General features: G+C 38.1%; 1 protein-coding gene across 3 annotated transcripts; it reads right to left on the bottom strand.

Moving 5' to 3' along the window:
- Positions 1-23,078: 23,078 nt before the first annotated feature.
- tet3 (tet methylcytosine dioxygenase 3) lies at positions 23,079-68,583 on the bottom strand. Of its 3 annotated transcripts, XM_028456681.1 has the most exons (11): positions 68,524-68,583; positions 62,218-62,277; positions 44,020-46,906; positions 41,133-41,223; positions 37,443-37,536; positions 35,455-35,663; positions 33,960-34,110; positions 33,792-33,881; positions 30,974-31,111; positions 30,500-30,854; positions 23,079-29,476 (listed from the first exon to the last, which is right to left on the bottom strand). In XM_028456681.1, the coding sequence occupies exons 3-11, from the start codon at positions 46,856-46,858 to the stop codon at positions 27,732-27,734; spliced, it is 5,712 nt and encodes a 1,903-aa protein (XP_028312482.1). In that variant the 5' UTR covers positions 46,859-46,906; positions 62,218-62,277; positions 68,524-68,583; the 3' UTR covers positions 23,079-27,731. The 3 variants fall into 3 exon arrangements, with proteins under 3 accessions (XP_028312482.1, XP_028312480.1, XP_028312481.1); XM_028456679.1 differs by lacking the exons at positions 62,218-62,277; positions 68,524-68,583 and adding an exon at positions 55,094-55,355; XM_028456680.1 differs by lacking the exons at positions 62,218-62,277; positions 68,524-68,583 and adding an exon at positions 51,584-51,966.
- Between the last annotated feature and the right edge of the window lie 3,506 nt (positions 68,584-72,089).

The raw sequence follows: 72,089 nt of genomic DNA, 5'->3' as shown, positions 1-72,089 counted from the left end.
TTCAGATTTTTTTTTTCTGAGGTAAGGCTATCACAACACCCTAAAAACTAGTAAAATAATGATGTGCATACTCATACTGGGATGAAATTGCAGTAAGGCATTAAAAATGAGAAAAAAATGACAAATACCTCAAATAAGAAGTAAAGCTATAGTAAGGCATAAAAATGCAAAAAATTCAGATTTTTTTTTTCTGAGATAAGGCTACCACAACACCCTAAAAACTAGTATAAATATGATGTGCATAGTTATACTGGGATGAAAATGCTGTAAGGCATGAAAAATGAAAAAAAAAAACATCCCATTGCAAGAATCGAACCTAAGACCTCATACACAAATAGCATGCAGCTCTGGCACTAAGCCACACCTGTCTCACCTTCACTTCAGGTGTATCAACATTAAAAAAAATTGTTAAGGCTGTAGTAAGTCATGAAAATGGAAAAAATTCTGATTTTTTTTTTTCTGAGATGAGGCTATCACAACACCCTAAAAACTAGTATAAATATGATGTGCATACTTATACTGGGATGAAAATGCAGTAAGGCATGAATAATGAGAAAAAATGACAAATACCTCAAATCAGAGATAAGGCTATAGTAAGGCATAAAAATGGAAAAAAATTTAGATTTTTTTTTCTGAAATAAGGCTATCACAACACCCTAAAAACTAGTATAAATATGATGTGCATAGTTATACTGGGATGAAAATGCTGTAAGGCATGAAAAATGAAAAAAAAAAACATCGCATTGAAAGAATCGAACCTAAGACCTCATACACAAATAGCATGCAGCTCTGGCACTAAGCCACACCTGTCTCACCTTCACTTCAGGTGTATCAACATTAAAAAAAATTGGTAAGGCTGTAGTAAGTCATGAAAATGGAAAAAATGTTGTTTTTTTTGTTTTTTCGGAGATGAGGCTATCACAACACCCTAAAAACTAGTATAAATATGATGTGCATACTTATACTGGGATGAAAATGCAGTAGGGCATGAAAAATGAAAAAAATGACAAATACCTCAAATCAGAGATAAGGCTATAGTAAGGCATGAAAATGGAAAAAATTTAGATTTTTTTTTTTTCTGAGATAAGGCTATCACAACACCCTAAAAACTAGTATAAATATGATGTGCATACTTATACTTGGATGAAATTGCAGTAAGGCATGAAAAATGAGAAAAAATGACAAATACCTCAAATAAGAAGTAAGGCTATAGTAAGGCAAAAAAATGGAAAAAATTCAGATTTTTTTTTTCTGTGATAAGGCTACCACAACACCCTAAAAGCTAGTGAAATAATGATGTGAATACTTATACTGGGATGAAATTGCAGTAAGGCATTAAAAAAGAGAAAAATTGACAAATACCTCAAATAAGAAGTAAGGTTATAGTAAGGCATCAAAATGGAAAAAATTCTGATTTTTTTTTTTCTGAGACAAGGCTCTCACAACACCCTAAAAACTAGTATAAATATGATGTGCATACTTATACTGGGATGAAAATGCAGTAAGGCATGAATAATGAGAAAAAATTACAAATACCTCAAATCAGAGATAAGGCTATAGTAAGGCATAAAAATGGAAAAAAATTTAGATTTTTTTTTCTGAAATAAGGCTATCACAACACCCTAAAAACTAGTATAAATTTGATGTGCATACTTATACTGGGATGAAATTGTAGTAAGGCATGAAAAATGAGAAAAAGTGACAAATACCTTCAATCAGAGGTAAGGCTATAATAAGGCATAAAAATGGAAAAATTCTAATTATTTTTGTCTGAGACAAGGCTATCACAACCCCCTAAAAACTAGTATAAATATGATGTGCATACTTATACTGGGATGAAAATGCAGTAAGGCATGAAAAATGAGAAAAAGTGACAAATACCTCAAATCAGAGATAAGGCTATAGTAAGGCATAAAAATGGAAAAAAAAAATAGATTTTTTTTTTCTGAGATAAGGCTATCACAACACCCTAAAAACTAGTAAAATAATGATGTGCATACTCATACTGGGATGAAATTGCAGTAAGGCATTAAAAATGAGAAAAAAATGACAAATACCTCAAATAAGAAGTAAAGCTATAGTAAGGAATAAAAATGCAAAAAATTCAGATTTTTTTTTTCTGAGATAAGGCTATCACAACACCCTAAAAACTAGTAAAATAATGATGTGCATACTCATACTGGGATGAAATTGCAGTAAGGCATTAAAAATGAGAAAAAAATGACAAATACCTCAAATAAGAAGTAAAGCTATAGTAAGGCATAAAAATGCAAAACATTCAGATTTTTTTTTTCTGAGATAAGGCTACAACAACACCCTAAAAACTAGTATAAATATGATGTGCATAGTTATACTGGGATGAAAATGCTGTAAGGCATGAAAAATGAAAAAAAAACATCCCATTGCAAGAATCGAACCTAAGACCTCATACACAAATAGCATGCAGCTCTAGCACTGAACCACACCTGCCTCATCTTCACTTCAGGTGTATCAACATTAAAACAAATTGGTAAGGCTGTAGTATGTCACGAAAATGGAAATTTTTTTGTTTTTTTTTGTTTTTTCTGAGATGAGGCTATCACAACACCCTAAAAACTAGTATAAATATGATGTGCATACTTATACTGGGATGAAATTGTAGTAAGGCATGAAAAATGAGAAAAAGTGACAAACACCTTCAATCAGAGGTAAGGCTATAATAAGGCATAAAAATGGAAAAAATTCTGATTTTTTTTTGTCTGAGACAAGGCTATCACAACACCCTAACAACTAGTATAAATATGATGAGCATACTTATACTGGGATGAAAATGCAGTGGGGCATGAAAAATGAGAAAAAAGTGACAAACACCTCAAATCAGAGATAAGGCTACAGTAAGGCATGAAAATGGAAAAAATTTAGATTTTTTTTTTTCTGAGATAAGGCAATCACAACACCCTAAAAACTAGTATAAATATGATGTGCATATTTATACTTGGACGAAATTGAAGTAAGGCATGAAAAATGAGAAAAAATTACAAATACCTCAAATAAGAAGTAAGGCTATAGTAAGGCATAAAAATGGAAAAAATTCAGATTTTTTTTTTCTGAAATAAGGCTACCACAACACCCTAAAAACTAGTGAAATAATGATGTGCATACTTATACTGGGATGAATTTACAGTAAGGTATGAAAAATGAGAAAAAATTACAAATACCTCAAATAAGAAGTAAGGCTATAGTAAGGCATAAAAATGGAAAAAATTCAGATTTTTTTTTTCTGAGACAAGGCTATCACAACACCCTAATAACTAGTGAAATAATGATGTGCATACTCATACTGGGATTAAATTGCAGTAAGGCATTAAAAATGAGAAAAAAATGACAAATACCTCAAATAAGAAGTAAAGCTATAGTAAGGCATAAAAATGCAAAAAATTCAGATTTTTTTTTCTGAGATAAGGCTACCACAACACCCTAAAAACTAGTATAAATATGATGTGCATAGTTATACTGGGATGAAAATGCTGTAAGGCATGAAAAATGAAAAAAAAAACATCCCATTGCAAGAATCAAACCTAAGAACTCATACACAAATAGCATGCAGCTCTAGCACTGAGCCACACCTGCCTCATCTTCACTTCAGGTGTATCAACATTAAAAAAAATTGGTAAGACTGTAGTAAGTCACGAAAATGGAAAAAATTTTGTTTTTTTTTGTTTTTTCTGAGATGAGGCTATCACAACACCCTAAAAACTAGTATAAATATGATGTGCATACTGATACTGGGATGAAAATGCAGTAAGGCACTAAAAATGAGAAAAAAATGACAAATACCTCAAATAAGAAGTAAAGCTATAGTAAGGCATAAAAATGCAAAAAATTCAGATTTTTTTTTTCTGAGATAAGGCTATCACAACACCCTAAAAACTAGTAAAATAATGATGTGCATACTCATACTGGGATGAAATTGCAGTAAGGCATTAAAAATGAGAAAAAAATGACAAATACCTCAAATAAGAAGTAAAGCTATAGTAAGGCATAAAAATGCAAAAAATTCAGATTTTTTTTTGTCTGAGACAAGGCTATCACAACACCCTAACAACTAGTATAAATATGATGAGCATACTTATACTGGGATGAAAATGCAGTGGGGCATGAAAAATGAGAAAAAAGTGACAAACACCTCAAATCAGAGATAAGGCTATAGTAAGGCATGAAAATGGAAAAAATTTAGATTTTTTTTTTTCTGAGATAAGGCTATCACAACACCCTAAAAACTAGTATAAATATGATGTGCATATTTATACTTGGACGAAATTGAAGTAAGGCATGAAAAATGAGAAAAAATTACAAATACCTCAAATAAGAAGTAAGGCTATAGTAAGGCATAAAAATGGAAAAAATTCAGATTTTTTTTTTCTGAAATAAGGCTACCACAACACCCTAAAAACTAGTGAAATAATGATGTGCATACTCATACTGGGATGAAATTGCAGTAAGGCATTAAAAATGAGAAAAAAATGACAAATACCTCAAATAAGAAGTAAAGCTATAGTAAGGCATAAAAATGCAAAAAATTCAGATTTTTTTTTGTCTGAGACAAGGCTATCACAACACCCTAACAACTAGTATAAATATGATGAGCATACTTATACTGGGATGAAAATGCAGTGGGGCATGAAAAATGAGAAAAAAGTGACAAACACCTCAAATCAGAGATAAGGCTATAGTAAGGCATGAAAATGGAAAAAATTTAGATTTTTTTTTTTCTGAGATAAGGCTATCACAACACCCTAAAAACTAGTATAAATATGATGTGCATATTTATACTTGGACGAAATTGAAGTAAGGCATGAAAAATGAGAAAAAATTACAAATACCTCAAATAAGAAGTAAGGCTATAGTAAGGCATAAAAATGGAAAAAATTCAGATTTTTTTTTTCTGAAATAAGGCTACCACAACACCCTAAAAACTAGTGAAATAATGATGTGCATACTTATACTGGGATGAATTTACAGTAAGGTATGAAAAATGAGAAAAAATTACAAATACCTCAAATAAGAAGTAAGGCTATAGTAAGGCATAAAAATGGAAAAAATTCAGATTTTTTTTTTTCTGAGACAAGGCTATCACAACACCCTAATAACTAGTGAAATAATGATGTGCATACTCATACTGGGATTAAATTGCAGTAAGGCATTAAAAATGAGAAAAAAATGACAAATACCTCAAATAAGAAGTAAAGCTATAGTAAGGCATAAAAATGCAAAAAATTCAGATTCTTTTTTCTGAGATAAGGCTACCACAACACCCTAAAAACTAGTATAAATATGATGTGCATAGTTATACTGGGATGAAAATGCTGTAAGGCATGAAAAATGAAAAAAAAAACATCCCATTGCAAGAATCAAACCTAAGAACTCATACACAAATAGCATGCAGCTCTAGCACTGAGCCACACCTGCCTCATCTTCACTTCAGGTGTATCAACATTAAAAAAATTGGTAAGACTGTAGTAAGTCACGAAAATGGAAAACATTTTGGTTTTTTTGTTTTTTCTGAGATGAGGCTATCACAACACCCTAAAAACTAGTATAAATATGATGTGCATACTTATACTGGGATGAAAATGCAGTAGGGCATGAAAAATGAAAAAAATGACAAACACCTCAAATCAGAAGTAAGGCTATAGTAAGGCATAAAAATGGAAAAAATTCAGATTTTTTTTTTCTGAGATAAGGCTACCACAACACCCTAAAAACTAGTGAAATAATGATGTGCATACTTATACTGGGATGAAATTACAGTAAGGCATGAAAAATGAGAAAAAGTGACAACCACCTTCAATCAGAGGTAAGGCTATAGTAAGGCATCAAAATGGAAAAAATTCTGATTTTTTTTTTTCTGAGACAAGGCTCTCACAACACCCTAAAAACTAGTATAAATATGATGTGCATAGTTATACTGGGATGAAAATGCTGTAAGGCATGAAAAATGAAAAAAAAAAAAACATCCCATTGCAAGAATCAAACCTAAGACCTCATACACAAATAGCATGCAGCTCTGGCACTAAGCCACACCTGTCTCACCTTCGCTTCAGGTGTATCAACATTAAAAAAAATTGGTAAGGCTGTAGTAAGTCATGAAAATGGAAAAAATGTTGTTTTTTTTTGTTTTTTCTGAGATGAGGCTATCAAAACACCCTAAAAACTAGTATAAATATGATGTGCATACTTATACTGGGATGAAAATGCAGTAGGGCATGAAAAATGAAAAAAATGACAAATACCTCAAATCAGAGATAAGGCTATAGCAAGGCATGAAAATGGAAAAAATTTAGATTTTTTTTTTCTGAGATAAGGCTATCACAACACCCTAAAAACTAGTATAAATATGATGTGCATACTTATACGTGGTTGAAATTGCAGTAAGGCATGAAAAATGAGAAAAAATGACAAATACCTCAAATAAGAAGTAAGGCTATAGTAAGGCAAAAAAATGGAAAAAATTCTGATTTTTTTTTTCTGTGATAAGGCTACCACAACACCCTAAAAGCTAGTGAAATAATGATGTGAATACTTATACTGGGATGAAATTGCAGTAAGGCATTAAAAAAGAGAAAAAATGACAAATACCTCAAATAAGAAGTAAGGCTATAATAAGGCATAAAAATGGAAAAAATGTAGATTTTTTTTTCTGAGATAAGGCTATCACAACACCCTAAAAACAAGTATAAATATGATGTGCATACTTATACTGGGATGAAAATGCAGTAAGGCATGAAAAATGAGAAAAAGTGACAACTATCTTCAATCAGAGGTAAGGCTATAGTAAGGCATCAAAATGGAAAAAATTCTGATTTTTTTTTGTCTGAGACAAGGCTATCACAACACCCTAATAACTAGTGAAATAATGATGTGCATACTTATACTGGGATGAAAATGCAGTAAGGCATGAAAAATGAAAAAAATGACAAATACCTTCAATCAGAGGTAAGGCTATAGTAAGGCATCAAAATGGAAAAAATTCTGATTTTTTTTTTTTCTGAGACAAGGCTCTCACAACACCCTAAAAACTAGTATAAATATGATGTGCATACTTATACTGGGATGAAAATGCAGTAACGCATGAAAAATAAGAAAAAGTGACAAACACCTCAAAACAGAGATAAGGCTATAGTAAGGCATAAAAATGGAAAAAATTTGGATTTTCTTTTTTCTGAGATAAGGCTATCACAACACCCTAAAAACTAGAATAAATATGATGTGCATACTTATACTGGGATGAAATTGCAGTAAGGCATGAAAAATGAGAAAAAATGACAAATACCTCAAATAAGAAGTAAGGCTATAGTAAGGCATAAAAATGGAAAAAAATTCAAAAAAAAAATTCTGAGGTAATTCTACCACAACACCCTAAAAACTAGTAAAATAATGATGTTCATACTTATACTGGGATGAAAATGAAGTAAGGCATGAAAAATGAAAAAAATGACAAATACATCAAATCATTAGTAAGGCTATAGTAAGGCATAAAAATGGAAAAAATTCAGATTTTTTTTTTCTGAGGTAAGGCTACCACAACACCCTAATAAATAGTGAAATAATGATGTGCATACTTATACTGGGATGAAAATGCAGTAAGGCATGAAAAATGAAAAAAAATGACAAACACCTCAAATCAGAAGTAAGGCTATAGTAAGGCATAAAAATGGAAAAAATTCAGATTTTATTTTTCTGAGATAATTCTACCACAACACCCTAAAAACTAGTAAAATAATGATGTGCATACTAATACTGCAATGAAAATGAAGTAAGGCATGAAAAATGAAAAAATGACAAATACCTCAAATCAGAAGTAAGGCTATAGTAAGGCATAAAAATGGAAAAAATTCAGATTTTATTTTTCTGAGATAATTCTACCACAACACCCTAAAAACTAGTAAAATAATGATGTGCATACTAATACTGCAATGAAAATGAAGTAAGGCATGAAAAATGAAAAAATGACAAATACCTCAAATAAGAAGGAAGGCTATAGAAAGGCATAAAAATGGAAAAAAATCAGATTTTTTTTTCTGAGATAAGGCTATCACAACACCCTAAAAACTAGTATAAATATGATGTGCATAGTTATACTGGGATGAAAATGCTGTAAGACATGAAAAATGAAAAAAAAATATCCCATTGCAAGAATCAAACCTAAGACCACATTCAGGAATAGCATGCAGCTCTAGCACTGAGCCACACCTGTCTCACCTTCGCTTCAGGTGTATCAACATTAAAAAAAATTGGTAAGCCTGTAGTAAGTCATAAAAATGGAAAAAATTTAGTTTTTTTTATTTTCTGAGATAAGGCTATCACAACACCCTAATAACTAGTATAAATATGATGTGCATACTTATACTGGGATGAAATTGCAGTAAGGCATGAAAAATGAGAAAAAAATGACAAATACCTCAAAAAAGAAGTAAGGCATAAAAATGGAAAAAATTTTGATTTTTTTTTTTCTGAGATAAGGCTATCACAACACCCTAAAAACTAGTATAAATATGATGTGCATAGTTATACTGGGATGAAAATGCTGTAAGGCATGAAAAATGAAAAAAAAACATCCCATTGCAAGAATCGAACCTAAGACCTCATACACAAATAGCATGCAGCTCTAGCACTGAACCACACCTGCCTCATCTTCACTTCAGGTGTATCAACATTAAAACAAATTGGTAAGGCTGTAGTATGTCACGAAAATGGAAATTTTTTTGTTTTGTTTTGTTTTTTCTGAGATGAGGCTATCACAACACCCTAAAAACTAGTATAAATATGATGTGCATACTTATACTGGGATGAAAATGCAGTAAGGCATGAATAATGAGAAAAAATGACAAATACCTCAAATCAGAGATAAGGCTATAGTAAGGCATAAAAATGGAAAAAAATTTAGATTTTTTTTTCTGAAATAAGGCTATCACAACACCCTAAAAACTAGTATAAATATGATGTGCATAGTTATACTGGGATGAAAATGCTGTAAGGCATGAAAAATGAAAAAAAAAAAACATCGCATTGAAAGAATCGAACCTAAGACCTCATACACAAATAGCATGCAGCTCTGGCACTAAGCCACACCTGTCTCACCTTCACTTCAGGTGTATCAACATTAAAAAAAATTGGTAAGGCTGTAGTAAGTCATGAAAATGGAAAAAATGTTGTTTTTTTTGTTTTTTCGGAGATGAGGCTATCACAACACCCTAAAAACTAGTATAAATATGATGTGCATACTTATACTGGGATGAAAATGCAGTAGGGCATGAAAAATGAAAAAAATGACAAATACCTCAAATCAGAGATAAGGCTATAGTAAGGCATGAAAATGGAAAAAATTTAGATTTTTTTTTTTTCTGAGATAAGGCTATCACAACACCCTAAAAACTAGTATAAATATGATGTGCATACTTATACTTGGATGAAATTGCAGTAAGGCATGAAAAATGAGAAAAAATGACAAATACCTCAAATAAGAAGTAAGGCTATAGTAAGGCAAAAAAATGGAAAAAATTCAGATTTTTTTTTTCTGTGATAAGGCTACCACAACACCCTAAAAGCTAGTGAAATAATGATGTGAATACTTATACTGGGATGAAATTGCAGTAAGGCATTAAAAAAGAGAAAAATTGACAAATACCTCAAATAAGAAGTAAGGTTATAGTAAGGCATCAAAATGGAAAAAATTCTGATTTTTTTTTTTCTGAGACAAGGCTCTCACAACACCCTAAAAACTAGTATAAATATGATGTGCATACTTATACTGGGATGAAAATGCAGTAAGGCATGAATAATGAGAAAAAATTACAAATACCTCAAATCAGAGATAAGGCTATAGTAAGGCATAAAAATTGAAAAAAATAGATTTTTTTTCTGAAATAAGGCTATCACAACACCCTAAAAACTAGTATAAATTTGATGTGCATACTTATACTGGGATGAAATTGTAGTAAGGCATGAAAAATGAGAAAAAGTGACAAACACCTTCAATCAGAGGTAAGGCTATAATAAGGCATAAAAATGGAAAAATTCTAATTATTTTTGTCTGAGACAAGGCTATCACAACCCCCTAAAAACTAGTATAAATATGATGTGCATACTTATACTGGGATGAAAATGCAGTAAGGCATGAAAAATGAGAAAAAGTGACAAATACCTCAAATCAGAGATAAGGCTATAGTAAGGCATAAAAATGGAAAAAAAAAATAGATTTTTTTTTTCTGAGATAAGGCTATCACAACACCCTAAAAACTAGTAAAATAATGATGTGCATACTCATACTGGGATGAAATTGCAGTAAGGCATTAAAAATGAGAAAAAAATGACAAATACCTCAAATAAGAAGTAAAGCTATAGTAAGGAATAAAAATGCAAAAAATTCAGATTTTTTTTTTCTGAGATAAGGCTATCACAACACCCTAAAAACTAGTAAAATAATGATGTGCATACTCATACTGGGATGAAATTGCAGTAAGGCATTAAAAATGAGAAAAAAATGACAAATACCTCAAATAAGAAGTAAAGCTATAGTAAGGCATAAAAATGCAAAACATTCAGATTTTTTTTTTCTGAGATAAGGCTACAACAACACCCTAAAAACTAGTATAAATATGATGTGCATAGTTATACTGGGATGAAAATGCTGTAAGGCATGAAAAATGAAAAAAAAACATCCCATTGCAAGAATCGAACCTAAGACCTCATACACAATAGCATGCAGCTCTAGCACTGAACCACACCTGCCTCATCTTCACTTCAGGTGTATCAACATTAAAACAAATTGGTAAGGCTGTAGTATGTCACGAAAATGGAAATTTTTTTGTTTTTTTTTTGTTTTTTCTGAGATGAGGCTATCACAACACCCTAAAAACTAGTATAAATATGATGTGCATACTTATACTGGGATGAAATTGTAGTAAGGCATGAAAAATGAGAAAAAGTGACAAACACCTTCAATCAGAGGTAAGGTTATAGTAAGGCATAAAAATGGAAAAAATTTGGATTTTTTTTTTTCTGAGATAATCCTATCATAAGACCCTAAAAACTAGTGCAAATATAAGGCACATACTTAAACTGGGATGAAAATGCAGTGGGGCATGAAAAATGAGAAAAAAGTGACAAACACCTCAAATCAGAGATAAGGCTACAGTAAGGCATGAAAATGGAAAAAATTTAGATTTTTTTTTTTCTGAGATAAGGCAATCACAACACCCTAAAAACTAGTATAAATATGATGTGCATATTTATACTTGGACGAAATTGAAGTAAGGCATGAAAAATGAGAAAAAATTACAAATACCTCAAATAAGAAGTAAGGCTATAGTAAGGCATAAAAATGGAAAAAATTCAGATTTTTTTTTTCTGAAATAAGGCTACCACAACACCCTAAAAACTAGTGAAATAATGATGTGCATACTTATACTGGGATGAATTTACAGTAAGGTATGAAAAATGAGAAAAAATTACAAATACCTCAAATAAGAAGTAAGGCTATAGTAAGGCATAAAAATGGAAAAAATTCAGATTTTTTTTTTCTGAGACAAGGCTATCACAACACCCTAATAACTAGTGAAATAATGATGTGCATACTCATACTGGGATTAAATTGCAGTAAGGCATTAAAAATGAGAAAAAAATGACAAATACCTCAAATAAGAAGTAAAGCTATAGTAAGGCATAAAAATGCAAAAAATTCAGATTTTTTTTTCTGAGATAAGGCTACCACAACACCCTAAAAACTAGTATAAATATGATGTGCATAGTTATACTGGGATGAAAATGCTGTAAGGCATGAAAAATGAAAAAAAAAACATCCCATTGCAAGAATCAAACCTAAGAACTCATACACAAATAGCATGCAGCTCTAGCACTGAGCCACACCTGCCTCATCTTCACTTCAGGTGTATCAACATTAAAAAAAATTGGTAAGACTGTAGTAAGTCACGAAAATGGAAAAAATTTTGTTTTTTTTTGTTTTTTCTGAGATGAGGCTATCACAACACCCTAAAAACTAGTATAAATATGATGTGCATACTGATACTGGGATGAAAATGCAGTAAGGCACTAAAAATGAGAAAAAAATGACAAATACCTCAAATAAGAAGTAAAGCTATAGTAAGGCATAAAAATGCAAAAAATTCAGATTTTTTTTTTCTGAGATAAGGCTATCACAACACCCTAAAAACTAGTAAAATAATGATGTGCATACTCATACTGGGATGAAATTGCAGTAAGGCATTAAAAATGAGAAAAAAATGACAAATACCTCAAATAAGAAGTAAAGCTATAGTAAGGCATAAAAATGCAAAAAATTCAGATTTTTTTTTGTCTGAGACAAGGCTATCACAACACCCTAACAACTAGTATAAATATGATGAGCATACTTATACTGGGATGAAAATGCAGTGGGGCATGAAAAATGAGAAAAAAGTGACAAACACCTCAAATCAGAGATAAGGCTATAGTAAGGCATGAAAATGGAAAAAATTTAGATTTTTTTTTTTCTGAGATAAGGCTATCACAACACCCTAAAAACTAGTATAAATATGATGTGCATATTTATACTTGGACGAAATTGAAGTAAGGCATGAAAAATGAGAAAAAATTACAAATACCTCAAATAAGAAGTAAGGCTATAGTAAGGCATAAAAATGGAAAAAATTCAGATTTTTTTTTTCTGAAATAAGGCTACCACAACACCCTAAAAACTAGTGAAATAATGATGTGCATACTCATACTGGGATGAAATTGCAGTAAGGCATTAAAAATGAGAAAAAAATGACAAATACCTCAAATAAGAAGTAAAGCTATAGTAAGGCATAAAAATGCAAAAAATTCAGATTTTTTTTTGTCTGAGACAAGGCTATCACAACACCCTAACAACTAGTATAAATATGATGAGCATACTTATACTGGGATGAAAATGCAGTGGGGCATGAAAAATGAGAAAAAAGTGACAAACACCTCAAATCAGAGATAAGGCTATAGTAAGGCATGAAAATGGAAAAAATTTAGATTTTTTTTTTTCTGAGATAAGGCTATCACAACACCCTAAAAACTAGTATAAATATGATGTGCATATTTATACTTGGACGAAATTGAAGTAAGGCATGAAAAATGAGAAAAAATTACAAATACCTCAAATAAGAAGTAAGGCTATAGTAAGGCATAAAAATGGAAAAAATTCAGATTTTTTTTTTCTGAAATAAGGCTACCACAACACCCTAAAAACTAGTGAAATAATGATGTGCATACTTATACTGGGATGAATTTACAGTAAGGTATGAAAAATGAGAAAAAATTACAAATACCTCAAATAAGAAGTAAGGCTATAGTAAGGCATAAAAATGGAAAAAATTCAGATTTTTTTTTTTCTGAGACAAGGCTATCACAACACCCTAATAACTAGTGAAATAATGATGTGCATACTCATACTGGGATTAAATTGCAGTAAGGCATTAAAAATGAGAAAAAAATGACAAATACCTCAAATAAGAAGTAAAGCTATAGTAAGGCATAAAAATGCAAAAAATTCAGATTCTTTTTTCTGAGATAAGGCTACCACAACACCCTAAAAACTAGTATAAATATGATGTGCATAGTTATACTGGGATGAAAATGCTGTAAGGCATGAAAAATGAAAAAAAAAACATCCCATTGCAAGAATCAAACCTAAGAACTCATACACAAATAGCATGCAGCTCTAGCACTGAGCCACACCTGCCTCATCTTCACTTCAGGTGTATCAACATTAAAAAAATTGGTAAGACTGTAGTAAGTCACGAAAATGGAAAAAATTTTGGTTTTTTTTGTTTTTTCTGAGATGAGGCTATCACAACACCCTAAAAACTAGTATAAATATGATGTGCATACTTATACTGGGATGAAAATGCAGTAGGGCATGAAAAATGAAAAAAATGACAAACACCTCAAATCAGAAGTAAGGCTATAGTAAGGCATAAAAATGGAAAAAATTCAGATTTTTTTTTTCTGAGATAAGGCTACCACAACACCCTAAAAACTAGTGAAATAATGATGTGCATACTTATACTGGGATGAAATTACAGTAAGGCATGAAAAATGAGAAAAAGTGACAACCACCTTCAATCAGAGGTAAGGCTATAGTAAGGCATCAAAATGGAAAAAATTCTGATTTTTTTTTTTCTGAGACAAGGCTCTCACAACACCCTAAAAACTAGTATAAATATGATGTGCATAGTTATACTGGGATGAAAATGCTGTAAGGCATGAAAAATGAAAAAAAAAAAACATCCCATTGCAAGAATCAAACCTAAGACCTCATACACAAATAGCATGCAGCTCTGGCACTAAGCCACACCTGTCTCACCTTCGCTTCAGGTGTATCAACATTAAAAAAAATTGGTAAGGCTGTAGTAAGTCATGAAAATGGAAAAAATGTTGTTTTTTTTTGTTTTTTCTGAGATGAGGCTATCAAAACACCCTAAAAACTAGTATAAATATGATGTGCATACTTATACTGGGATGAAAATGCAGTAGGGCATGAAAAATGAAAAAAATGACAAATACCTCAAATCAGAGATAAGGCTATAGCAAGGCATGAAAATGGAAAAAATTTAGATTTTTTTTTTCTGAGATAAGGCTATCACAACACCCTAAAAACTAGTATAAATATGATGTGCATACTTATACGTGGTTGAAATTGCAGTAAGGCATGAAAAATGAGAAAAAAATGACAAATACCTCAAATAAGAAGTAAGGCTATAGTAAGGCAAAAAAATGGAAAAAATTCTGATTTTTTTTTTCTGTGATAAGGCTACCACAACACCCTAAAAGCTAGTGAAATAATGATGTGAATACTTATACTGGGATGAAATTGCAGTAAGGCATTAAAAAAGAGAAAAAATGACAAATACCTCAAATAAGAAGTAAGGCTATAATAAGGCATAAAAATGGAAAAAATGTAGATTTTTTTTTCTGAGATAAGGCTATCACAACACCCTAAAAACAAGTATAAATATGATGTGCATACTTATACTGGGATGAAAATGCAGTAAGGCATGAAAAATGAGAAAAAGTGACAACTATCTTCAATCAGAGGTAAGGCTATAGTAAGGCATCAAAATGGAAAAAATTCTGATTTTTTTTTGTCTGAGACAAGGCTATCACAACACCCTAATAACTAGTGAAATAATGATGTGCATACTTATACTGGGATGAAAATGCAGTAAGGCATGAAAAATGAAAAAAATGACAAATACCTTCAATCAGAGGTAAGGCTATAGTAAGGCATCAAAATGGAAAAAATTCTGATTTTTTTTTTTTCTGAGACAAGGCTCTCACAACACCCTAAAAACTAGTATAAATATGATGTGCATACTTATACTGGGATGAAAATGCAGTAACGCATGAAAAATAAGAAAAAGTGACAAACACCTCAAAACAGAGATAAGGCTATAGTAAGGCATAAAAATGGAAAAAATTTGGATTTTCTTTTTTCTGAGATAAGGCTATCACAACACCCTAAAAACTAGAATAAATATGATGTGCATACTTATACTGGGATGAAATTGCAGTAAGGCATGAAAAATGAGAAAAAATGACAAATACCTCAAATAAGAAGTAAGGCTATAGTAAGGCATAAAAATGGAAAAAAATTCAAAAAAAAAATTCTGAGGTAATTCTACCACAACACCCTAAAAACTAGTAAAATAATGATGTTCATACTTATACTGGGATGAAAATGAAGTAAGGCATGAAAAATGAAAAAAATGACAAATACATCAAATCATTAGTAAGGCTATAGTAAGGCATAAAAATGGAAAAAATTCAGATTTTTTTTTTCTGAGGTAAGGCTACCACAACACCCTAATAAATAGTGAAATAATGATGTGCATACTTATACTGGGATGAAAATGCAGTAAGGCATGAAAAATGAAAAAAATGACAAACACCTCAAATCAGAAGTAAGGCTATAGTAAGGCATAAAAATGGAAAAAATTCAGATTTTATTTTTCTGAGATAATTCTACCACAACACCCTAAAAACTAGTAAAATAATGATGTGCATACTAATACTGCAATGAAAATGAAGTAAGGCATGAAAAATGAAAAAATGACAAATACCTCAAATCAGAAGTAAGGCTATAGTAAGGCATAAAAATGGAAAAAATTCAGATTTTATTTTTCTGAGATAATTCTACCACAACACCCTAAAAACTAGTAAAATAATGATGTGCATACTAATACTGCAATGAAAATGAAGTAAGGCATGAAAAATGAAAAAATGACAAATACCTCAAATAAGAAGGAAGGCTATAGAAAGGCATAAAATGGAAAAAAATCAGATTTTTTTTTCTGAGATAAGGCTATCACAACACCCTAAAAACTAGTATAAATATGATGTGCATAGTTATACTGGGATGAAAATGCTGTAAGACATGAAAAATGAAAAAAAAATATCCCATTGCAAGAATCAAACCTAAGACCACATTCAGGAATAGCATGCAGCTCTAGCACTGAGCCACACCTGTCTCACCTTCGCTTCAGGTGTATCAACATTAAAAAAAATTGGTAAGCCTGTAGTAAGTCATAAAAATGGAAAAAATTTAGTTTTTTTTATTTTCTGAGATAAGGCTATCACAACACCCTAATAACTAGTATAAATATGATGTGCATACTTATACTGGGATGAAATTGCAGTAAGGCATGAAAAATGAGAAAAAAATGACAAATACCTCAAAAAAGAAGTAAGGCATAAAAATGGAAAAAATTTTGATTTTTTTTTTTCTGAGATAAGGCTATCACAACACCCTAAAAACTAGTATAAATATGTTGTGCATACTTATACTGGGATGAAATTGCAGTTCGGCTTGAAAAATGAGAAAAAGTGACAAACACCTTCAATCAGAGGTAAGGCTATAGTAAGGCATAAAAATGGAAAAAATTCTGGGTTTTTTTTGTCCGAGACAAGGCTATCACAACACCCTAATAACTAGTGAAATAATGATGTGCATACTTATACTGGGATGAAAATGCAGTAAGGCATGAAAAATGAAAAAAATGACAAACACCTCAAATCAGAAGTAAGGCAATAGTAAGGCATAAAAATGGAAAAAATTTAGATTTTTTTTTTTCCTGAGACAAGGCTCTCACAACACCTTAAAAACTAGTAAAATAATGATGTGCATACTCATACTGGGATGAAATTGCAGTAAGGCATTAAAAATGAGAAAAAAATGACAAATACCTCAAATAAGAAGTAAAGCTATAGTAAGGCATAAAAATGGAAAAAATTCTGATTTTTTTTTTCTGCGATAAGCCTATCACAACACCCTAAAAACAAGTATAAATATGATGTGCATACTTATACTGGGATGAAATTGCAGTAAGGCATGAAAAATGAGAAAAAGTGACAACCACCTTCAATCAGAGGTAAGGCTATATATAGTAAGGCATAAAAATGGAAAAAATTCTGAATTTTTTTTGTCCGAGACAAGGCTATCACAACACCCTAATAACTAGTGAAATAATGATGTGCATACTTATACTGGGATGAAAATGCAGTAGGGCATGAAAAATGAAAAAAATGACAAACACCTCAAATGAGAAGTAAGGCTATAGTAAGGCATAAAAATGGAAAAAATTTAGATTTTTTTTTTCTGAGATAAGGCTATCACAACACCCTAAAAACTAGTATAAATATGTCGTGCATACCTATACTGGGATGAAATTGCAGTAAGGCATGAAAAATGAGAAAAAAATGACAAATACCTCAAAAAAGAAGTAAGGCTATAGTAAGGCATAAAAATGGAAAAAATTTAGATTTTTTTTTTCTGAGATAAGGCTATCACAACACCCTAAAAACTAGTATAAATATGTCGTGCATACTTATACTTGGATGAAATTGCAGTAAGGCATGAAAAATGAGAAAAAGTGACAAACACCTTCAATCAGAGGTAAGGCTATATAGTAAGGCATAAAAATGGAAAAAATTCAGATTTTTTTTTTCTGAGATAAGGCTACCACAACACCCTAAAAACTAGTGAAATAATGATGTGCATACTTATGCTGGGATGAAAATGCAGTAAAGCATGAAAAATGAGAAAAAAAATTCCAAAATTCAAGGTAAGGCTATAGTAAAGTATACAAACTAAAAATCCTCCAATTTAATTTTTACTTGAAGATGGCAAGGACTGAACGTAGGACCTCATACACAAGTAGCTTGCAGCTCTACCACTGAGCCACACCTGTCACACCCTTGGGCCAGGTGTATCAAAATTAGAAAAACATTGGAAAATGAAAAATGAGAAAAAATGTCACACCACAAATCCGAGGTAAGGCCATAGTAAGGCATGAAAATGGAAAAAATTTCAGGTTTTTTTTTAGATAAGTCTACCACAACACCCTAAAAACTATTGTAAATATGGTGTGCATTCTTATACTGAGATGAAAATGCATTAAGGCATGAAAAATGACAAACACCCCAAATCAGAGGTAAGGCTAAGGCATAAAAATGGAAAAATTTCAGTTTTTTTTTTTTTTTTTTGAGATAAGGCTATCCCAAAGGCACGTCGCTCTTCTGCCTCCGTTCTCATTGCGTGAGGTAACGTGTTTCCGCATGCGCAGTCAGGTCCCCAATATGACATCCATTTACGCGTAAAGGCAGCGTAGAGAGCTGCCTTTGCACGTAACTGCGCTATGCTAAATGCTATACGTAAGTTCACAGTACATTAGTGAATAGATGACACGTGACTGCTGCTGCTACGTTCTCTAGCTAGTGGGCGGGATAACGCTACAGTCATGATGACAGCGCTAGAGACGATTGAGAAACTTTGTTTTGAGGAAAAACGACAGCTTTTAAAAGATGGAGACCAACACCTGAGTTACCAGAGCTTCAGCAAAGGTAAGGTCAGATAATGTTTCATACGTTTCACAGTGAATGGTAAAAAAGGACGGATTGGCTTTGTGGATGGTCCTCACTGAGGCTGTTCTAAGTTGTCATTTTCTCTGTGTTTCTGTGTTTCCAACACAAACAACAGATGTGCTGTCGTGTCATGAGATATATCTTGTTGGGAGAGTATGGAGGCTATATCAAATAATTGTTTATGTTTCTTTAATGGTGTTTATGATGTTGATTTTGTTAGATGGTTAAATGCTTGTTCATGTGGATCTTATTGGGTTTTTACTTTCTTATTGTGAATTTTATATTTTGATAAGCGCATTGAGATGACCTTGTTGGAAATTGCTTTATACAAATAAAATTGATTTGAATTGAATTAACACTTGACAGCAGAAACATATGAAACTGTCAATGGTCTCGATTTGCAACGTGCCTACCCAACCCTAGTGGTCACGGCACGTCACTGATATATACAGTATATATAATAACCATCGGTTTGCATTACAAACCTTATCTACGGCCATGAACTTTGGATAATGACCAAAAGTACATGATTGCAGATACATGCAGCTACAGTGAACTTCCTACACTGGGTAATTAGTCTACAATATTGGGTGAAAAGGTTCAGCATCTGCAGAGAGCTCAGAGAAAAGCAGCTTCTCTTTTGTATGGAAAGGAGTTGAAGGCCCAGCCAACCTGGAGCTCGGAAGTATTGTCAGAGAGGTGTACGCTGACTGCTGAAACTCTTGTATTCTCGTGCTAATCGGAAAACATCATAAATGTTGATCTCCTGCCCCAAATCTGAAAAACTGGCAAAGCCTTTGTAAAATAGCTTTCTTTTATTTTTATTTTTTTGCAGTATTTCCAACCAATGCACGACCATAATGTAAACACAGATGGACAATCGTATACGCCCATCACAATAGTGAATTGATTCTTTTTCCCGGAGCAGTCGATCTCCTTGACATTCTCCCACACGCACATCAGTAAACGTCACAAATACGTTTCCATCTTCAATAAACCAAGACGAGCACCTGGAGGAACACGTATTCTAGACAAACAAAGGAAAATTCAGACAGCTAGAGGCTTCATGACACATGCACACCCACATGCACACCCACATGCACACCTTCCACCGACACTGCCCACTCGAGTCCAAACACAGCTGCATTGCAATTAGGGAAAAGGTTAAGCAAATAAAAGATGGGTAGCATGATGCTGGCTTTGACAAAAGACCATCAGATGGAGTTGATGGTCAAATATCAGTGGTGATTAAATCCAAATCAGTCCACTAAGAAAAGATGTCCGTCTACCTCATCATTTAGCAGAGGTGTAAAGAGTACTGATATATGCTAATCAAGTAGAATTACTGGTTTTATAGAAACAAACAAAATAAGTATAAAAATCCAACAATAACCTGTTTGTCCCACATGTCAAAACCTTTCTACTTCTTCTTTTTAACTTTTAAAAATCCCACAACTATTAATAAAACAAATTAAAAAGAACACTTTTTCATTAATGCAATGACATATTGGGATATGTTGGGATGCTGAAACCCAGAGGTGTAATGAGTACTGAATATCCGACTCAAGTATAAGTACTGTTTCCTGATTGAAATTGTACTCAAGTACAAGTAAGTGATACATAAAATACTCAAGTACAAGTAAAATGTGGCTTAATTAAATAGTGCTTGAAGTTAAAGTTACAGTTACTTTCACCCCCAAGTTTAATTTTTGGTCATTTATCTTTCCGCGGTTCCCTTGGATACAGTAAACATCTCATGTATAAATTTAAAAAGGAAGAGACCAAATCTTGCACATTTGGAATTTAATTTATTTTTCCACAAATAAATTCAGCTTTTTGTTTCAGTGCAACAAAGAACTGAATTTCAATGTATTACCACGTCACAAGTGTTTTCCATTAGTCTCACTCGCACACACCGAGAGCAACTTAAGAATTCCGAATTTTGCCGAAGGACAAGTCCATACACGAACCGAACATCCCCAATCCCACCTGAGCTACAGTCACCTTGTAACTGTCTCATTGGCAACCTTGAGATAAGGGCACCAAACCTGCGATAGTAAGGATGCTGGTTTAAATCCCCAGAACAGCAGGAGAGCAGCGTGCATTGTATGACTCACGGGGATGGATTAAATGCAAAGTAGTGTTAGAAGAATATTCACCTTTACTTTTTCACCTGATCCAATTAGACTGAAACAAAAATAAAAAGACAGAGCGCCAAAAACAAAGACTAAAATGCATGGCATACTTAGCAAAAATATGTGTGGGAATAATACGCAGAACTAGGATTTCTCGTCTGTTGTGACAGTCGAAACATGTCGGGAGATAAGAAATTTCCTGAAAAATCTTGTCTGAATAATTGAAACCATAACATAGCATACGGTTCAAAGGAACCATCAAAGGCCATCAGCTGAACTCTGACAGACACTGGCAGTTGACAGTCAAAACATGCTGGGAGATAAAACATTTACTGAATTTACTAAACAAACAAAACCTCGACTTACCATACTGCTCAAAAGAAGACAAAGTGAATCTCGCTGGAACGATTACCTGTGTTATTTTTTTTTAGTTTGTTATTCTTCTGTAATCAGTTAATCACAATGAACGCGTTTAAGCACCAGAACACCAAAGAAGACATGTCTATGCGTCTGTCTCCCACATGTGTAATATTGAGGAAACTTTCACGTATTTGCAAACTGTGTACTGATAAATCAGCAGAAAGATTATAGCTACCAAATTTCAGCCCGATCTGTTCACGAATAATAGAGGAGTAGCGATTTTAACTAGTGTACACAACAACAACAACAAAGTGAATGGTGTTTTGAGTCCGGTAGGCCAGCCTAATAAGTCATATTTCTTAATAAATTAGTATTTTATTTTGCAAATTGTTAAATATTAACCATATGTGCTGTAGTTGACTTTGGAAGGTTTAAAATAGCATGATATAGATCCTTTAAAGAATCGAGAAAAATTGAATAAAAGTGTCAAAATCAATTTAAAAAAATTAACAGAAATGAGGCAAAATTATTGGCAAAAGTATGAAAAAAGAAAAGTGTCAATTATTTTGGAGAGGAAGCAAAAATGGGACAAAGGAAGTTTTCAAATGGCCAAAGAAAAAGGTAAAAAGGGGTAAAAAAAAAAAAAAAAAGTGTCCCTCTTTTAAGGTTTTCTGGGGAAATAATATTAATTAAATATTAGGATATAAAAAGCCACATGTTGAGCATTTATGACTTAATAACAGCTTTATCATGGTTTTAGGAAATGAATCTAATAAATTGGGATGGTTGCCCTATACCCTTAGAACACCCTCACTTTTTAAAATCGCTGCTCCAGTAAACCCCTCATATTGGTCTCAGACAGTTCCACTCAGCTCACTCCTGAATCTGATCTAATCTATAGCTTCATGTATTACTTTTAGTATTTTGGAAACTTTTGCATATGCAGGTCAGAAAGGTATAATGACAAAATGAGACATTTCCATAAAGATGTGAAGGTTTTAAATCCTTTCCAACAGTGACAACAATGCCTGGGCAGCTCAGTAGTCATTCAAAGAGCTCTTTTATTCGAAACTGAAACACGTGCTTTTCTCTCAAACTGTCATTTCAGATACATAAAGGTAATTTAGCCCATCACATCTTCAATACAACCCACTAACTCCTTTGTAACCACTAAGTGCTGTGGGAGGGAGGGACAAAAAATTGTTCACCGTCTCTTATCCATCAACGATACACTTAATAAAAGAAAAATACTCAAGATCACTACAAAATACACAAAATTAACAGAGAAACATACAAAACGACATAACAAACACCAAAAAAAAAAACACACAAACACTGAGATATAATAATTCATATAATACCAACAACACACATCTATTCAGGAGGCACTAAATATACTGTTTCAGTCTATTTATTTACAAAACAACATTCTTTAAAATGTGTGTTGTCACTCATTCATTACATCATTCACCCTCTATACTTTTTTTTTCATAGTATTTTTGAGAAAAATGTTGTAGTCGGACATAAGGGGGTACTTGGATTCAGAAATAAGAGAAAGTGGGGTACTTGAGCCAAAAAAGTTTAAGAACCACTGACTTATAAACAATTTACAGCTCGACGAGACAAGAAAGATGCATCCAAGACAAGTTTAGATTCCATGTTTTTATTTAGCGCGGAACATAAAACATATTGTGGGGTTTTCACCACATACACTATGTATTCACATAATACACCATACCGCTACGAAGAGAAAGAGAGAAAGACTGAACAAAAACAGTTTTTTTTTATACATACTGCATTTTTGACCAAGAACCAAGAACAATCCATAAACTCAAAAAGGAATGTAGCTGCCAGTCAGGTCTGTTTGCTTTCCGTTCTTTAATCAGCCAATTAGGGAATGGGTCGCTTCCCCAATTTAAATAATATATTAAATTAGGTGGACGTGAGCAACACAAAGTGTAATTCTATCTATCTTCGTGTGAGCCAAAATTACATTAGCAACTTTTAGGAGAGAGTGGGTGAGTGAGGGCAGTGCGTGACTACTGGAGAGCATAAGCAGGGAGCAACTTTAATCTGGAAACAGTTAAATAATGAGTCAGCATTCAATTATAACGTGAAGATGCGCAACATTGTCAAATTAATCTGTTGGCCTCGGGTACTTGTACCGCGCCAAATGTCACACTCAGATAACCGTGTTCACACCACGTCACCACATCTCATTCTGAAAGGATTCACGTACAGTGTTAGCGGGAATAGTAATAAAATCAGCACCAGGGCAGCTTCCCATCTCACATTCAAACAGATGAGAAAATAACGTGTGTTTATACTTTAACCCAGAACAATGTTTACACAGTGAATTGTAAAGCACCGGTTTGTGACGATCACATCTACACAGGTTATGTGCAGTGGACTCACTTATGTGATTCTTCATGGTTTTAGAACGAGGTGTTTTTCACATGTTCATACTCAAGTATTTAGAAAAATTCAAAACAACATCTAAACAAACCGGGGGGGGGGGGGTAGTTTTTAACCTGATAGTCTAGCACAAGTAGGGACAAAGATTGCTTTGCTGTAACTCACTAAAACATCACCCACAAGAAGCTACGGATACATTTTGATCTCTATTGAAAAAGGGGAAATGTTTTCAATAAAGGGCAATGACATATTAAAGTTGTTTGCTGAAAATCTGGAAATGCTCCTGTTTGTGTGTGAGGGTACCATTTTTCAGTCACGCTGCAGAAAATGGAGGGAAAACAAGCAGAGAAAAGATCGCTTTGGGTCAAATGCACACAAACACACAACCTGGTTTACCTTGAGGACATTCCAGCTTTCATACTGGACACTGGAATACAAATCAAATCCAAGCTTTCCTTATTGATCACAAATTCATTTACTGCAAAGGTACTGGAAACACAGCCAAACCCTACGTTCCTCAGTCTAAATCTTAACAGTTGAACTTAAAAACTACATTAAAGTTTAAAGAATGTTTGTAAGTTGATTCTACTTGATTGTGATTATAAAGATACATTTTTTTAAAAGAAGTCCACTTTTCTATGGATGATATGTCCACGCTGGTCAACTCAGACTAAAAATGTCATTGCAATGAGAAATAAGATCATTTTTAAATAATTGCAACACGACTACTCGTGCATTTCTGTCAAATATCTAATAGTGTGTTGATAAAATAACTGTTTTGAAGTCAAAGGCACTTTTCTACTGCTTGTTTCCCCACCTGTTTGCACTTTTTGTGCCAAGCTAAAGCTGCTAAAATGTAAACAGTATAAGGCGAACTGATTTTCTAAAATTCACACGCAGAATAAGCAGCAAATACACATATTTACTCACACTTTAAACAGAAGACTTCATATGAATAATAATTTAGAACCACATAAATAACATGTGAGTAATTTTCAGGGTCGAGTATTTTGGGTTGAGTCAAAGAGTTTTGTCTAAAAACTCCACAGTTTTAATTGTACATTTAATGTTGGGAACAGAGATCTGGTACGAGTGAGTTGAGCACAGTTTAAAGGTTGTGTAAAAGTGTCAGCCACATGGCGACAGTGTTGATGCTGAGGTACAGTACTTAGGAAGGAAAAACAGCAGTGTTACTATAAAACACACAGTTACACAAAACACACTGGGGTCCCAAGTATTGTCTACAGTCGTTTGAAGAAGGGATGTCGGAGACATCAAAATACCTCCCCACTTTATTCATGGGTAAGTCACTCTCTTCACCAGTTAAATAATCTTACCTAAATAGTTTAATATTTACATTTTCATTTCTCTTTTGAGAAATCCAAAAACAAAAAAAAAAACAAAAAAAAAAAAACTAAGCTTCAAGTTGTCAATAATCAGCTCTTTTTGTCATTAAAATCAAGATTAAAAGTGCTTTTATAAATCTTTTTGTCTTTTCTATGTACAATTTGTATTAGCTATATAAAAAAGATTAAAGAAACAGAAACATTAAAAACAATCATTATCATCATAATCATAACCGTGTAGTAATAAATAAAAAGTGAAAAACAAAAGACAAGAGTGGAGGTTTTGAGCATACAACAGGACATGAATTAAATGACTTCCTGCCCTCAGTAGCAAGTCGTGATTGTGACCAGTGTCTCTACAGCGTGAGGTAGAGAGCGACAAACCCTTGGCACGACTTAAAAAAAAAAAAAAAAGCTCCTTCACAGGTGACCAGGGCTTTGGAACCAAAAACACACGCCTGCAGCTCGCGGGTCAGCTCCAGTCACGCTTTCATTCCTAGATGAAAACCGGGCGACACTCAAAGTCTCTCTCTTTGGTTTATCACTCACACAAGCATCCAACACGCTCATACACAAAGGGAGAGATTTGATGCTGATCAATTTTAGTGCTTAGTGCTAAAACCTATGCTGGAACTTTCCCTTAAACTTTCCTTATGGAGTTATCACAAAAAAACACCTCATGGATAATGGAGGCATGTGTTAGCTGTGCTTTCACTGGCCTGTACAGTGTACTTCATTGGAGGCAACAAAAACCCCCATCATATTCCAGCATAAACTCCCAATTCACAGCCAGATATCGCACCTTATTAATGTGTTACTGCATGGGGGGGGGGCTCTGAGGTTTGGCTGGCAATGAGGAAGGGCGCCCCCTAAGATGACAGCACCATGCAGAAGGATGAGTGGCTCCTTCACAGTAAAATCAAGTGTAGTAGGAGAGCACCAGAGTGTGTGTAGGAGCACCATAACATGTCTGCCGCTCACTTTCTTTTCTATCAGATGAACTCAAGTCATGTGCAAAGTTTCTCATCCATGTACAGTAATAACAATAATAAGAGTGAGAGCCCCCTCTGTTGGCCACGGTCTGTTAACGCAGCACTGCTTTTACAGGGAGCCCAAGCTTTCCTTTTGTACACACTGCTGTGAAAAGGCAATCAATGCTGCCCCCTAGAGTTTAGGAATAGAAAAGGTGGCACCTGCACTTCGTTTAGAGGCATTTTGCAGATATTTTTCTTTAGCATCAGTGGAATCAAACATCAGAATAGTCATTAAATCATCCTTTATCTGACCTGTTTTCTGCCTTTTTTCCTAATTTGAGCAAAAGGTTTTAAATGTATTCTTTTGTTTTGAACTACACTTTGGCTAAAGTAAAAATACTTGCAAAAAAACCTCTTACGAAAACCAGATTTGAGTTTAAGCACCAAAACATACAGCATGAGCACCATGAAGAGTCGTGGAATGAGCCTGAAGCCGAGCACCATTTGAAAAACTAGAGGGATGTAAGAGGGAGGAAGGAGCGCAATACCTACAGATAAGACAAGCAAGTGCTTTTTCCAGTGAGTATTTATCCCTTTTGTATCTATCTTTTATGTATTCATATGTTTACATCCCTGATTTTGTTAACTCTGGGATCATTTCGGCCTTTTATATACAATAAAAGGAAGTTTGAATAATAGCTTTTGGTGAGTTTCATTTGCTTTTTAAAGTTTTTATATGTGTCTGGAGATATTAACTCCTGTTATCTAAACACGTGATTTGAGATTGAAATGCACATCAATTCTGGGAACCAGCGCAGAATTAACCCTTTGGTTTCCGAGCTGAAAAGTAATCCTCAGTTTCCCAGTGACAGTACTGCTGATATTGAAAATTATTCATAATGGTGGCATGGATTAAAAGATAAACCCAATTGTCTGAAATCATTGGACATTGACAGTTTAGCACACAGTCGTCATTACTGAAACATTGTTTTGCTGTCTTTTCAGGTAAATAATGGCTCCTCCGTCTCCCAAGTGCAGCTTTAAGATCGACAAAAACAAAACATTAGATCGAATCAAGCACAAAGATGGGTTCAAACCTTCCAAACATCAAAAGAGCTGCTGTCGCTCAGAAAGACTGATTTAAAGGATATATTAAAAAAAACAATATAGAAAATAAAAAAAAACTCCTCCACAAAATCCATTAATAACATCAACAAAAAACAGCAACATTTAAAAAAAGTCTTCATTATATAATACCTGTAATAACAACATTGACAGTAACCATAATGATCATAATAATATTGATAATAACAATAATTAGAACCATTAAAACTCTATAAACAAGAAAAGAAGCAATGGAGTTCCTCTCCGGGTAAGAGAGGAAGAGCACCACAGGCAGTGAGTCTGGAGCCCAAACCACTGCCTGACATGAGGTAAAAACAATAAAAGTGTCCCCCCAATCCATGGGGCCCTGTGAAGAGGGCAGGAGGGAGAACTGGACTCTAGGACGGTTGAGAGGCATTTTTCCAACCCTTTGCTCCTCCACTCTGTAGCTGTGTGTCCGTCTGCTCTCAGACAAAGTTCCTGTAGGGTCCAGTGAGGCGAGTGAAGGCATAAGAAGACACAGTAACCACAGAGCTGGTGTGAAACGTGGAGGATAACCGGGTGAACGGCCCTTCCTTCTTGTCTTTAGATTGTAACGGCCCTGGACTAGCACCTGCCGCTGTAGAGCCCCATTTGCGTTTCTTGGCAAGAGCTTTAATTTCTTCCTGGGAGAGGCCGAGGAGAAGCGCCTCTTGCTGCCTCTGCAGGTTTTGCTCTGCCAACAGTTTCCTTTTGGCCTCCCACATCGCCAGGCCGTGCATCGGCTGGTTTAAGTTCTTGTGCTGGTAGAAAACCAGAGAAATGCGTGATGGGTGGGAGCGATCAGGGTTTTTCAGTGGAGTGGTGGCGTGCAGTTCCCGACGTGCACATTCAATGAGGATGGAGCCGTGAGCTGGAGCCACCGCTACGCCACCGATGTGAGGATCCAAAAAGTTGTGCTCACTGTCAGACCACACCTCGTCCTCACCCAGCTCATGTTGTGCCATTCCCTCCATGTCACTCTCCAATTTATGAGGCTCGTAGCAGGCCTGCTCTGACTGCTGTAAGGAATCAGGGAACAGGCGTCCCTCAGGGGCCGGGGAAGGAGTGCTGCCTGCCACTGAACCTCCAAAAGACTTCCACACTTTTTCTTGGAGTCCAAGTGGCGTAGAGCATCGACTCTCTCCTGTCTTACACCACAGCTTGTCTGGGAAAGCTCCTGTGGGGGTGCTGTGCTTAAAACCTGGACTATACGCTCCAGAACCCACAGCCCATGGATTGGGCTGAGGGCTGGGAGCAGGGCTGGCCCAGTGCCTTGGCGTTGCTGGGCCCAGGGACCCTGGCTGTGGAGTACCGGTGCGGGACTGAGTGGTGCAGGGCTGGGGTGTTCCTGGGTGAGGGCTAGGGGGTTGAGTGGAGCCATACATGTTGGGCTGAAGTGCTGTGCCGAGGTGAGGGGATGGAGAGGGAGAGGGAGAGAGCTGCACTGAAGGTGAAGGAACAGGAGAAGCCATCGGGGTGTGTGAGCCCGGGTAGGAAGTCCAGTTCTGAGTGTATGGAGAGGACTGCTGCCGCTGCTGGTAAAACTGCTGCTTGTCTGGGTTCATTGGTGGAGCTTCTGCATTCTGCTTCCTGTTGAGATGGCTCTCCCAGGAAGTAGGAGTGAGGCTCCCATTAGGCCTGTGCCCTGACCAGGCTCTTTGTGGATTAGCACCATGCTGACAGGGCAATGCACCATCGTAGACGGGCACATCCATGGGCTCCTGCTTGATAACCGGAGTGTTTCTACTGGAGTGCTCAGAGGAAACAGAGGAAGGACGGGACGGGTTGTAATCAGCATTCTGAAAGTATGCAGCTTGATTTGGTTGACCAGTTTGCTCTGAGTGACTGGGATTAGACTGATCCAGTTTTGACTGGAGGCTCTGGATGTCAGGCTTTGATTCTTCCTGGACAGCATTAGTGTTGGGTTTCTGCAGAGAGTTGTTCCGGCCCTCGTAGGTCCTCATCTTTGGGTGGAATCGTGCATTGGGCGAGTAGGGGGGGGCACTGGGAAGGTAACCATTGGCAGCATCGGGTGCAGAGGGCTGGCCGTTTGCAGTTAGGCCTCCTCTTGCATAGTAGGCAGGGTGTTGATATACATTATTGAATGGATCTGCAGCCTGCACATCGTATCCATCATTTGATCCAATGGACGGCTCTTTTTTAATGATGGGCTTCACTTCCTGTTTGATTCCTGGTTTTTTAGAAACAAACAAAAAAGTACTTACTAAAGATTAAACAACAACCTGTTTGTCCAACATGTCTAAACCTTTATATTTCTTCTATTCTAATCTAGGGCCTTATAATCCCACAACTATGAATAAAATTAATGTAAAATAACACTTTTTCAACAATCACATACTGGGATATATTGAGCTGCATATGTTGGGAAGTACTGTTACTTAAGTTACTTGATTTAAATTGTACTCAAATACAAGTACAAGTAAGTCATACATAAAATACTCAAGTACAAGTACAAAGTAGCTCAATTAAAAAGTACTCAAAGTAAAAGTTACTCATTACTTTCATCCCCCACATTTTATTTTGGTAATGAATCTTGCCACGGTTCCCTTGCATACAGTAAACATCTCATGTATAAACTTAGAAAGGAAGAGACCAATTGGAACGTCAAAATGTATGATTCTTTCTTTAAATAAAACACCAATGAACTAACTATAGCTACATTTTTTAACTCTAAAACTGAGAAAATATCTGGCATTCAATGCTGTTTTGGTGCCGAGCATTACATTTAATCTGGTTTGTTGGGTATAATGTGATGCATTTGATTGGCGTCTGGTCATTTCACTTTTTTTGTAGTTCCACAATGTCTGTTTATCATTTTAAAACAAAAACAAAAAACTCAGTAACGGTTAGGTGTAGAAATGTAACAAATTACTTTACCTCTTTTAAAATGTACTTAGGTACAAGTAAAATTACTGATTTAGAAATAAACTCAAAAAAGTACAAGTACCCATAAAATGTGATGTGAGTACTTTCACTTCTGCTAAAAACAATTTCCACATACTGTGAAACACATTAACAAGCGTAGTGTTGTGTTTTTCTTAGTCTGTGTGAACACAGTGAAACAGGAAGTGCTGGTGGATATAATCTCAGCAAATTCTCTATGCTCTGCATTCAGCAGATAGACTTTCAAAATAAAAGTCAGTGTCCCCCACAAAGAGTGAAAACAATAATAAAATAAAAATGAAAATCTGACCTTTATTGCTTTGGAGCTGAGAAGAAGTGGTGACGTCGATCTCGGTCTTGATTTCTTGTTTCTGTGGCGTTCCACCAGCCTGTTGTAGGAGTTTGTTCTTCTTCTTCTCAGACGCTGCCTTCTTGGCCTCCAGTCGCCGCTGTCTGCAGGACTTGGCCGGTTCGGGCAGCTTGCGAACCTCACGGCGGAAAGCCTGAAGCACCTGGATAGCTCCCGTCTGCATCTTGAGGCGTTGTGCCTCTTCGTTACCGAACTCATCGGTCATGGATAAAGTGTAAAGAGGCAACACGTGCAGCTGCTCGTCCTCAGGAATTTCTCCCACGGAGCGGTTGTCCTCTTTTGTTAAAGTACAAACCTACCAACCAATAGGAAGGAGCACAAGGTGAAGTGTGAGCTGTGGAAAGCAATGTTTCAGCCTTCTCACCTCATATTACACAGAAACACATACTAACACAGGACTGTGAGCTTTCTTACCACTGTGCACCCGTTGTACAGGTTATGCTGGTCCTTGTGAGCGTGAGCACAGAAGTCCATGCATGCAGTGACACCAGCAAAAGGACGACCCTCCTTCAAGCCCAGCCGGCACTCTGAGGCTTTGAACTCAGTCTGGCACTGAAAAAGAGGAGAGGAGAACCTCAACTTACTGTAGCTTTCACTTTGAGCTTCCCATAAGCATCATGTGACCTCCTGTTAGGATGTCACCAGAGGTGTAAAGACAGGGTTCCTACAGCTTTAGTCAAATTAAATTCAAGACTTTTTATGGCCATTTGAAATTAAATTTAAGACCAACTTCACAGTAAACATAATTAAAGAAAAAAAACACCACATCAATAACATAGGGGTAGGGTACAGTTTTTTGTGTCTCATGCAGACTTTCCGCCCCCAAAGTCAACACACAAAAAGACACAAAGTGACAGTAAAATACATTAAAAAAAATGGACTAAAATAATTAAAAATCACCCCAAAAACACAAGATGACTACGGAAATAGCCAGAAATCGATAAAACAACAAAAATACAAAAAAAAAAAAAAATTAAGAAAAATCTTTGTTGGACAGGCAGTTTTTATTAAATTTACATTTGGTTATATATATATAATAAAAAAAAAAATAAAAAAAAAATCATACTTATGTGTTAAAATGAAAGACTTTTGAAACATTGATTTAAGACATTTTAAGGATAATAAAGGCCTTATTTTTCGATTAATGCCTTTTAAAACTTTTTAAGGATCTGCGGGAACCCTGAAAGAGTACTGATATATCCTATTAAAGTAGTACTGTTACTTGATTTAAATTGTACTGAAGTACAAGTACAAGTAGGTCATACATAAAATACTCAAGTACAAGTAAAAAGTAGCTCAATTAAATAGTACTCAAAGTAAAAGTTACTAGTTACTTTCACCCCCACATTTATTGTTGGTAATAAATCTTGCCACGGTTCCCTTGCATACAGTAAACATCTCATATATAAACTTAAAAAGGCAGAGACCAAATCTTGCACAATTGGCACTTAATTTATTTTCCACAAAGGCATCTGTATAAAATAAAAGGTTTGTCAAAATGTATAATTATTTTTTAGATAAAATAACACCAATTAATTCAACTCAAAATAAAAAAAAATTCTGTGAAAATAACCGGCATTCAATGCTGCTTTGGATGGGTTCGTTTGTAATTGTTGTTTGTAATTTTTTTCAATCTGACTCTGGGACATGCACAATAATTCCATTGTACTTGTTGTTTTTAACTTATCCATATGGCAATAAAGTCTATTCTATTCATTACATTTAATCTGGTTGGTCGGCTATGATGTGATGCATTTGATTGTTGTTTGTAGTTTGTAGTTTCACACTGTCTGCTGATCATTTTAAAACAAAAAAATAATAATTTATTCAGTAATGGTTGGAGGTAGTAATGTAACAAATTACTTCTTTTAAAATGTACTGAAGTACAAGTCAAATTACTGATTTAGGAATAAACTCAAAAAAGTACAAGTACCCATAAAAGGAACTCAATTACAGTGAGGTGAGTACTTGTAATCCGTTACTTTCACCTCTGGATGCCACTCAGTTTTGTTCGTCTCTTTAAAGGCGGGTATACACTGTGATTTTTGGCCCATTTTGAGCCGATTTTTGACTTTTTTGGGATCGGGCCGAGTCTCTGCTAAATTGTGTCGTGCATCGTGTAGTATACATGGGGTCACGATAAGTGATTAACATCTCACGACTAGTTATAGACCAATGCATTGGCCGATTTTTGAGTTTCTTACATGTATCAGCATCGCCCGATACGGGCTGCTGCGTTTTTTTACTTCTACCTCACCTTTGTTAAATTCAATAGATGTTCCTTTTTTAAAAACTCTTTTTAAAGACTCGTGCCATTTGTTATCATCATTGTGTAATTTTTATGATGTAAATTGAGGGAGCAAAAGTAGTATTGGCTCCAAATATCGGCACAAGAAAATCGGCTAAGGCTGATGGAAAAAAACGGCATCGGCCCTAAAAAATCCATATCGGTCTATCCCTACTCACGACCAGCTCCTGATCAGCAATCGTATGGTCGTAAGGAAATCAAACATGTTTGAAATCCAGTCGCTCCTTGTGAGGGTATCGCACAATTGAAGCAGTGCCACGAACCGGCTTACCTCAAACTCTCACACTGCGCATGCGCGAACACCGTAGGACCGTTGTAAAACTGATGGACTGTACTGCCCACATCTGTCCAGCCAGTTCCTGGTCCATCACATCGCCGTCTTTTCTTTTTTAAAGCTCGTTTTGCTGAGATTTGAGTGTCTCTCCACTTCTGGGTTCTTCTTTTGTTTTAATAGCAACGCTTCAGAGTTCTTCTTCTTCTAATTAGTACGTTGAATTTCCAGAAACGAGAACCTGACGTGTCACGTATGGACGTATAGTGTGGGAAATCAGATTGTGTCAGAGTGTCGGACCGTACAGTGTGAGAACATGAATCGTGAGCTGCGCACATTCAGACTCTGCAATTAAGTTGCAGAGTTTGAGCTGGAGTTGAGTACAAAGATTGGAAAAAAAATCGCACAGTGTATCCCAGCCTTAAGTTTCAAATCAATGTGTGACCGTATTGTCTGGGTTTAAAAAAGTCAGCGTCAGGATCCTTAGTTCAAGTTGTCATCTTCTGATAAAAAATTCTATTTAGTTTGTGTATTTTGTTAACTTAAATCTAAAATGTATCCTGCCATTGTTTGCATTTATAGTCTAGATGGCTTCAGACAGATAACAGAGTTAGAATCTGAAATTAACACAAAGGGTTCGATATCAAACCAACCTGGTTACTGTAGGCCTGAGGCGCCAACTGCTTGTACAATGGAGCTACCTCGGTTGCCAGATTCTGGAAGTTATCCCTGAGTTTGTCCTCCTGATTAAGGAAAAGCATTGAAATGAAGTCATTGATTATATCAACAATACAAACGTTCCTTCCAAATCACACCAGTACCTCTTCAGGGTGATCTCCTTGTAGCTTGAACTTGCGTGGCATTTTGCTCCGGGCGTATTTACAGGAGTTGTAGTACATACTCCAGGAGCAGCCAAAGGAGAAGGAAGCGCCACAGCTCTCAGGGTCTTTGCCTTGACACGCACACGTACGACTGCAGGGGGAGACATTGAGCATGCACAGGTTTACACATTTTTAGAAAAGGCATTTGATTTCCAAGCTTTGAGTGTGGTATAAAAATCTAACTTTTTTAAAATGCCAGACTCACACTACAAAATGTGTCACTAAACAGAAACCATTTTGTGAGACAACTGGTTTTTCCCGTTAGCTTACGCTAAAACTTAAAAGAGGAAAAAGCATTTTCCTCTCCAAATCCAAAGCAAAACTAAATTTAATCAGGTGCACAGAAGCTTTGCAAAGGGTTGGTTCATTTATCAATGGAAATGTACCAACCTATTCATATGGAGAGAATTAGCTTCGAAATTCTGAGTTAGATATTTTATTACTCTAAAAAAATTGTTCTCAAGGACCGACTCAAAATGTTGGAGACGGTGTGGGAGTGAGGATGCTAATCATCACCACATTTTTTTGGGAATTCCCACCAACTAAACGTTTTTGGTCAGTGCTTCACAAAAAAAAGAGAGCATTATTTAATATGAAGATACCTTTGAATTTTCAAACATTATTCTCTGTCAATCACAACAGTGGCCATAATAGCGCTTGTAATAAAAACCAATTAAAAAGCTCAAAAAGTCTTCCACGCGTTTGCAACTCGATGCTGATTGGTCGATGGCATTGACAATATTACCCGTTATACTTCTCTCATGCTTTCTACTTCTACTTTTTTTTTTTATTATTCAAAGAAATTTAATGTTATATTATGTTTTTTTTTTTTTTTTTACTGATGGCCACTTTAAATTTGGTTCAGCCATTTTGAGTTTTAAAAATCTGGTCACCCTAACTCAGGGCACTTTAAAAAGTATCTATTTAACATTCTGATATCAGTACGTAAAACGACCATAACCCAGACAATGGCGGCATCCTGACGCCTCCACAATTGAAGAGTGGGAGAACATAGTTTAGGACATTTATATCATGGAAAAAAATCACATTCTCCCTCCGATTACAAAGAGAAATGTTTGTAATCTGAAAGTTTTACCCTGCTTTGGTCAAATTGGACGTAAGATATTTAGGATATCAAATGGAAAAGGATTTGTTGCTAAATTGTCTCTGTATCTATTTGTATATATCATGTCTACACACTCCGTGGTTACAGTTGTAAATAGTTATTAAAGTGAAAGACTCAAAACTGAAAAAACAAGGGAAAATGGTATATTGAGAGAAAAGTGTAAAACATCTTATTTTACTCTTTCTTTTCTACTGTGTGTAAACATGACGGTTAATGTGTAAAATACCCATGAATCTCTAATATATAAAGAATATAATAAAAAACAAACACAGAAAGACTGGAAATAAATCTGTGTGAATAACTACTCACTCATCATTGAGGCCGCAGCGTCGGCTGGTGGGACAGCCGTACTTGGGGATGGTGACGCTGAGCTCTTGGTACAGTTTGTCAGCCATAGCTCTGGGAACTCCTTCCCAGGCCATGATGAGGATGATGATGACGGCGTTGGCACAGTGGTGGCCTGCACGATGACGCACCATACACATCAGCTTCTCTTTCTCACTGCCCCGTCGGATCACCTGACAGGAAACACAGCTTGTCATACTTTCATCTTCCATTGATGTTATCACAGGGTTGTCCACTGATAATGAAGAGTCCAATATTCAACAACAGTGGAACAGCCTACTTTGACATAAACCATACCTTTACAGGTTGTTAATAATGTGCTGTTTAGCACTTCTTGCAAAAGTGGCACCAATAAATACCAAACATTAAAATAAGCTTTTCCTTTTTTTGTTGCTCACAATAAGGACATAATATGAATATGTATTGGTGGTAAACAGGGCTTTAAATTAACACCTGCCAACCCACCACACTAGCCATTTTGGCTGGTGAAGAATGAAACACCACTGCTGTGTGTTTGAATCGGCAGGCTGCATTAAGTCAATGGGCTGTTTTCCACCAAGAAATTTGAGGGTTTTTGTGTGTGTTTAGACTTTAAAACATAATGTGTATCTGGCAGCACTGCTTGTTGTACTAATCCTACATTTCCCATGAACACTATGTCGTTCAACAATTGGCTACATGCTTACGTTAGCGCGTTATGGTTTGGTATCGGAGAAGACAAACAGATCGGCGCAAAACAAACGATAGGATCTGAAATGAAGTTGTAAAATTATCTGGGAAAAACAAACAAACGTGGAGATATTTATCAGGCGTTAAAAAACCTGAACTACAAAAAAGGAAGTCTGCTGCTGACACAGGGGAAAATATAGATGAAAGAGGATCTGAAAAAAAGAAGAAATTGAGGAGTTTTATTACTAAATGGATGTCGGGTCATGAGTGGCTGGTATTCCACCATTTGTTCACCTTTAAAATGTGCACTATACAGTTTGTGGGGAGTGGGATTTGTTTACATTTGAAGAGCATGCATGTTAGTAAAACATTTTTTCTCTACAGTACATGTAATTCTTAGTGCTGATTACTTCTATTCTTTCTAACTTCAAACACAGGGATTTAATATGTTCCATACTGCACCTTTTAGGCATTGTTACAACATTGTTTTTAAATTAAACATGAACGCTTAAATATATTCTGTGGCACTCATAATGTAGTTTATTTATTTTTGAAAAAAAATTGGCTGGTGGAAAATCTGGTTGGTTGGTAACTTTAAGAATCTACTAGCCATGCTGGCTGGTGATCTAAAAACTTAAATCAAAGCCCTGGTGGTAAAGATAGGAATGTTACATCCAACTAGTTGACTGTTAATATCTTTGCAGTAATTGTCATCCTTTTCATATGAACTGTTTAAGCAGAATAATAAGACTGCCAATCTTCTATAGATGCATTTTTCTATTCTTATATCTTATATCTTTTTTATTTTTATATTCAAAGTTTTAGCAAACAAAAATGTTCAATATTCAAATGTAGTGGAATCTAAAGGAAGGCTAGATCATATACAGTATGTCATATATGGCGTTAATAGAATGTCGTGTTTGTTCACATTTGATCAAATTAAGATTTTTTAGATTTATTTTAATTTATTTTGAATGTTTGGGGGTTTTTTTCAACAAGTCGTTAATGTACACACACAAACACGCCCGTGAAGTTGTTTTGAATCCATAAAGTCAGTAGCAGGTAGTGTCAGGGGTGACACTGGGGAGACGGCAGTTGTCACAGAGAGAGACCTTGTTGAGTGACTGTTGTCATGTGGGAGCCACTCTCACTGTTTCTACTGTCAGTCACAAACAATGTCATGTAACATAAAGAAAGCTCTTCACTATTTATCTTTAACTGGCAGTGATGTAAACGTGTAATTGATCTCCATCCTCCTATGAATGAACTGGGATGCCACTTACCCACTTAGCGATGGGACATCCACGGGAGCTCTTTCCCTCTCTGCCTGTGTAAACCGCCTTCTCAATCCGGATGGCCTCGCCCTTCTCCCCATATCTACGGGGAAAAAAGGTGGGTTGCAATTTAAAGCACATCATTGTAAATCCTCCACTAATAAATGTTTCACTCACAAATTAAAATCCAACATCGTCATATAAAAAACAGGGCCTCACACATATTTAAAAACTTCCTAACCTGGTGTTTTAGCCACATTAGTTGAAAGAGAGACTTGACCAAGTTGAAAAAGTATCAGATTTTTTTTATATAACCACAAAGAAGAATTTACTCAAAAATTAAAAATAAAAAACATTAAAGAATCACCAATAATCACATTTTAGGAACAGTTTTAATAAACAACAGTGGAAGGAAGTTAATACATTTCCTTTAAAGCACAACTTTTTGCATTCATCTTGGTGAAAGTGAAAGTAAATTAAAAAGTTGAGTCTATTTATTTTTTAACTAGAAGCATAATTTCTTCTAATCTAATCTAAAACGGTGTCTTTAAATATAGTCATTTTTAAATATATATTTATATTCAATATATTTGTTATTTTATGGTTTTTGGGGGAGTGACCTGAGCTTTGTGCTGCAGCCTAACTTTAACAAAAGCATGCTGTGGGAAAACATGCAAATTCCACAGAAGAGAGCTGCCACACCAGGAAACTGGTTAGAACCTATCCATGCTTATGCAGCTCAAAAATCCAAGTACAACCTTCACACGTTGCCAGTTAATGAGCGGGGGATGTTCTGTGTACACTGACTTTACCTCCATAATCAAAGCCTGTCTGAGCCTCCAAATGACTACTTAAGTGACCATCCCACATGGTCTCATCTGGGTCTCAAGTATTCATTACCAACTAGTCCTACACAACAGATGATGATTGGGAAAAGTAAATTGTGGTTTGCATTCAGTAAGGACGTTCTCACAATCTCAAAAACCTCCTGAAATTCCACCTTTATTCAGAAACTGCTGCTTTAATAAATAATACAGTGTGTTGTGTCGCCTCCTGTAAATAAAAACAACAGAAAGGAGACTGACCTACTTATTTTTAGTTAAGGAATATGTCAGTACTGATCACATGACCACTCAGTGACTCTTTTACCACACTTTATTAGCTACGGTTCAGCTGTCCAGACTTTAATCAATTTACTTGGTGGAACTCTGCAGCTTTCACACAACTCTGCTTACTCCAGAACAAAAGCCAAAGCTGTTTCCTGGAGATATTTCTGTTGTTGTTTGCTTTGGTGTTTGCATTCTCCTGGTGTCATTTTGCAGGGCTCTTGGTTAGTGCCTAGTCATAGAGAGAAGTCAGAGGTGGACTTGGGGCACGGGTAGGTCATCAGGATTTGTCAGCTGTCTGCTCACAGCTCAGATCAGCTCCTCCTGCGATCTAGATACCTGCCATTGTGGAAGCTTCAGCCCTGAGTAGATGTGGCGTGACAGCGAACGCTAAGGGTCTCCTGCTGAATGGGATCCACCCTGAGGTGTTTGAGAAAGTGGGAGGGGGGATGGGCTCCGTCACCACAGGGGGAGGGCGGCTGAGGTCAGAGGTGTGTCAAAGGTCATCCTGGGACTATGGGGTCTTAACATCTTGCGTCATCTCTTAAACAACAAAAACTAGCCAAACATCCCCCTTTGCTTACTCATCCTGTGCTCTCTGATTACTAATTACTTTGGGCTCTGTGAAAAAACCACAAGCTCTTTGACAAATGCAGTCACAGAGGAGTGTAAAGTTTCAGGACTGTACATGAAGCATAATGCACGGATGGATGGAATCGTATGTGTATTTTCTCTGTTAAAATGATAAAACCTGTGATTCTACAACATTTATTCATCACAGTTGACCCGATTATTGTACAGGATGCCTATTGGGATGAAAAACTAGAAATTCAACATTGAAATCATGCCTTTGATACACTAAGCTTGATGTTTCCCAGACAGCACGCATTTTTCCCCCCAAATCGGTGATACCACTTGTAAAATTGTAGAACTGTAAAATGACACTTCCATGAAGCTGTTTTTATGCTGGGGCTCTTTTGGCATTGTTGCTGAAAATACATTTATGATCATGAACTGTGTCTTTCTATATTTTGTCCACACATAATAAACTATTTAGTGGTAGTATTGTGTTTTGTTGTTGTTGTTGTTGTTGTTGTGATATTGCCATATTCCTATCAGATTTTATTTATTTTTGTAATTCTTTATTTATGAGTTTTTATATTTTGACACAATAAAATGTACAGAACATTGTGGAACAGGGAGTGACCAACAGATAACTAGTTTCTCAATTAAAGATCATTATCATTAACAAAAGCTGTCAACTCTTCCATTCTATAGATTTCCAATGTGGTTTCCCACCAAAATGTTAAAGTTGGTATGTCCAAGGATAACCATTTCTTAGTTATAGTTTTTTTGCTTGCAACCAGCAAGGCATCAAGCAAACACTTATCTTTTTTTCTCCAGTTGTGTGGTACACATCCAAAAAACAGAGTTTTCATTTCAAAGGCAAATGTACAGTTAAATATGTCCTGCAGTGTTCCATGAATGTCTGTCCATTCCTATCAGATTTAAGTAAATACTCGACTATGGACATGGAGATATTTATACTAATTGAATGATCCGAGCTACATAAAGGTTAATATAAGCTGTAGAGAGGCCGCGCTGAGCATCTTCAATCCATCGTACAAACATCGGCCAAATGCCGATGTCTCTGCGACATCTGCCCAATGAGCAAATGCTCTCCATAATACGTGTCGCCAACTTCATTGCAACTTCATTCATCGTGCCGACATCGGCGAGATGTGCGTGTGCTATCAGGGTTCATACTGTAAACTTGGATTTTTGTACACTCATGGTTTGCAGGTGACTTCTTATTTGTCTATTCAGATAATATTCTTTGCCTACTGCTCAGTCGTAACAAAAACAACAACAACAACAACATAACAAACAAAAGAACTAAACAAGCAGGACAATACAGACGGTTTTTATGTTAAAGTACATGCTGCAAATAGTGAGACATTATGCTCAAAAAAGAAAAAGGGGACCAAAATGCTTGATGATGGAAAGAGGAAATATAGGAGTGAAAGTCAACCTGTACAAAAAGGACGTTACATGGGCAAAACCATATATACAAAAAAAAAAACATAAGCAAAATAATATAATAATGATAATTCCTATACATCAGTACACTTTTCAGTTCATATACAGTATTCATCAATAACAAGTTTAGGAATATAGAGGAATCATTCTCTGAAGTAATGTAAAAAGGGGGACCATGTTTTCTTAAATGATGGTGTGTCTTTATGGAGGCTGTTCATTTTGTAACATTTAAGTGGTCTGTGAGTAACCCTAACCAGATATTTTAGTTCGATCTTTTCAGTTTAAAAGTACAATGGTTAATGATATTAGCATGAATGGTATGGAGGGATTGGGAATGGTTAACGATGAAATATCTCCAAGTACTGCAATAATACCATTTTCTGTTTTCTGCTTCTACAATGGTTCCTGTTCTGTGATGTGCTGACGATGTTGGCATATTATTAGTTTCTTACTGAATTCTGGGTCATAGATTCCCTGAGGACGTAATGTGAGGAGGATAAGAGGTACAGCGAGAGAGGGAAGAGAAGAGAAAAGCAGAGGAAGGATGACATACCTTGTCTCCATCAGTGTCCTGATGGAAGCTACTGTAGGTCCAGATCCCAGATGATTATAATAGGGCCCTTCATCTTTCTCCAGGATTTGTTCTTGAGAAAAAAAAGAAAAAAAAACATTTTTCTTCACGGCAGCATCCAGAGCCCTGGCTATTAATAATTCAAATGTTCTTAAATTATTCATCACCAAAGTTCTCTTTAGATTTCAAGTCTTAATATGATTTTTTTTTTTAGCTGAAAACACCACAAGAGGTCTGCATAAATCATACATCACAGGTGGGAAAATTCAAATCCAGACTGTGGCATTGTTAAATCCTGCAGATTTCTGTGCACTTATCTTACAATTACTGCATAATTGTCTGTAAATACTGTTACGTTGGACATTTCAACTGTTGGCAATGTTGAGGTGGCACCACTAGAGGGCAGAATATTGGGGGAAATAAACTAGTGGCATAATATTTAGCTGATAAAACGCTAAAACTGTGCAAAATGTATTTTTTAAATGACTGCATGACACCTTAATATCTCAACATATTTATTCATTTCACCATGAACAATAATAACGTTTCTGTATTTCTGTATATTCCCTTTTGTCCGACGACAACATTTCGCTCAGAATACTATGAAAAACAACTATAGAGCACAGTGATGGATGAATGAGTGTTAACACACATTTTAAATAATATCATTTTGTAAATAAGCGGAATAAACAGTACTTAGTGCCTCCTGAATAATATTATTTCTATTGTTTTTATCATTTCCCTCGTGATGTGGATTCAAGTATGACCCTTGTATATTCAGTTTATGCTCTAATCAAGATCACTTTTTAATCATCTTTATTACTCTTTATATGAATTTCTTCCAAATAATTAACATTATAAAACCCCATATTTTTAATTCTTTCATTTGTTATTTCTCCATTTTATCTCTTTCAAGTACCCCCTGTAGTGCCACTGCGTACCCCAAGGGGTACACGTACTCCCATTTGAAAAACAGTCACATGCAACATTAGGTAACATTAAACCTCTATCATTTTAAATCCACACATGGCTCAACTTACTATGCACACTTAACCACACATTGCAGTGTGTTTGTAAGGCGTGGCCTAAGAGCAGACTGACTACAGTCATGATGAATGACTCAGTGTGTGACACTAAGGGGAGGGTGTATATTTGTGTTATGTATCTGTATATTGTCCTTCAAACACACCACGTGATTACAACGCTGTCTGTGTGTTGTGCTACTTTTCAGCCTACAGTTAAAAAAGTGCACCTCAATGCAGTTCTATGCCCTTCATGATGCAATGATTTACCGTCTAATCTTCAATGCAGCAAAAATGCTCCAGATTGTCAGCAGCATGATGTAAATGTTCGGAAGATACAGTAAATGATTCACACATCATCTGCTGACAATGTAAAATGGTGTTTATTGCTCAGAGGCAACATGAGGACACATTATCGCTTAGCTGGGCGTGGCTAATGGCAGGAAGTGGATGAGTTGCGCTAATTTGTCATGTGGTTGTGTACGTGCGTGTGTGCGTGTGTTATCTGATTCCAGTGCAGTGTTGATAAGCAAGCAGAGGGATCTGTTGCACTTTGTTATGGTAGCAACAGCACAGTGACCCAGTGTTTACCCACAGTGACGCTTCCCCCAAATGTAAGAAAGGGTTTGTAAATAAGATCTTAAGTTTAAGCCTTCACACATCTGCAGTCATCAACTGTGAGAAACTTGGTTGTGTTTTACTTTGAACTCTTGAGTTACTGCATTAAATTACTCAACTGTCACTCAGAACAGCAATATTGATTTATTGAAAAGATAATGTAAATATGACGTATTAAAAACAACAGATATTTTTGTGTTTAAAGCTGCTCTCAGACAATATTTTTAGGATATTTTGTAGAATAATTTGAGAAAAATTGCAGAATTTTGTAAAATAATAATAATAATAGTGTTCTTTCAACAAATTGTGATTAAAAATGACTGCAGTCAGAGCAGCAATATGCGTGATTTATTGAACATACTACATATGTTACAGATGTTTTTTGTGTTTAAAGCTGCTCTCATGGTGCAGCTTTATGTTTCATCATTTCTAACTAAGAATGATAATTATACTGTATCTGATTGAAGTCATGTAGCAAAGATTGTCTGAAGTTGGTGTTTCTTTACCATTTACTTTACTACACAAGTGGATGCCAGGTGTTATTATATTGCTAATTTTTAATTGTTGAGAGAACCACACCTACAAAACAGTAATAGTGCAGATACAACAGCATAAAGTCAATTTAGGCACAGGTGATGCTGGATTCTTTTTTTTTTTTACACTAGTTAAGCTGTTTTAAATTGTGTTACTGGGTTACCTTTTCATGGTACTGTTGTTCACATTCTCTCTCTATCCCTTTTACAGTGTTGTTTCTCTGAACTGTTTTGTTCTCTCAAAATCAAACTAACCCCAGTATAGTTTCTCCTCTTAACCTTGTACTTAAAGTACCTTGAACTGACTGTGTTGTGATTGAAAATGAATAAGATACAGTATAAAAACTATAGTCTATTCAAAAAAACAAAACAAAAAAAAAGGCATACCACAGGCGAGTTGCTATACCATATATTTGGGTCATCACCACTGAACCAGAATTGCCACTATTCTATAGTTCCTACTTTTGACCTCCACTGCCTTTCATTATTTATATGGAAACTAGTGCATTAAGTTGGAAACACAGCCTCAGTCAATCTCAATGCAAGTGAGACCAACTAAACTAATTAATAGTGTTTCGTAAGTGAAATCAAAGGCTTGCAGAGATTAAAAGGCTTTTATAGATTTTTTTTCTACTTTGATCTGCATCTGCTGACCTTTACTGTAATCTTTACTGTGGTGTGTACATTATAACTTACCAACACAGGTACAGGTTGGGAACTCGGCCTGCAAGTCCTTGGAAGGAGTATCCAGCAAACTTTTGGTGGGGCTGTCAAGGTATCGCAAAGGAGACTCTAGAAATCCCCTGAGAGATGGAGAACAGGGCAGACCTTCTTTTGTAGGTGTGTCCTCTTCAGAATAGCAAGTAGTGGATAATACTGCTATATTACCCGAGGTCTCAATCTTCATGCGCTTAGGCAGGGGAGAGGATGGCATGCTGAATGTGTTGTCCAATGTCTTTGGTTCCTGTTGCTGAACCGCTGCTTGTTGTTGAAGAGCAAAGAGTTGATCTTTTTGCCATTTCTCCACAGGGGTTTCAATGGATTCATGGCCCAAGGGAACTTGACTTTGGGGTCCCGACACATCTTTGCTGATTTCCATCTGTTGATGATCTGATTGAGGTGCAGCACTGGAATTTGAGGGCACAGACTGGGAAGTTGATGATGTTAAAGATGAGGTACTCAGGTCCTGACAACTGACTTTACCCCCTACTTTCGTAGCAATACCCTCAACTGACTGATCAGCACTGGAGTTTGGAACTGACTCTCCAAATTCAGCCTCAAACTGGCGGATAAGCTCTTCATATTTTGGGTCAATGTTGATGAGGCCCGACAATTTAGAGGAGCTGGATGGTGATGAAAATGTCACAGCTGTGGTGGTGCTGGTGTGACTGGAAATGGGGCTCCCCACTTCTGCCAAATTATCTAAGGCTGAAGGAACCATTGGTTGTGAGGAGGAAGGGCTCCTGACAGCTGGAGCAGTTTCAGAAAAGATAGAAGGAGTGGAAGGAGTCATTAAAGAGTTGGAAATAAATACCTGAGATTGGGTTGGAGTGGGGAGGCCTGCAGCAGCAGCCTGAGAGGAGTTACTTAGGAGGGGCAGTGTCGGCAGGACATTTGTTTGAGTGATTGGTGATTTTTGCATCGTTATTTGAGACTGAGGCAAGAACGTTGGCATGGATGCTTTCTGCTTAGTTTTCTTAATGATTATTTGCTTGGGTTTGGGAAGTGGAGGCCCTACAAGCATTCCACTCATGTTTTTAATGATTGGAGAACTGTTCTTTTTCTTTTTGGGTTCCTTGGGTTCCCGCTTCACTGCTATAGGTAGCAATCCTCCTGTTTCCATTTGTGGCCACCATTTTTTCAAGTTTTGGCATCCTGAAGGTGCACGTGGACCTGGAGCTCCAAAGCCAGGGGAGTGATTGGAGAAGAGGTTTCTTTTGTAATGAAGGTGCTGTTGCAGAGCTGCCTGAGTAGAATGACTAATGGCTGCTTGATTAGGAGACAGTGGTGTCCCAGAGTAAATCTGTTGACCATTAGCAAAACTGTAAGGTCCAGTGGAGGCATTGTGAAGGTAGTTCTCACCTAAGTCGGACTCTTGTTTTATCCTAGTCAGCGCCAGGTTTTCCTGGGTTTGAACACCTCCGTTCTGGTTTGAGCTAAGTTGCTGTGCAACTGGAAGTTTGAAAGACGGATTGATGTATTTGTTACTGGTGTCACCAAGTAGCTGTTTAAGCTCTGACATTGGGTCTGAGCTACTCTGAAGAGCAGTGGCAATATGAGACTGGGGCTCAGACTTGATTTTTCTCCACTGATTTATTTGTTCAGAGCCTCTATTTGAGCTCTGCTGCCACTTCTGGAGATTTTGGCTGCAACCAAGCGGTTTTCCCTGGCTGGAGTAGGGTGAGGTAGAGGAAGAGACAGGGGAAGCATGTGGTGGATGGCCCTGGGATTGGGGTCTGTGATGCTCACATGGAGCTTGGTGCTGGTTGTTGTGTAGTCCTGGAGGGACGGACTGAGAACGTGAGGAAGATGAGTGAGTGCCAGGAGTGGATGCAATCAAGCTCGAGCCATTGTAAGTTTGAAACACATTTTGTGGATGTTGGTGGTTATTAAATTTATTTCTGTAGGTTGTCTGACCTAGAGTACTACCAGGATGTGGACTCGTAGCAGATAACTGGGTCAGTGCATCTATAGCAATAGCTGTTTGAAGACTGACATTCTTCTCCTTAGCAATGGAAAGTACCTGCGGGGAGCATGGAATTGGGGGTTTAGAGCAGCGCCCTTGGTCTCGAGGAGGGCCTTGGGTGATTTGTTGTGGTTGAGAGCATGGTATTGATAGAAGGTGGTTTCCATTTGACTCCTGAAAGGACTGGAGCTGGTGCTGTGAATGGGGTTCCTGTAATTGAGGTTGTACATGTGGGTAGGCATTGGGCAGTTTGTGGGAGTGGGAGCCCTGTTCCTTACTAGTTGCTAACTTGATCTTTTTCTCAAGCCACTCAAGGTAGTCTGGACAGTCAGGCCCATCACAGTTGCAGTTAGGAGGCTTGTTTCCATGTTTGGCTTGGCTCAGTGCTGCCTTTAGGGTATTTAGGTCCTTTGGAGCTTGGCTGCTTTCCTCAGGAGCCCCCACCTCAAGTCTGGCATGGGTACCTTCCACACCAGTCTCCTGAGCAAACCTCTCATACAGTTGGGCAGTGCTGTGATGTACAACAACACAGGAGGAGGAGGAAGAGGGAGGCAGGGAGCCAGCACTAGCAGAGAAAGCCACCAGATTTTGGGCATCCTCCACATCTGCATGGTGGGCAGGTTCACTTGCGGTTGTACCACTGCTGTTGCTCCAACATGCTCCCTGCTGTTGGGTGTCAATGACCTTGCCTTGTCCTGGCACCCAGCATTGCCTTCGAGGCACACTTTCTGCCCTCTGTTTCTCTGTTTCCATAGATGTGTCATCATCAGTAGGGTAGCAATTCAACCCATTGGCCAGTTCCAAGCTCAGCGCCCCTTCCTGGAGGCGGTCATGCGACCCAATTTCCATCTGACCTCCACTTTTGGGGCCATCCACTGATGTGACTTTGTGAATAGTCTGAAAGGCAAAAAAAACACAAAAAAGTTAAAAAATATTAACACCACCGGATGTTACTAAGGTATTTTGACCTACAATAGTTATTTAATAACAGAGGTTAACATCTGGATTTAAATGGCTTTTCAAAACAAGTGACACGGTTTACAAAATATCTCACTTCCTCTCTTGGTCAAAATTAGGATAGATACCACATTCATGGCTACACTGAGACATGAAAAACATCACATGATCTAGTCATCACCTACAATTTTTCAAAGCAGTCTGCTTTATTAGAGGAAGGATAACAGTATGTATCTCAAATTTAAAGTTGAGAAACTTGGTAAGTTAATGCATATTTAATTAAAGAGTAAAAGTTCTATGAAATTCCCCTTAGCTAAGTTACATGTAGTTTATCACTAAATGGGTCTAGAGGGAAAACAAATAATCCAAGGGCAGGTTCAGAAATCATTGACAGGGTTCATTTTCTGGCTCCACAGTGCATTGCTACATGTTTACTGTGGAATAACAATACATTTCAGTGTTAGATTGGGTGAAGTTAATAATCTTAAACTCTTCCCTCCATTTACTTGAAACAATCATAGTTAAACACCTACTGAATAGGCAGCTTGTGGCCTGGGACCACATACGGCTCTTTAACAAATTTTGTGCATCCCCCAAAGTAAACATGAAAAATGACGCAAGAAATGACAGAAGAAAACAACTGCAACAATACAAAAATCAACTAAAACACACACATTTTTATATATATATATAATACAGAGAAATACTCAAAAGGATATCAAAAATACACAAAAGAGCAACAAAATAGACAAAATGACAACAAAAACTACAGAATTACTTCAAGAACACACAAGATGACACCAAAAATACACAAATTAACAAAACAAATCACAAAAAACGACAAAAACAAAGTCAGAGAAATATAGAAAATTTGTCCTAAAATACACAAAATGACAACAAAAATACACAAAACGACTATGAAAACACCCCAAAACAATACAAACACACAAAATGTGAAAAATAATAAAAAAAGACAAAAAAAACCCAGAAATTATTTTTTTTTTTTTTTTTTTTTTTTTTTTTTTTTTTTTTTTTTTTTTTTTTTTTTTTTTTCCCTTGTCTGCACATGCTTTCGAAGGTTAACACTACAAGCAGTGCAATCTTTTGACAGCAATGCATATTTTATTATTGCAATTAAATAAATTTATTTATTTCATTGCATAATTGTGACCGTCACCAGCCCTCCCTAGGGAAGGGTAAGAAATACTTTATTAAAGGGAGGATGTAAAAAAGAGAGGGCAGTGTTACACCAAGGTGAGGGGTTGGAGGGGGGTGGGGAAGTTAGCAGGGAAGAGGGATACTAGATAGGATATGGAATGGGTGAGGAATAGTTTTAAGTGATGCGATGTGAAATTGTGGTTGTGTATATTGTGTTTATTGTTGTGTTGTCAAGCCAGTTTGGTGACCAGTGTGTGGTTTAGGAATAATGGTGGTGGCTGTGAACAGAGGAAGAGGTGAGTGGAAATTCCATAAAACAGGTATTTGGGAACAACGTGTATAAGGTTGAGCACAGTATGAGTGTTATCCCACAGCCCAAGGCCAGTGCATCCATGACAAATGTATTTCCAAGTACCGCCACTGCAAAACCCAAGAGCCGCCCCCGGGCCCGAAGAAGCAGTCAGGCCAGCAGCAAGAGCAGGCAGCCTAAGGGCCCCCGGCGACCACCCCACGGCCAAGCAGTCCCCCGAACGCCCCCAAGATCCCAAGCCGAGAGGCAGCCATCGCCCCCCCATACACACCCGAGAAAGCCCCAAGGAGCCAAGGACCCAGCGCACCACGCCACCGATCCCACCCCCAACCCCCAGACCCCCCACCCCATCGACCCCCCCACCCCCCCCACCCCACCCCCGCGCCCAACCCCCCGAGGGGAGGGCCCCGAGAACTCCCCGCCCGAGGCCCCAGCGGAGGAGCCGAAGCCCACACCCAGCAGACGACCAGAACCGCGCCGAACAGGCAGCCAGTGGGCACCCGCCGGCGAGCCCAGAGCCAGCAGGGGCCCGACCCCAGGCCAGAAGGACCCGGAACGGATGCAGCACCAGGAGCAGCCCGCCCAGGGAGGACGACCACACCCCAAGCCGCATAAGGCACCAGGGGGCCGCTGGGAGTCTCCCCGCCGGCCCCCAGGCACCCCAACCTAGCCCCCCACGGCGCCCCAGATCACCCTTCACTGATGCCGCCCGCGCCACGAGCTTCAGTTCTTTTTTTTTTTTTTTTTAAAGCCAGGGCCCCCTCCAAGGGCCAAGCCAGACCGCCCCGCCGGGATGTGGCCCCCTATTCGACTATGAAAACACCCCAAAACAATACAAACACACAAAATGTGAAAAATAATAAAAAAAGACAAAAAAAACCCAGAAATTAGAAATTGACAATAAATACGCACAAAATGTCAACATAGACACACATACAAACTACAATAAAATCACAAAACCAATTGTTCTTTCCTGGATAAATGCTCAGATTGGTCATTATTCTAAAAGCTGACATGAACGTTGATAATATGGCCACAATCACATTTTTGTGGCCCCTACTGTGGTAAAAATTGTCCATCTCTGCGTTACACTATCCACAACCTTTCAAAATAAAGGACTTACACGTGTTAACACAAAGATCTGATACTAAATATTCAAACACAAATTGAAGGTAAATGTTCATTTAAATAAACACCAGCCAGCCTAAATTCCAAGAAACGTTAGTATCGGAGAGGACCTATTCTGTTCACAGCAGTAACGAGATAACATCTACATCAAATTATAGGAATATATAATGAATACTCAAACAAGTACTCGATCATCACATCCAGAGGAAAAAAACAATGGCTTCCATTCCTTCATCAATCTATAGAAGTGAGGCCGACGTCCAGCTTCCCCATCATTTGAATTTCATTGAAGTAACCTTTGAAGTAGCTAATTACTGGAGAGGCAGTGCACTCTGTTCCTTTGAAATCCAAACCTTGTGTGTTGTGAATATGATAGAAGTTCCCAGGAGGTGGCAACAACATCAATGGTTGAGGTGATGTCAAAGATGGTGTGGGGTTCAGAATAGGGTGACAGATGAGTGACTGCGTTGGGCGCTGAACAGCCGGTATGCAATACATGAGAGGCCCAATGTCTGTGATATCAGCGGCATTAGACAGGGAAGTGGAGGGGGAGGATGTTGGGGGGCATGTGTGCGGCAGTTTTGAGAACTGCAGTGTGATGAAACAGAGCTCTAAGACAGCACAACCTGGATACCCAAATAACATTAAAGTGTACCTGTAGTGAATTTCATTTCCAAGTTCTATCAAATAATCATGTATAATACTGGAAGTTTAGTCAGGTAACATTTTTAAAAATTCCTCAGCAGCAAGGAGTAAGAAACACCTGGCCATCGAGGAGAGACAGTTGCTGTCATTTCACTCGCGTCAAACTCTGGAAGTGACATCAAGCCATTGCATTAGCTTTGCGCGACAGGTGCTTTTCTAGCTGACTTTCCTCATCTAAATTGCTTAAATGTGTTCCTGAGCTTGTCCCCCGGGAAGTCCACTCTCTCTCCTACTCACTCGTGTCATGCAACACGATCTCCGTCATGTCTCCTATGTAAACAATGCAGCCGGATGCTTTGATACACCACAGCCTAAAATGAATTTAAAAGAGTTGTCCGTCATAATAAACGATTTTTAAGAAAATGTAGAGAAAAGCACAACAAAAACGCAAATAAAAAGGAAAACCCAAGAAACCAAGTATAAGCCAATGTAAACACTGCACCGGAATTAATGACTTGATGTCACATCCGGCCGAACATGGCCGCTCCGTTCAAAAACTACTTCAAATGTGTTTTTCAAATAAATGCATATATTTTGTTTATTGGTAATACATTATATGTTATGTTATACGTGACTAGTAGAGGTACCATTTATTTATCACACTCTTCCTCTTACCTCCCACAATGTGAGTTCTCCTTCTCACCCTCAATCAAATATATTCTGAGAGCCAAGTATGTTTATAATAGAAACATTTTGTCAGACAAAAATACTTCTTTATTATTTAAGCTTCGGTAAAGCTTGACATGACCTTTAAGAAATTAAGCCCCAACACCTGCAGCCCTTTGTGCCTATCAGGCTTCACCTGACCATGTGACATGAGTAATATTTACACTAGACAGGGTCAATCACCTTTATCTTCTATCTTACTATTTCATTCTCTCCCACAACAAACAAACACACCTTTTTACAGGTTTTACACAAAGCCTGCCCCAAAAATATACACACACCTAACCGGAATCGGATCTGGCAGAACCTGGTTGACCAGACTATGAAGTGTGGGAGCCCTTTAAAAAAGATAAGGCTTTATAGGCTCTGTGAAGACAAACAGTGAGCTGTTAATTACTGACAGCACACAAAAAAAACCTGGAGGGATGAGACAAAGCATGTGAGCATAGTAGCGGCAGATGTAAAGAGTAGACAGCTGAATCTAAATCCCTGATCCACAACATCCACCCAATCTTCCCTCTGGTTTTTCTCCTTCCCCCCCACCCCTTCCTTTGCAGCCGTGCTCAGCAGGAACATGAAGCAGAGCCCCTGACAATATCTGACAATATGAAGCCGGCTTGGAGCCTTGGCGACCAATGATAGATACTTACATCGTCCTAGGTGTCCAAACAGAAGTGCCGCTTGAAGAGTAAAAAGCAGAAGAGGAGATAGGAAGAAGCATGGGACTAGCTGCCGGCAAAAGCGTCCTCGAGAGATTCTGTTGGTTGTATTCCTTTTTAATGTCTTCCAGCTTGTGCATAGCAAAGACAGCCTACGACTAAACACACACGCACACATTCAACACACGCAGCCAGCCGTACACACAGAACACACCTCCCCCCACCACTGCACACCCGTTCCTCATTCTCCTGTCTCTCCTTACGCTTTGCTATGCTTTCTGTTCTTTCCTTTTTCCTTTCTCATTATCTCCTCCCTTCCCTTTTTTCAATATCCTCTTTCTTTCTCCTCACTACACATGCAGTCAGCTTCCCCCCTCTTTCTTTTTCTTTTCCTCCCTCCCTTCACTCCCCTCCCTCTCTAGCAGCCTCTCCCTCCATCTCCTCTGCCTCTCTCACTTCAGCGTGTGCAGAGCGAGAGGCCATTATCTGAGCCACAGCGGGCACGTACGATGGAATGGAGCATGCAGTGAGCAGAAACAGAAAGAGATGTGGGGGAGAGTCGCTTGCAGCAGAAGCCTAGGAAACAGCACAGCCAACCAAGGTTTACCAATGGGAGAACAGGGCTCAGTTTCTTCGATCGCCCTTCAAAACCACTGAGTTACATAAAGGCTTTCGGGTTTATTTGTTTATTCAAATAGCATGCAATGTTGTCAGTTTTTCTTGTGATCAAGCTACTCGATTTCGAAAGCAGAGGTGAACCAGCAGCTTCCAAGCGACAGCGCACCTGAAATGAGTTTGCTCAATGTTTAGATCTTCTTGAGTTATCGGTCTCTTGCGCCAAATGACAAGCCTGCATTAATAGTTCGTTCAATGTCCGTTTCTGATTGCTTACTCACACTTGGAGTAGAGAAGTAAAGCCTCCGCGGCTGATAATAGACCATCTAGCAAAGCCGCACAACTGAGTCAGAGGTTGGTAGGTATGCTGGTCGCTGAGCACCTGCTAGCTTGTGAGTCGTTCTTTAAAGATCCAAAGTAAGAAGGATCACTTGACACAAGTCAAATTTGAGTAAAGAAAAAAAGGAATGATGGAAACAAAAGTCAAAAACACAAAGGTGATGACGCTTTGATATCAACCACCCCAAATGCAATCAGCTCGTTACATTCTGCGAGACTTCCGTCCTCTCATGTCCACCCTTCTGTCGCATCTCTTTCCTGACAACTGCTTTGCCTTGGTAAAAGTGCCAGAATTAGCAGCAACGCGCTCATCATTGTTGTGTGTTTCCTCTCGCCCGCTTGCCAGCTGACCAGTAATGTGTTCTAAGCTCTCCTTCAGTGCTGGAGTTATGGAGTAGGTTTACTCGGGAGGTAGAGCAGAGGAGAATAAACGTCGCTGCCGAGTGCTGTCAGTTAGTCCTCGAAGGTTTTTCCTTACACTACTAATCTTGTGATGGCTACATTATGTAACATTTTGTGGAGAATTCTGGAGCTTGATATTATTGGCTTTTGCGATTCTTCTTGGTCTTTCTTGATCTGTCATTTTCCTTTGCCTCTTTGCCTTCTGAATTTGTCCTCAGGTTTTGTCTCTGGAGCCTTTTCTCCTCCTAGCATAGGTTTTTGCTTTAACGCTCTCACTGTGTTACAATCACTCTGGTCCTGGAAACTGCGTGTTATCTGTCTCGCTCTTAAAACACAAATTCATGTATGCACACAGATGAGCGTAAATCTGAAAGAGGAACAGAGCACAGACAAAGCTGTCTAAGGGAAGGAGGGAGGAAGTAGAGCATTAGGTCACATGATCAAGTAATGCCATTGAAAAAGGGGGCGTGGGACGCAACAGAAGAAGGAAACGTGGCAATGACATAGTAATGTCGTCACCACCGGTGTCTCCCACAGGACGTTTGAAGAGTGGGCACAGTTTTCTTATGACACATGTTCCCGCTTTCTTCGCCATCACCTCCAACACAAAGCGGACTCTCGGAATTACTCTTTGGCATGTACTAGGCTCGGCCGTGCCTTGTGTGATCTCCCCTAGCTGCAATGACACAGCTTTTCTCACACAAGATTTGACTCAGCCTCTCAAACTACTTTCCTCACACACACTAAGGTACCACAGATCCTTGGTCTGACTAAACGGCTTTATGACACTAAATCAAACACAAGGATTTAGAGTACAATTAAATATATAATACCTTAACATCAAGTCTTAACTATAACAAATGTAAATATATTTCTAATGAATTGTAATAAAACAAAAATTAAGAAGTACTGTAAGTGAGGGAAGATGAGACAACTAATAGAAAACTAACTTAATTGTGTAAATGAAAACAAGCAAGTATGCTTTTACAACAACAGCCAAGTTCAGCTTAACCACTTCCACTGTCGACGACAAATAGAAAATCACTGGTACCTCATCAAACTGATAACCATGAATACAACCATGAAGTCATTTCTCAGAGCTAGACAACACTGACATGAATGCACATTACAAACAAGTCTAAGTGCTGATTTTGGGCATCAGTTTAAGATTTAGCCTCAACATTATATCTACTTTATTTATATCTACAAGTTGTCTTTTTGAAAACAGTGGGGATTCATGTCAAGTTATGTTAGGAAGCAAGTAAACACATTTTCAATGCGTTCTTTGCAGAGAAAAGGAAGAAATGTGCGTGGCCAGAGAACTCAACTCAGTAGCCCTCATTATGTGGATAATGAAAATAATGGATTAGGTTTCTACGACATCTTTTTTTTGTAATAATCTCATGTCACAAAAAAAAAACCAAAAAAAAAAACCAATACAAACAAAAAAAAAACACACTAGTTAGGCACTTCATCCTACCTCCAATTATAGATCATATTTCAATATGATCATAATTTCAATCAGGAGTTTTAAAACAATAATATTTCAGGTACAGTTAAGACATGTAATTCAACAAATTAAGCACTCAGAGTTTTGTAACAATATTATAAATTTCTCTCTATATCATCACTGGGTTAATGAGGGTGTCAAAGCATTTTAAAAAGTGGTCAATGTTCAGTTCTACTTTAGTTATAATGCTATCTTGTTGCATATAAATAATTTTGTATTGTCTTGAATTGGTTTAAAGCTTTTTGATGTTTTAGAACCATCTAGAAGAGTATTGGAAAAGCACAACTAAACAATTCAATTCAAATTTATTTATATAGCGCAAATGACAACAATAGTCATCTCAAAGCGCTATCAAAACATAACATTCTTAAGAGAAAACAGAGAAGTTTTTCAAAGAATGAACTGAAAAAAGATCCTTAATCCATAAAAGACTTTCTTTAATCCTTCAGAGAAACTAACCAAAGAGCAAATTCGGATAATCCTAGTCTCACCCTCGATTGAAAAGGGGTTATTTCTCCATAACCCCACGAGACGGGATATCTGTGCAACCAGCTTTAGTCCTGAGTCAGGAGTAAAGCTGGCTGTCTATCCAAGGAGTCTATCCAAATTGTTTTAATGAAATAAATCACACTTACTGATATCCTGCTGTAACCTGGCATAGTTGAAGACATGAGGAGAAACGACGGCACCACTCTCCTAATCGCTCTTCATCTCACACAGTAGTCACATTTTCATCCAAAAAAAAGTTGATTTACGCCCTCGTCTTTCTCTCTCTTCTCGACCTCACTGTTTCTCAGCAGTATGGAGGTTTCGGCTGTAGGAGGATGAGTGACAACAATAGTTCAACCTCGGCATGTGTGAACATTAGTCAGCCTCCGTAATGACTAATCCTGTGTCATTTTATCTTCTCTTCTCGTCAGTCTCAACACCAAATCTTCACATGACACAGGCTTTTCCTGCCCAACATAATGGGTGGTCTGTGCCTGCGTGTGCGTGTGTGTGAAACAAACAAAACCCAGTAATATCCAAACTCAGGAGGTCAGTCATTGAAATGTGTTTCTGATTTCACTGTGGGACACTGGAGGATGTGACAAACCAGCTGACATGAGCGTAACGGTCATCAAACGAAGGTCCTTTCCCCTCCTCCCATCAGCTCCTGTCAGATGACTCCGCCTCCCACCACAACTGTTCCCATTTACCTTACACACACACACACACACACACACACACACACACACACACACACACACACACACACACACACACACACACACACACACACACACACACACACACACACACACACACACACACACACAGTCCTACAGGCATGAAGGTCATCTGATCTGACACACTGTGCTCTTCCGCTCTCTCTTTCTTTGCACCCTTCACTTTCTCTCCTACTGCCTCTACCATCAAACACACACATACACAGGGACGCTAACACCTCCAGCAACACACGCGCACACGCACGCACGCACTCACCCACACATACACACAAATAAGGAATGCAGAGGAAGATTTTAACTATTCTTTTCCCTCCACAAACATACAGTATGAGCTAGCATGCACACTGGAATGGATTCTTAACTTAGGTTCACTGAGTTTATGAGTGGGTGGGACATGAAAAGCTGCGAGGCACATCATATTTAATGCAGTGATTCAGTCCGACTGAACGCAGAGAAGAAAAAGCTTGCTTTCACTCTTTTTACTCAAAAACACAAAAATAATAAAAAGAATGTGTTTATTTTCCTCCAAGGCGCCTATATGTATGTATGTATGTATTATTGTTTTTAGCACTTTAAAATTCAATATTGTATAGTGCATTGCAAATAAAAATACATTGTTATCATCATCATTATCATCTGAAGTTATGTTAATGGTTGGATGGATCGATGATGGATGGATGGATAAATCCAACATTCTTTAAATAAAGTGTCTTTTTTTAAAGCAGCCTATTTTGAGCAGGGTACAATTATTACCAAATGTAAAACTCAAGTAAAAACATAAATAAATGAATGTAAAGGAAAAATATCTTCATATTTTGGACACTTTTACAGAGATCTAAAAATACAGATTTCCTAATTACACGATTTAACACACATAACTAAACAGATTCATGGCTACTTAAAGCTACTAGATCTGTCTGTTTCCTCACTGTGCCACTTCTTTTCCCTGCCTCACCTTACCACAGCCAATGCCAGCTCTGAGCCAGGGTGGTGTTATATTCAGGGTGGTATTGGGTGCGCATCATCTGAGTCATACCTTCTGACATTTGGCACGTGCAAGTCAGCACGAACATCCCAGCTGAGACAGCCGTACCCCAACCCCCTCACTATTGCTCACAAAGAGAAAGGGAGGAGGAGGAGGCGGGGCTTTTGAAGGGAGGGGGTTAAAATTGGAAAGGTGGGGATGAATGCGCAGTTGTGGTGGGTATATTAGTATTATCCAGGGTGGAGCCACGCAAAAATAAAGATGAAGAGGCGGAGATTGGTGGGAATGAAGGGGGTTCCAAGTTGCAGCTCTTTGTGCTGGAGATTTTGGACACGAAAATCAGCACAGATTGTGTTTACAGTATAGAAATATAAATGAGTGTTAAATGCAAAGACGAAAGAACAGAGGGAGAGGAAGCGGAGGTAAAAACAAATAGTGGTTAAATACAGTAAAGGTACAGTGTGTACTTCCATCTGTCAGGGAAATGTGTGCCAGCTTATGAAAAAGAGCTCAAGAGTCAGAAATGATTTGGATGCTGATGTAATCACTGTATACATCCCAGGTGAAAAATTTAGAACAATTTTGAGTAAAATCACAGCCAAAAAAAACAGAAAATATGGCTTTTTGAAGTGGATGTTTTTTGTGTGAAATCAGAAATGTGAAAGTGAGATAGAGAGAAGAAAGACAGAGACCTTCCTCAGTTCTGCACGGTGGCTCACTGCCAGCCTTGTCTCTCTGAGGACCACGGCTAAGATTAGCTTCCCATATGTTCAAGTCAAGCGGAGCCGGATTTAAAGGGCCAGCACATGTCTGTGTCAAAACAGTCCAACCCTGAACAACGCTCTTTGAAAATGTAAAGAACATCAATTTAATACAGAATAAAATATAAGCCTCATCCAGCTGTTGCACTGTGTTATGTAAGCCCTGGCAGTGCTGCCAGCAGCAGGATTTAGGACTACAGGCATCTCGTGCCTGGCAGGAACAGCAGAGTTAAAGCGCTCCAGCAGCAGCAGCTCAAGGCTCCGCCCCTTGCTCTTCCTATTCATTTTTTATTAACTGCGGCACCAGCTGACGACCACTCGCTTCAATATCAAAGACAGATATTACCAACGAACCACCAACCATAAAATCTATTATGTCATGTGGGATATTGATACTATGATATTGTCACTCGTACACGGTGGATAAAGGAAGTATCGCAGATGCTGTAAAGATGAATTTCATTATTGGAAAAATGAACAGAGCTTGAGAAAGCTCTTCTTATTCCATTATTGCATGGAGAAGCGGCATCTGTTGCTGACTCTTTACATTCACAAGTCAGCTGAATCCCCACAAGGCAGTAAAGGAGGCAATGCTTAGAAATCCTGTGGTGAAAAAGTCCCTTTAGGATCATTAAAGGATGCCTGTGTAAAAAAACGAAATGAAAAGTTCAAGGAATGAACAGAAGCACCCTCGTCTCATTTATACACCTGATAAATAGTTCCAATACATCAATCATTATGACACACTGAAGGCATGAATGAATCCATGTTTTGCAATATCACACTGCATGATTTTTACAGACAGAAACAATATTTTTTTTAACATATTAAGAATATAAATATGTTTTACTGTAAAAATAAAATGACACATTTACTATATTGCTTAGTTGTGACCATTGCCAGCTAAACATTATTAGAGGGAAACATATAAAAATAGATGGCAGTGTTACACCCTAGTGAGGGTGAGAAACAAGGGAGAGGGAGATTGGGGAGGACATAAAAAAAGAACTTTGGAACATCCACATATCACACGCATGTGTTTATAGTTATAGATAGAACCTTAAAGAGATCTACTGCAAGTCTTGAGTGAATATTTGATTAACTTGACCTCATATAACCTATAAATAGGCTGTTTTGCTTGATTTGCAACTCTAGATACTGTAAGTGTATGATGGATATGGCTTAGAAGTATTTAAGTTAAAGCATTTTTTTCTGGGCCAAGCCAAACCGGTTCCATCAGATTTGGTAAATTTGTGCATAAACCTTAAGATTTCCTTCGAGTTCAGGGTTACCAAAAACCCACACACACAAGAAGAGTGCCAATACATTGATTGTTAGGGTGCTTTCACACATATAATCCGGTGGACTCGGTGCGATTCAGGCAGTGAATCGCTAACATTGTTGCATTTTAATTCAGTCCAGTTCGCTTTCACACATTCTATTTGCCAAGCGCACCAAACTTTCTGAACAATGTCACGCAGGCGAAACGGTCGGTTGGCGATTGGACAGAATACTTTAGCCTCCAATGCCATGACGATGTGGCGCTGCCCTGTCACTACTAACAGTCGTGCCGTCGCGCCCTATAGTTGGTCTCTCTTCCTATGTTTTCCAAAGGAAATCCTAAAACTATCCCCGGAGAAAAGTCATCAATAGTAAATAACCCATAATCACACGATGCCACAACCGGTGCTAATGCTCTACATAAACACAGAGATGACTACGCTCCGTCTCCACCTGTCAGCGCTCAGAGTCCTCATGTCACCGGTAAATGTAAGGTAAGGTGTGTGTTGCTGCTGGACCACTGGGTTGTGAGTGTGTACTTGTGCCTGTTACCGTGATGGCAGGCACGTAACAGCAGCTGCTGCTGCGCTGTCACTGATGGAGTTGCTCCGTTACAATTGCGCTTCAATGTAAAGTCCTGTGTTTGGTCCTGTTTGTTTTCTCACATGGTTAAAGACCGCACCATGCTTCGCTTGAGCCGAACCGAGACCTACATTTTTCAGAGGAACAGAGTTCCCTTGTTTGCACCGCACCAGAGTTCCAGTGACCTTTCACAAAGACCGGAGTATCCGAGGAAGCAAAGCATCATGCGGAGAAAAGAGGCATGTGTGAAAGCACCCTTAGATTATTTGCGATGTGAATGTTCAAAAACGATTCATTTCATAATAATGAAATGACAGGAACATGACCGCTGCTCGCAGAACCAAAGTTAAAGTTCCGCATTCTGCCTGGACACATGAAGGAACGGACCAGGTAAAGGTGGCGATGGAGGCAGCTAACTCTTCAGCTACAGTTACTGAGCGTGATATTCACTCATCCGAATTAAAAGCTAGCGTTTGAAAGAATCAACTACTGTTTCCTTTGATTTCAAAATTGGCCAACAGTGCATTCCTGGCACCAGTGTCTCAGTGTAGATAGGGTTGTTTACAGTAGTACAGAGACAAAGTAATTGCACAGCAGAGCATGTCGGCCAGCTGCTTTTCTTACACAAGAACTTGAATGTTTACAATCCTGAGACTGATGACAGAAATTGTGACAGTGAAGACAACAATTATGATGAATAGCTGCATATTTGCCTCTCCACTTACATGCCCTGGCATGATTTAATAATTCATTGTGTTCTTTTATGCATACACCATTTATTTAAAAACCCTAATTCCACAAGTGTCATGAGAGCTGATGTTGTAAGTTTGATATATTTTTAAAGTTGTGGATGGCAAAATGTAGTTTCTTGTAGGATTTATGCTGCTCATTGAGGATTTTATTTGGAAGTATATCTATTTTTACTGAATAATCTGATTGAAATGGCTGAATTTGTAATATTTTATAATATAGTTCCTGTTGGATTTGGTAATATGACAAAAATAAAAGACAATGGAGACAAATGGTTACTTTAATTAATGTTTACTGACACATGCACCTTGTTCAAAAGTATTAAATAAATCTCAAATGGGAAAAAAAGATGCATTAAAAATGGTTGAATAATCAAATCGTAGCACCCTAATTCGTAATTGAATCAAATTGTCAGGTTGCTTAGATGACACACCTCTAACACGTGCGCGCACACACAGCTGAAAGCCACAAGACAACCACAGAATGTGGTATGAACTGAGTAAAAACAGCACCTGAGGGAGAGCAGCCTAGATCTGAAGGAAAATAATGAGTTATTACATCAATCTGTGGGTGTACCAACAACTTGCTAGTAAGAAAATATGACGAGGACAAAAAGAACCGAGCATTGACACAACAGCTGGAAGAACTTTAAAACCGTAGTTGGATTCCGAGCAAGAATGAGGTCAGTGTTTGCATCATGTGATGCCACGTGCTGTAGCTGCTGTCCTGAGATGACTGAGAGGAAACCGAAACACAGCCAAGAACACACCGAATGCTCGCACTGAGTGGAAAAGGTAATGACACCCTGCTACTTCCTGAGTCTCATTGTGCTGGCTGGTGGGTCATGTGACCAACCTTGGCTGTTCAGAGTTCAGGGCTAAAATTAAAACAGTGATGTCATGAGACAGTCAGCGTTTAATAGAAAGTAGGTCAGCGTTAACGCTTTGAGGCCAGGGATTCCACGCGCTACTTTAGAAAGTGTGATTACGACACGCAATCAGCCATTTGTGTTTTTTCCGACACTTTGTTTCTCATGCATAGAGAGCAAAGCTCAACTTGTGTGCAAGAAGGAAATCCCGCGCATGCACGCGTGTAGAGAACACACACGTCCGTGAGTCTGCCGAACAACATTTTCGCTCCAACTTGTCAAAGAAATGTTTGACAGGGAAAACCCGTCTAGCTGAGGTAAACACTCTATCCAGGACACGCACGGCAACTGAGACCCTCTACAAACAGAGCTCAGCGCAGCCACAGGGCAGGGAACACGCTGTTTAAACACAGGAAAGGAGAGGTTAGTATTCTCCTTCCCTCCGAACCAGATGGCTGTAGATACCTTGCAGATAAAGAGACCCTCTGCATATAGAAGGATAGCAAAGCAGGCTTAGGGTTAAGCTGTTGGGGGCTGTAAAATCAATTTGAAAATAACTCACTAATAAATGAGTTATTTTCACTGTAGCACTAACTCTAAGTGTCACAAGTGAAATGTAATTTTAAGAAATTTTGATCAAAGCCTTCACACATTGTTCCTCATTTACATACAGGTATGCCCCAACTTTTCAGTCTGCAGAACGACCACAGCGTTTTCTCAATGATCAAAACATGTACACGTGCGTGACCCACTAACTTTTACTCTCTTCACCTCATTTCACTGTACAACCTCGAGAAAGCAGGACTGCCCCCATGGGTCCTTAACCAACGTGCTGCGTTTCTCCTCCTCCAGCTCCTCCCTCCTTCATTCCCTGGTCTGTTGTATCTACACACGCCCGGCTCTGGCACCAATCAGAGGGCAGCGTGGGACGCTTTAAACTGAAAATGTCGCGACTACATCAGCAAGGCGCTCAGCTCCTGAGATAACACGATGTAGAATTTCTCAGGAATTGAAACTGGATACAATCTTTGAAGAAATGAAGGAATGTAAAGCAATTGTAACACATAGGGGAGAAAAAAGAATGCTAGCTTTCTTTGGAAAATCTTACTCGCGGTTAAAACACTCACACACATAAATACACAAATAACTCTCAGCTGCACAATCACAGGTCAAATATGAGAAACAAAGTGTAGATCAAGTCTTAGCCTTGTTGACAAACCTTGACATTTACATTCTAACCGTGCAACAAGCCAACAGCTGTGGATCACAACCCAAGAGAATGACGAACCCAGTGCCCTCATACCTCAGCTGCCAGTTCAGGATTTCCCAAAGAGCCACGACTGCTGTCTTCCAAAAACTTCACCTTCACATCCAATCGACAAGAAACAAGAATAAGAAATGGTGGTTAGAGAAGAAAGAAGAAGGGAGGGGCTGAGAATAACAATCAATAGTATATTGCGACAGGGGCTTGATTGAAAAGGCTTGTTACTGGATAGGAATACAGTTGCTCAAATGAATGAGTGGGCAACACATGATCTGCAGCAACAATGTAAAGGAAGGAAAGGGAGACACTTCTCTTTGATTTGAGCTCAAAGAGTGCGCCGGCACTTCCCTCTACCGCCAAAGCTGGGACTGAGCAGCGACAAATATGAGATTCAATTTCAATCCCAGGATTATGTTATGTCTGCACTCTGACCTGGTGCAGCCTTCTCAAAGTGTGCAAAGATATTTTAGTCGTTAGATGACTTTGGAAAGGAAGATGCACCGGTGTCAGAAGATTAGTAGGATGGAGGTAAGATGGGTTAGATTGTAATTACTGCTGGTTTGTTAAACAATACATTCCTCATATTTCATATTTTGTACAGAATACCCCCCGACCCCAAAACGCAGCCCCCTCCCCCACTGCCCCCTGCACTGCCTCGGCTGTCTCAATGTTAAGTGATGTGTTTTGTCTCGACCCGTTTAACCCCTATTCTCGGCAACCTCCCGTTCTGATCTCTAAACTCTCCTACACGCCCCTCCAACCACAGCCACCCATCAATTCTAAAATAGTCTGGCATGGTGAGTATTTACCCTCTGAGCTTATGGGCTGCCTCGGTTTGCACTCCTCCGTCCGCCTGACGAATCCCCATCAGAATACTCCGGCTCCTTTTTGTCGCTCCCCCTTTCTCCCCCACAATGTGCCCTTCTTTTTTACTATCCTTCTTCCTCGCTCACCCCACTGCTTCTCTCTCTCTCTCTCTGTCTTGTCTGTGCACCGGGAGACCATTCAGGAGGCCATCTTGTGTTTTTAATCTGCTTTTACATGAGCCCTTGTTCATAAGCACTCCTCTCTCTCTCTCTCTCTCTCTCTCTCTCTCTCTCTCCCTCTGTAGTCAACCCCCCCCCCCCCCCCCCACACACACACACATACACAATTGTATGCCAATAGGTCTCCTGCACACACACACACACACACATGTGATTTTTTTTCTGCAAACCCTCCTTCCACCCACTCGTTAATTTTTTTCTCAAATGTTGCAAATGTCCTCTTGACCAGCACCTCCCCCTTTTTTCTTTCTCTCTCTTTCTCTCCTTTACTCCTCCCTCCACTTTGTAAACACATACACAGATGAGTGTGTATACACACACACACACACACACACACACACACACACACACAAAGCTCTCATCGTGGAAACGTCACGCTAGAGATGGCAGACAAAGGCGGAATGTCCACCAATCAGAGGCCAAGCTGGGCTCTGCTGCTAGGGTGAAACAGTTGGGAGAACGAGGGAGGGTGGAGAGAGAGAGAGGTAGTAAAGAAGAAGGTGGAAATACAAACCAAAGGGTGTGCGGGAACGAGTCTGTCTGATGGTGTGTCAGTGGAGGAGCATTAAAGAAAGGCTGACACAAAGAGACAAAGTATAGGTGGGTGGGAGGTGTGCGCGTGCGTGCGTGCGTGCGTGTCCATGAGTGTCCATGAGTGTGCATGTGTGAAGAACGGTGAGGGGAGGGGTTATGGGTCCTCTCTATGCCTGTCAATTATCTCCCTCCAACTCGCCTTCCCTAAACAATGCCTCTGGTATGTGGTATCACTGAGCACCATCTGTGTCCGGCTGCCTGCAATAACTGGACTGAACTACACAGCACACACACGCGCACGCGCATACACATACTTCTTTGAGAGGCATAAGTGTTACACAGCACACCCAGCTGTGCAGTTAAAGTCATCAAATGTCATTAAAAGTGCTGAGTAGGCAGTTTACGCAATAAAAAGTTCACAACTTTGACAAAAATTATTATCTTTGTACACTGGTTGGAACCACATAATCGTGCACGCAAAGTCAAAAAGAAAAGCTCTCGCAGACAATAATATGGATTTTTGCAAAGTCGTCTTTAATATCCAAATTGTTTAGCAGTAACAAACGTGTGCCAAATCTTTCTGCTCCGAGAAGGTAACAAGTCAGCGATCGTTCCAGACCAGGCCAGAAGAAGTGAGCGAAGACACACAGCGAAAGGAAGACCGAGGAACCAGAGTGAATCCGAAAGAGTGAGTGAGCGGGAAAGGGGCAAGCTGAGGCGAGGCAGCCACACAGTGACACAGCATTTCTGGAGTCTGTCTGACACTCACTGATGGCACGGGAAATCCCCTCTGTTGACGTCACACAGGGCCACGTGTGTGTGTGTGTCTGTGTGTATATGCGTGTGTTTACATCTGAGCAGAGGCGGGTTTCAGGTTGAGCTGGACTGCAGGAGCGGCATCTTGGCTGCACCGCGTTTTACTCAAGGTAAGCCGGGCAAGCTATACCGCTGGGAAAGCAGCATAGCGGTACAAAATATCTGCTTTATCTTCGTGTGAAGAAAGCCTTTTAAAGGGAAACAGTTACCTCAGCTCACTAAGCCGTATTGTATAACCTAATGCGAGAAGTAGCAATCCAACAAAAATGTGGAACAGGACATAACATGCGCATCGTAAAGAAGATCTTGCCTTTTGACACCTGGCAATACTTGAATGAGTGTAATGAGCGCAAATCGTGACAGCGTCATGATCTCGACACGTGCCTTCATTCAGCAGCATTTCATTCACACGCGTCCTTCCTCCTCCTACTCACACATTACTTGTCATTGATGCAGAATTCAACTACAGGAGAAGGAAAAAGGTTCATAAGGGTGTCCGTAGAGTTTACCTTCACCTGCTTACAGCTAATGTTACTCAAACAAGGCAGTTCTTGTCTAAACAATGTATTCTCCACCTTTACTCAATACTAATCTTACATTTGTTGCACTTTAACCCCTGTAGTCCACTGTATTGAGCTCGAACAAATGACTGATAGTAATGAATCGAAACCAGGCTATGAGTGAAAAAGGAAACTAAAAGCACAATAGATCAATGTTTTCTGAATGTGTAAATGTAATATTGTGCCTTGCATTAAAACACCACACATACATTTGCTAAATATACCCGTGTGCAGAGCATTCAAAGAGCAAAGCTGCAGCCCATAATCTTATTGAACGCCGGTGAGCCGCAGTGCAGTTGTCATGGGAGAAGATGGAGGATGTGGCCAGCAGCCAATGACGAAGTGAGCTGGAGAGGTCAGAGGACAGAGATGGAGGCAATGTGGGGGAGGAATATTGATGAATTGACGTAGACTCAGTAAAGAGCAGTTCGGGGTCGAGGAGCAATGACTCCTGGGCAGTTCCCTCCCCTACTAACGCTAATATAATTACAATTTGTATATATTTCTTCAGCTTTTTAAACTTCACATAAATTTAGCGACAATCTATAGGTAGTTTAAGTTTGGCAACAACACAGTTGGCTTTTTGTATGAAAAATAAATGATGTATCAACTACATTAATATGTAATATAGTACATAGTAATATTAATGTATGGCTCAATACTGATTTACTCATTTTTGAAGAAAGGAATATATAAGTAGGCCCAATTCCACATGCACATATTTTGCCTAAAATATTGTTTATATTCTATGATGTATTTCATACAAAGTACAACTTATTTAAAACATTCCTCTTGGAATACACTGCTACGTCATCATAAAGATAGGAAGTATCCTATCGCTGAGTCTCTGATCTCCACACCAAGTACTAAACAAAACTAATTAGACATTGGAAAATCTTGGAATTTCTATCCCCATTAATAACGATACAGTAGGTCCAAATGGATGAACACCCCCGTTTCTTTTTCGGTTAAAAAATCATGATAAAATGTGGAGCCAATCTGGATGAAACCCAGTGGGGTATTTAACTCATTGAGTGCCATTCACATCTATAGACATTAATTGTGTTTTTTGGCTGGGGTTGCTAGGAGACAGTGTGACGAAGCTCTCCCGGTGAATATCTAACTTGTACCATGATGTAGTGACCAACTGGTGACATGTAGGTGGCAGCAACGCACCTTTGGATGAGGGATCAGCTGTGATGAATTCATGATGAATTCATGTTGGGTGTGGGATACATATGTATGTGTATATACGTATATATGCATATGTGTGTATCCATAAAATGAAGAGTCCGTCCTCACAGCAGCGCACACTCGACCAGAGCATGTGTGGAACCTAAGTGGACTATTGAGAGTGTCGCGATGGTGAAATAAAACGATCAAAAAAACGGGGCAAGCGCTGACACTCGGCATGTCCGGGATGAGAAGGAAGTTGTGCGTGTGGGAACTAATAGGGGGAGAGACTTGGAAGACGGCCAAAATACAGTAAGAAATCCATTCACCTCTGAAATAGATAGCAAAATAATAATGTTGCCATCAAAAGCCTGGTCTCAGTGTTCTTTTTGTTGTTTTATAGAAGGAAACCAATGTTGAGGTGTCACTAAAAGAAAATAAAAATTACTTCAAAGTCACTATTAGGTTTTTTTCAGAAAAAGCCGTTTTTCTCAGCTTTTTGCCACAAACTGGCGATTTGTGTGAAACTTGCCTCTATTCAACTGCTGATTACAGAAGAACAAAACAAGCTAGAAACAAAATTCTGATGAAATTAGAGATTTTAGTAATTCAGAGTCTGGTGTCAGACTTTGGATTGTCCAAGTACAAAATATTCTGTGGGTCTTTTAAAAATGAGTCAAAATGCTCTAAAACGGCTGGCACTGAGGGGGTAGAAATTTTGAAAATGGCTGGCACTGAATGAGTTGAGGAACCAACCGGACATAACTGAATCATATTTCATAAAGATTGGTCATTTAAAAACTGAAATATGATTTTCTGGATTTTGGCAATAATAAGAGATAGGGATTTTTCAACTTTTGAAACTGATCTAGAGTAAGTATGTTGATCCGGATCCCCCAATTCATAATGTCTATCTTTGGTTTAATTTAGTCAAAAACTGTTGAAGCACTTTTGACATAATCCTGTTCGCCGATATAATAGAAATAAAACAAAATTGCGTAATCTGGAACTGGGTAAAACCTAAAATACAAGTTGTGAAAATTTTAAATGGACAATCGGAGGCCTCTACATTTTTGTACTGGAGGATAATTTAAGTTTTTGCACGTGTATTACGTATATCTGAATGGTATTGTCTCAAACATGAAGGACAATAAGCACTGGCCATATAATGATGTGAAAAGAGTTACAACAATTACAACCTTTGCTATTACAGCTAATTTGGGGTAATGACTTCGGAATTGGACAATTTTTTCTCATGGATCTAATCCTTCAAACTTATGTAAGATGAGGTACTGATTGTGCGACAAAACAATTTAGTTAATCAAACAAGTCAGACCAATGTACATCAAGGTAACACGAGTCAGGGATTTTTCTGTTGCGTACTTCACTGATGGTGAATTAACAAGAGTAGCCTCCGATTCAAATCCACTGGAAGGCTGTTCATATTTCCCGCACCCTGCCTTCTTTTCTTGACCAAGCTTTTGTGACTCTTTTTGATTCTTCCAAGTCTTTTCCCTCCAACATTGCTGACCAGTTACTCTGTCTTCCCATCCTCCTTCTTGACTGTTCGGCCCTTCCCCCGACCAATCCCATTTAAAGACACTGGTGCATGTACAAAGACACACAGCCACACGCCACACAGTGAACACTTTAGGAAGCCGCACTCTCTCAACCTTTCTTTCCACACCCACACCAAATACAAAACGGGCTAAGGTTAACCCCCACCCTCAACCAAAATCTCAGGGGTCAATGGACAAAAGCACAGGCAACTGAAGGAATTCTCCACTGCTGCTGTTTGGAAAGCCTCTTAGCCATGTAAATGCTGTCCACTCTTAAAACATTTTAAAAAGGCAAAAAACCCAATGATAACCTAATCATGCCTTAACTGTTCTACAAGTTCTATTATGATTTAGAATTGATCAGATTTGAAATCACACAGTGTTTTCATAATGGGAGAAATGTCTTCTATCAGTTATTATTTGTTTACAAAAAATCTCAGGAAAAATGTCACATGGGCGTATGTAAAGAAAAATACATCAAGAGGCCATGGTATTTCTAAGTCCCATCATATCCCATTATTGGGATATTTGAGAAAATTTAAAGTAAATAACATGAGTTAAACAAACCTTCTCATAAAGATTAGACAGGAAGTGAAAATGAACTTAGCAGTGTCTGACACAGAAATCCAACATTGAGAATAATGGTCGATTACTCACGTCCCGCTCGCTCCGACTCTTCTTTAACTGCTCACATTTGCGCAGCTTGCATATCTGTTTTCCAGTCCGACGATTCTGACAATTAGCACAAGCACCGCAGTTCTCTCTGCGGAGGCAGGGATCGCAGGTTCCACATTTCTTCCTTCTCTTTTTTTGGAGATCAAGAGTTGATTCTAGGGATAACTCAAAAGGAGATAGAGGAAACAGTCCTGCTTGCTGATGTTCAGCCTCGATGTATTGGCTCAGAGGGGAATCCATCTCTGGGTTTTTGTGATGCAACTGTAGAGACTGAGCATCATCTGCATCTATAGTGGACTTATAAAAGTCCTTAGATGGTGGACCAGGCCCTGCCCTTGACTTAGGCATGATTACTCTTTTTTCCTCTATCCTAAATATGAACTAAGCAGTATGATTAAACATGATTGAACTGCTTATACCTTGAAAAGTATAAAGTGTAAAAACCTTAAAATTAAGGATGAATTAGCACTGAATGCTTGGCAAGTGGTTTGGTTTCCCAGATCTCTAATGTCCATGAAGGTAGCTTCCAGTTTTGGAGTAGCTCTGAACTAACTACCCCGATGGATTGTTGGTGGACCACCACTTTCTGAAGGGACACCTGCTAGTTGGAGCATCGGGGCTTTGTCAACCCAACCTGGGTTCTGACTGATCCTGTGAGGGCACAAAATTTAAAAAAAAGGAAATATCTTAGTACCATAAATACTCGTGTTTCTTTTAATAACAGAGTAAAGAGAATGCTGATTGTGTTGCCTGGACTTTTAGACGTTCATCAAGATTCACTCTGAGTTCAGTCTGGCTCTCCTACTGCTGTCTGGATATCGTCTGGTTTCTTAACACAGCTGTCAGTGCAGTGTATGCGGTTGGCTGGGAGCCACGCGGCTCTACGTGAGCGGCTTGCCGAGATATTGAGGTTTAATGGCAGACCCCACATGGTCAGCGCGGAGGCGTTTGTCTCCCTGAATAAAGGCGGGGGTGATAAGTTGATGCCTGGGACAGTCCTCTTTGTCTGGTGGTCTCACCCTCCAGTCAACCGTCAGTAAAGTGAACCATGATGACTATCGCCTATTTGAACATTTGGCCAGCAAACAATAATTGGCTGAAAGTTTGGATTTGAGTTAAATGACTGGGAAAAAGGGGGCCAATGTGCTGGTACATCTCCAACTCCTGCTTATTGAACGTATTTTAATGTTAATTAACAACATTACTCTGTTACTTGCAAACATTTGAATCATTATTGATGCATTTAGGCACTTTTCTTGGCACATTTCAGGATTTGAAAGGTAGGTGCTGAGTTGGTTTCAAAAGCTCTTTTAGTTTCTGATGATAAGATTTCCCTCTGAAAATATAAAATCATCATGGAAAAGAAGTTTTAGTAGCAGATGGTCCATTTAAACCTCATTGTAAACACAGATTGAAAACTAATGATGCCAACGTCACATGACTGAAGTCATTGCCTTCATTGGTTTAGAGCAGTGGTTCTCAAACTTTTCACAGTCCTGTACCCCTTTAGACATTAAACCTGAAGCCATGTACCCCCTCCTCCTGGACACTTAAAAAACATAAAAATGTAATATGATATATAATGTAGACCTACAGTGAATTTTACCTATCCTGTTGAGGAATAAAATATAATAATACCCACAATACATGCATTTCCTGAAGAAAATGCAAGTGAGGATGCAGGTGCTGGCCCGCGTCGTACTGCATCAGCTAGCATTAGCATTATCGAGCATTAGCATTAACCTAGCAATAGCAAGAACCTAGCAATAGCATTAACCTAGCATCAACATTAACATTAGCGTACCAATAGCATTAGCCTAGGATTAACATTGACCTAGCATTAGCATTAGCCTAGCATTAGCATTAGCCTAGCATTAGCATGAACTGCTCTATTTATATTCTAGTTTCCAATATTTTTAATGTTCATTCACGTACCCCCATGACAATTTGCATACCCTTGGGGGTACCCGTACCCCACTTTGAGAACCTAGGGTTTAGAGCTTGAGTGACTATGACAGAACAGAAGTTTTATCGTTAAAAATTAAAACATTAAAATTTTAACAGATTAATCAACCGTGCTCTATAATATAACTGACGTATCAACTATTTTGCTGCATTATAATCTACCACTTTTGAATGGACAGTAATGTTTATTTGTTTACAGTCACATTTTGCTGTTTGTTTACTATTTGTGATTTAAGCAACTATATTTTGGATTCTAGTTTTCTAAGCAAAATGTTGTAATCGGACAAAGGGGGTACTTTGATTCAGAAACAAAAGAAAGAAGGTACTAGAGCCAAAAATGTTTGAGAACCACTGGGTTTGGAAACTGAACCTAACTCTGGATTGAAAAAGTGGATCAATAATTTCTTTAATGCTGATGCAACAATTACGTTTGTTAGAAAAGTGAAAAGCTGCTGATCACTTTGGTCCAATGATTCATGCAAATACAAATAAATAGACTTTTGGGGAAATAAGCCTCAGAACTATTGTCATTCACGAAGTCTGTGGAGTGGGAAAAAATGCAACATTCTAACAGTTAGTGAACAACTAGTTACTAGTTATATATATATATATATATATATATATATATATATATATATATTCCTGTTTTATGCAGCAGAGGCTAATGTACTAACAGGTTTAACACCATGCAGTTTGACACGTGCTCTGGCTTTCGCGCTCACACACGCACGCACACACACGCACTTTTTCTGCTACTGTTTTTACAGTTACTGTATGTCCACGTGCTCACCTGCAGGGATCCCCGCGGGGAGCCGCCGATGATCAAAGCGCTTACATTTACATTGGGATAGCACTGCTTATCTGGCCCTGGATACACAAAACACACACACACACACACACACAGGGGCCACACATTCACTCGCCCATTCCCCTTGTGACAAAAACGACACTTTCTAAGGGTGCCAATTACACTTTTAGATTTACGACAGCGCGTCTGTTTATCTGTTTAGAGGCGAAGCATCGCTTAGCAGCAGCAGCAGCAGTCATCACCCATTAGCCCTTAAATTAGAGACTCACTGACAACACGCTTCACGTTGTAACGTTACACATCTCACACCGCATTAGGGGCATTTAACACATTATAGTGCAAACTTTTTGAATGAAACACCTATTAGAATATGTAGTCTGTTCAACCGATTTTTTTTGTTTGTTTGGGGGTTTTTTTGCATTCAAAAACGTATATATATAATTCCTAATCAATACGCATATGACTAAACAATAGAAGTAAGAAAGAAATCAAAACTTACCACCAATACGGCTTCGTCTGACATCCCTCAAGACAGATTCATGGATAAATTTATACACAATTCATTTCTATAGAAGGATAAATGCAGACAAATTCGTGCACAAGAGGAAAGTAAGAGAGTAAAGTTGGAAACCAGTGACATTAGAGAGAGAGAGAGAGAGAGAGAAAGAGAGAAATGTAGTAACTATCTGTTAAAGGGCTGAAGTCATTTGAAAATTATGGACTGGACTCCAGCCTGCTGGACCTAAAAGAAGAGACTGCTATCTGTCGTCACCAC

This window comes from Gouania willdenowi, chromosome 9 (assembly GCF_900634775.1).
Source record: "Gouania willdenowi chromosome 9, fGouWil2.1, whole genome shotgun sequence".
Lineage (NCBI taxonomy): Eukaryota > Metazoa > Chordata > Actinopteri > Blenniiformes > Gobiesocidae > Gouania > Gouania willdenowi.
Note: the sequence above shows the minus strand (reverse complement) of the source record. Positions and strands in the feature narration are given on the sequence as shown.

Coding starts and splice junctions, on each gene's coding strand:
- tet3 (XM_028456679.1), bottom strand. CDS start 55,129: ATGTCTTCAACTATGCCAGGTTACAGCAGGATATCA. Junction 30,855..30,973: donor TGTACAACGGGTGCACAGTG/GTAAGAAAGCTC, acceptor ATTGGTTGGTAG/GTTTGTACTTTAACAAAAGA. Junction 29,477..30,499: donor TCAGCTCCAAAGCAATAAAG/GTCAGATTTTCA, acceptor CTAAAAAACCAG/GAATCAAACAGGAAGTGAAG.